General features: G+C 44.4%; 2 protein-coding genes across 2 annotated transcripts; one reads left to right on the forward strand and one right to left on the reverse strand.

Annotated features, from left to right (window-relative positions):
- The first annotated feature begins 8,900 nt into the window (after positions 1-8,900).
- Positions 8,901-50,562, forward strand: LOC116983806 (ADP-ribosylation factor-like protein 8B-A). Its single transcript, XM_033037639.1, has 7 exons — positions 8,901-9,305; positions 26,537-26,617; positions 39,753-39,826; positions 40,453-40,546; positions 42,125-42,192; positions 44,514-44,584; positions 50,223-50,562. The coding sequence occupies exons 1-7, from the start codon at positions 9,177-9,179 to the stop codon at positions 50,270-50,272; spliced, it is 567 nt and encodes a 188-aa protein (XP_032893530.1). The 5' UTR covers positions 8,901-9,176; the 3' UTR covers positions 50,273-50,562.
- An 11,736-nt stretch (positions 50,563-62,298) lies between these two features.
- tmem229a (transmembrane protein 229A) lies at positions 62,299-63,693 on the reverse strand. Its single transcript, XM_033037640.1, has one exon. The coding sequence runs from the start codon at positions 63,596-63,598 to the stop codon at positions 62,516-62,518; it is 1,083 nt and encodes a 360-aa protein (XP_032893531.1). The 5' UTR covers positions 63,599-63,693; the 3' UTR covers positions 62,299-62,515.
- Between the last annotated feature and the right edge of the window lie 8,396 nt (positions 63,694-72,089).

Genomic DNA, 72,089 nt, shown 5'->3' on the forward strand with positions numbered 1-72,089 from the left:
TTTATAATATTATTGTATCCACCTGTTACTTGTCAGACTTTGTCCTGCCCCCACCTCTCTTCCAGATGTCTTCCCCTTCTACTAAAATCAGTCTTAAGAAGGGTGCCGACCTGAAACGTCATCTATCCATGTTCTCCAGAGATGCTGCCTGACCCGCTGAGTTACTCCAGCACTTTGTCTTATTTTTCTCTTTTGTTTCCTTCCAGCTGGTCAAACTGTACAACTCCTCCCCCTTCTATCATGGGGTAAACTGAGACTGACTCCCCCCCCCCCCCCTCCAATAATCACCTTGCCTTTTGAAGCAATAGTTAATGGATTTTTATAACATGGACTTAGGTGTTGAGGATCAGCAAGTTTTCTGTTTGTGGGAACTTGTTGTACTGTGATGTTACAGTGTAAGAAGGGACTGCAGATGCTGGTTTACACCGAAGATAGACACAAAGTGCTGGAATAGTAACTCAGTGGGTCAGGCAGCATCTCTGGAGAGAAGGAATGGGTAGTTTTTCGTGTCGAGATCCTTCATTCAACTGAGAGTCAGGGGAGAGGGAGACGAGAGGAATGGATGGGTAGGGTGTGAAAATGACAGATCAAAGCAGGCGATCATCAAGGAAATGTGGAATGGGTCATTGTTGGCTGAGGGTGAAGTGACAACGAGGCATGCAATCAGTAAAATTAATCGGAAGGGCAGTGAAACTAGTCGGAGAACTAAGGTGGGGGATGGACGGAGAGACAGGGAACGCAAGGGTTACTTGAAGTAGTTGAACTGTGATATTACTGGTGTACAGAGGATTTCCTCCGTTTCAGCAGTTACTTCAGATGTTGTTTAACTTCCACGGTGGGCAAATTATTGGAATCAACTTCGAGGGAGATAATGACTGTTTACTTAGGAAGGCAGTAGAACAGTTGGCAAGGATTTGTTACTGGAGTTCCTGTCTTGCTAACTTGATTGCATTTTTGCGGAGGGTTGTTGAGGGAAGTGCATTCGTGGATTTCAACAGAGTGTTTACGGCAGCGTTGTCAAAAACGTGAAAGCCCGAATATCCAAAGCCAAATATTGATCCACAATTGACAAACGCAGCAGAGGGTCATGCTTGGTCAGTATGTTTACGGTTGGAAGGATGCTACCTGTGGGATTCTACAAGGCTCAGCACATCTTCTTTTTTTGTTTTTTTTTTTGTTTTGTTTTTTGTTTATTTTATTAGAAGTTAATACAATACAAAACAATACAGTGGCACCTAATTTTAGGTGCCAACTATGTCATACCGTAATCCATTCTATGTACAACCTCTAGTTTTATGTTATGAGTAGGCAAGACAAGAAAAAGAAAACAATAGAAAGGGGAAAGAGTGGAAAAATAGATGGTAGAGAGTAGAAAAATGTGAAGTGTGGATATAAAAAATAAAAATAAAAAAATAAAATAAAAAAGAAAAGGTGGAAAGTAGAAATAGAAGAAAAGGCACCTTAAAAGAGAATTTTTCAAATCTATATTCGGAGATGTAGATCTATCCACGTCATGAACTGAAATCAGCAATCCTTATGGTACCGCTGCATCACATGATTCCAAAAAGTCGATGAAAGGAGACCAACTCCTTAAGAATTGGTCATATTTATCTATTAGTCGGAGTCTCATTTCTTCAAGGCGTGCTATGTCCATCATATTCCTAATCCACTACAAGGCTCAGCACATCTTCTATCGCTTTTTCACAGGTTCGCACAAGTTTTAGGAGTAGAATTAGGCCATTCGGCCCATCGAGTCTACTCTTCCATCCAATCATGGCTGATGAATAGGTTTTATGCGTACATATTAATGATTGATATATTAATGAAGGAGACACGGTTAGGACTTTGCTGATAATATAAATACCTCTACTTCCTTAGTAGATGGGGAGATTCAGGACGTCACCAAATACTCTCCTGCGCTTCTGCAGGTCTACAGATGCATCATGGCCTGGCTCGGAGACTCGAACGACCAGGAACGGAGATGATTGCAAAATGTGGTGAACATTGTCCATTTGGTCATAAGGTCACAAGTGATAGGAGTGGAATTAGGCCATTCAGCCCATCTACTCCGCCATCCAATCATGGCTGATTTATTTCTCCTAACCTCATTCTCCTGCATTCTATCCATAACCTCTGATACCTGCACTAATCAATAATCTATCTATCTCTGCCTTAAAAATATCCAATAGCAGCCTCCACAGCCTTCTGTGGCAAAGAATTCCACAGATTCACCATCCTCTGACTAAATAAATTTATCCTCATCCCCTTCCTAAAAGAACACCCTTGTGGCTTAGCCCTTGTGGCTAAAGGGATCAGGGGGTATGGAGAGAAGGCAGGTACAGGATACTGAGTTGGATGATCAGCCATGATCATATTGAATGGCGGTGCAGGCTCGAAGGGCTGAATGGCCTACTCCTGCACCTATTTTCTATGTTTCTATGATTCTGAGGCTTTCATCTCTAGTCCTAGATTCTCCCACTAGTGGAAACATCCTCTCCACATGCACTCTATCCAAGCCTTTCACCATTCTGTAGAGGTCCCCCCTCATTCTTCTAAACTCCAGCGAGTACAGGCCCAGTGCCGACAAATGCTCATCATAGGTTAACATACTCATTCTTGGGATCATTCTTGTAAACCTTCTCTGGACCCTCTCCAGAGTTGACCTCCCCACCATCGCAGGGATCTACAAGAGTCGTTGCCTCAAAAAGGCAGCCAGCATCATCAGAGACCCATACCACCCTGGTCACGCACTCATTTCACTCCTGCTATCGGGAAGAAGGTATAGGAGCCTGAAAACTGCAATGTCCAGGTTCAGTAGCAGCTTCATCCCTCCCTACAACCATGAATGTATTAAACACGACAACATTACAGTTTCCAAATAAGTTCTGAATTACATAGACTTGTGGGCAATGTTTTTGGCTTGGCACTATTATTGTTTGTTTTTAGATATGAAAGCACTGAAATTTTTTGTTGTTTATTATGGTGTTTACATACCTATTGTGCCTCTGCAAGTAAGAATATCGTTGTTCCATTTTTGGACATGACGATAAAACACTCTTGACTACTGAATAATTCACCAAAGACTTTCAAGTCTTCAGGAGGATGTGGACAATTGGGTTATTGGGGCAGAAATACTGCAAATTATTCAGATCAGATTCAGATTCAGATTCAGATTCAATTTTAATAGTCATTGTCAGTGTACAATACAGAGACAACGAAATGCATTTAGCATCTCCCTGGAAGAGCGACATAGCAAATGATTTGAATAAATAATAATAAGAGTCCGGGGGGGGGGTGATTGGCAGTCACCCCCCCCCCCCCCCCCCCCCCCGGCATTTCAGTTCGAAGACATGTCAAGCACTGCATCTGGGGAAGTGCGAGAGCTTAATGCCCCTGTCCCACTTAGGAAACCTGAACCGAAACTTCTGGAGACTTTGCGCCCCAACCAAGGTTTCCGTGCGGTTCCCGGAGGTTCCCGGAGGTTTTTGTCAGTCTCCCTACCTGCTTCCACTACCTGCAACCTCCGGCAACCACCTGCAACCTCCGAGAACCGCACGGAAACCTTGGGTGGGGCGCAAAGTCTCCAGAGGTTTCCGTTCAGGTTTCCTAAGTGGGACAGGGGCGAAAGCGATTGTACAATAGATGGCAGCACATTGTGAAGTGTCCAGGAACAAAGAGATCTTGATGTACATATTCACATATTTATTAAGATCGCTCCACTGGAGAAGTGGGCTAATCATCTCTCTCACATTAAATCCTGAATGTTTAATTTAGTTTAGAGATACAGTGTGGAAACAGGGCCCTTAGGCCCACCGAGTCCGCACCTACCAGCGATCCCCGCACATTAACGCTATCCTACACACACTGGGGACAATTTACATTTTATACCAAGCCAATTAACCTACAACCCCGTACGTCTTTGGAGAGTGGGAGGAAACCGAAGATCTCGGACAAAACCTACGCAGCTCATGTGGAGAACGTACAAACTCTGTACAGACAAGCACCTATTGTCAGGATCGAACCCGGGTCTCTGGTGCTGTAAGGCGTTAGCTCTACCGCTGCGCCACCATGCCGCCGGCCCTTTATTAACTTCCTCATTTCAGATTAGCAAGCACAAGAGGCCCTGTTCTCTAGTTGGCTCCATCACATATTGCTCTAGGAAACCATCTCTAATGCACTCTACCATTTCCAACTTGATTAACAGAATCTGTGCAAAGATTAAAATTTCTCATAATCATTGCTCTGACCTTTTTACAAACATCCATTATTTGTTACCTTTCCTAAAGGTGTCTACTGTTTGGTCTAAACACACTTCTCAGTGTCTTCTTTCCCTTGATGTTCCTAACTCCACCCAAATTAACTCATCATCATCTGAGTCAAGATTGTCTCTCGCATCTTTACTTACTTCACCTCTTATTAATAGTGCTACCTCACCACCCATCCCTTCTAGCCCACTCTTCCTCAAAGGATGAATATCCATGAATATAAAGTTCCAGACTTCAATCCTCTTGCAACCATGTCTCTATTATAGCTTTCAGATCATGCTCATCCTGCTGTTCGTTATGTTAGTTCATCTACAATGTTACAAATGTTTTGCACTATCTATCTATCTATCTATCTATCTATCTATCTATCTATCTATCTATCTATCTATCTATCTATCTATCTATCTATCTATCTATCTATCTATCTATCTATCTATCTATCTATTAAAACTCTGTGTGTGTGTGGGTGAGTATGTGGGTGTATGTCATTATTTTTGCCTTTGATTTGTTACTCCGCCAAAACCAGACGCAAAAACGCCGAGATTTTTACCATTTCGCTAGCGATTTTACTTTTACATTCGCTGATCCACTCCTCATTAAATTTAGTCATTTTTCTGTACACATTTTTAATAAAATCCTTCCTCCCGCCCCCCCCCCCTCACTTATTTTGTCGCCTCCTGCTGGCCACCTTCTCATCGCGTCTCCCGCGCGGCCATAACAGCTGCTGCCGCACGGCTCTCCTCCACTTCCACACACCCCCCCCGGCCCGGATCTGTCACGCGGGCTGAAGCCAAAGATTGGCTGGTCCCCCGCTGCTTTTTGCCGTCCTCGCTGGCGGCCCGCAGGCTCACTCGGCATCACGCCCCCCCGCCCCTCCACCCTCCCCCCCGCCCCCTCCACCCTCCCCCCTCTGAAGTCTGAAGTTGGGTCTGAAGTGCCGATGATGCGAGGCCATGCAGCTGACGCTTACTCTGAGGCCGACGGCTGCTGGGTGGCCCTACCCCTCACCTCCCTCCCTTAATATAATAGCAATGGGGGTGGTTAGTGTGTGTGTGCGTGTGTGAGAGGTTGGTTAGTGTGTGTGTAACGCCTCAGGCCGCCCCCTCCCCTCGCAACCGCGCGTTGCGGGAACAGACCCAACGGGTCTGCACTTGGTCTAGTATATTACTAAAACTCTCATCTTGTTTGTTTGGATGTCTGTGAGTGTGTGAGTGAGTGAGTGAGTGAGTGAATGAGTGAGATCCTGAAATTAGGCAAATGGGTACACAATAGCACCATATTTTTTGCACCACTTTGCTCACAATTGTCCTGTGGTGTTTCAACAAGTTTTGTTCAGATTTATGTTATATTTTACAAGTTATTCACATTTTTAACTTTACAAAATCCAGTTTGAGAAAGAATGACTTGAACACTGCAATGGCAGTTGCAGTGGCAGTTACAGCTATGACATCACAATGGGATCTCATTTACATAAACTGCCCATGAACAGTGCCCCACCTCACAATGACGTCACCTCATTTACATAAACTGCCCATCAACAATGTTCCACCCAGTGCAATGAGAGATTTGTTACATAGTGGTAAGGCGAGGGAGGGAGTTGGGGAGGGGAGAATGAGAAATGTTATTTACACATTGTGTTTAGTGGGGGAGTGCAATAGGGGAGAGGTGAGGAGTGGCAGAGCAGGGAATGGGGAGAGGGGAGAGAGGAGTGAGAAGAGGGAGGGTGAAGAAGGAATGTTGGGGATTGAGTGGAAATGAACCACACCTGCGAAGCTGGGGGCTATGGGTAGTGGTAGAATATTGCATTGGGGGAACGGGTTGCATTGGGGGAACGAGCGAGTGGTGGAATATTGCGTTGGGGAAACGGTGCCCAACGGGTCCCACTTGGTCTCGTATATTACTAAAACTCTCATCCTGTTTGTTTGGATGTCTGCGTGTGAGTGAGTGAGACTTTTGCACAACCGTACTCACGATAGTCTTGTGATGTGTTTTCATCAAGTTTCCTCCGATTGATGTTTTATTTTACAAGTTATTCACATTTTTAACTTTACAAAATTCAGTTTGAGAAAGAATCTTGAACACTGCAGCGGCAGTTGCACTGACAGTTACAGCTATGACATCACAATGGGATCTCATTTGCAACAATGTGGCAATCACAGAAGACTGAGTCCTGGCAGAGGGAGACTGGACAGGAGGGGGAGGTTGTGCTGGGTATAAGTGAAATGAGCCGCCTCTGCACAGTTGAGGGCTATGGGTGAGTGGTGGAATATTATGTTGGGGGAACGGGTTGCATCGAGGGACCAGGCCTCCTGTGTGACAGGGACCCAACGGGTCCCACTTGGTTGAGTAATATATAAAGTTTTTATGCATGCTTTTTTTGGGTCAATTTTGATCATTTATTTAGCACACTGATGCTACTGCGACCCTATTTGACTCTTGTCCATAATTTCATATTATATTTTTGTTTTCTTTCTTTCATTTCTCTCCTTATTCGCTGGGCCTATACTCGCTGGAGTTTAGAAGAATGAGGGGGGACCTCATCGAAACGTTCAGAATAATGAAAGGCTTGTGGAGAGGATGTTTACACTAGTGGGAGAGTCTAGAACTGGAGGTCATAGCCTCTGAATTAAAGGATGTTCTTTTAGGAAGTAGATGAGGAAATTTCTCATTAGTCAGAGGGTGGTGAATCTGTGGAATTTGCCACCGAAGTCTTTGGAGGCAAAGTCAGTGGATATATGTCAGAGATAGATAGATTCTTGATTAGCACGGTTGTCAGATGTTATGGGGGGATGGCAGGAGAATGGGGTTAGGAGGGAGAGATGGATCAGCCATGATTGAATGGCGGAATAGACTTGATGGGCCGATGGCCTAATTCTACTTATTCTATGTTCTTATTTCTCCCTCTCTAGTCAGGCTGTTTGAGTTTCCATCTCTCTCTAATTCTCGTTTCAACCCTCCCCTACAGAGCTAGCAAACATGCCCGTGTGAAAATTGACTTGGCCTGCACAGCCATCTGTGGCAATAAATTCCACAGATTCACCACCTTGCTGTCATGTGTAGCCTTAATTTTAGTCTCTGCATCCATTCTATCTAGAGGTGAAAGTAGGTTGAAAGAGGCCAGTGTTGTCAGTCCTAATAGGTTAAATATGGGGATATGGGGCAAATGCAGACAGGTGGGACTTGCTTGGTCAGCATGGACGAATTGGGCCAAAGAGCTTGTATCTAATCAAGTGTGTTTTATTATCATATGTCATAGGAGGGGGCCGATTCTGTTGTCCAGGCCGCTGAGGACGTCCCCCAGCCCCGACGTCGGACTTACATCACCCCGGCGAGCGGGCCTGAACATCGGGCCGCCCGTAGCGGCGACTGCGGAGGGCTCAGGGAGGCCCCGACCACGGGTGAACATTGGGGAACATTAGAGGAAGAGAATGACTTTGGTGCCTTCCCTCACAGTGGGAAAATTTGATTCTGCTGTGTGGGGATGTTTTTATGTTGAATTCTAGCGTGTATTGTGTTCTTTATTTTTATTGTATGGCTGTATGGGAATCTCATTTCACTGTGCCATCTGGCACATGTGACAAATAAATGTATCTTGTATCTTGTCCCAGATAGAACAATGAAATTCTTTCGTGCAGCAGCACAACAGGACATGTAAACATAGTACACTGTAAGCAATATAATAAACAAGAAAAAAAAGTTCAGTGTGTGTGTATATACAGGAGTATATACAGTATATACAGGAGTGATACAGCTTGGAAACAGGCCTTTCGGCCCAACTTGCCCACACCAACCAACATGTCCCAGTTACGCTAGTCCTGCCTGCCTGTGTTTGCCGTATAACTCTCCAAATCTGTCCTATCCATGTACTTGTCTAACTGTTTCTTAAACGTTGGGATAGTCCCAGCCTCAACTACCTCATCTGGCAGCTTGTTCCATGCACCCACCACCTTTTGTGTGAAAAAGGTTACCCCTCAGATTCCTATTAAGTCTTTTCCCCTTCACATTAAACCCATACACACACACACACACACACATATATACACACACACCATACACATAAAAACAAACAACAATATTAGTGCAGAAAGACAAATCGAATGCCCCCAAGTCTACGTACTTCAGAACTATCTCTATCTGTGCTGTGTGACTATGACTGTGCATTCACCCTATCTAATTCCTGATGCTTTTGTACACCTCTATAAGATCTTCTTGCATCTGTGTTGTTGCCCTGTGAATGTCGAAGCAGCGTTAAATCATGCATGTATTAGTCATCGCCTTGCTTGACCAGCGCCGCTGACATTGGGGCAATTGCTCCCCCTCCCCGCCCGCCCGCCCCACCAGCTGATGTGACGCGGCGCCCTCGCTTCACTGTCATATGATCGCCGGCTGCGGAGCTGGAGGGGGAGAGGCAGAGAGAGAAGGAGGGAGAGAATAGGAGGGAGAGAGACAGAGAGAGAGAAGGTGACACAGAGAGAGGGAGAGAAGGTGACAGAGAGAGAGAAAGAGACAGACAGAGGGAGAGAGGAGAGAGACAGAGACAGAGAGATCGAAGGAGAGAGAGAAGCAGAGGGGGAGAGAGGGAGAGGTTGAAGGAGACAGAGGGAGAGGCAGAGGCAAAGATAGATAGAGAGGGAGGGGGAGGCAGAGAGAGACAGAGGGAGAGAGACAGAGGGAGATAGATAGAGAGATAGATAGAGAGATAGATAGATAGATAGATAGATAGAGAGATAGAGAGAGAGGTAGAGGGATAGAGGGGAGCAGCATTCAGAGCCGGAGCAGAGGCAGCGAGCGGATCAGAGGCATCGGGCGGGCCGGGTGTGAGCAGCAGGATCCCGGGGAGGATTGGGTCCGGGTCCGGGAGCGGGAGCCGCAGTGGAGAGGAGCGGGGCAGAGGCGCACAGCGACGGCAGGATGAGCATGCTGGTGCTGATCAATAAGCTGCTGGACTGGTTCAAGTCCTTGTTCTGGAAGGAGGAGATGGAGCTGACGCTGGTCGGCCTGCAGTACTCCGGCAAGACGACGTTTGTCAACGTGATAGCGGTACATGCACTCCCGCACCTCGCCTTCCATGACCAGCCCTCGCCCCACACACACACACACAGGCGGGGAGATCACCCCCTCTCCTCAATCCCTCCTTCCCCCTCCCTCCCTCTCCTTCCTTCTTCTCCCCCCTCATCCCTCATTCCCCCTCCCTCTCTCACCCCTTCCCCTCCCTTTCTCTCCCACCCCTCCCTCCCTTCTTCTTTCCCCCTCATCCCTCATTCCCCCTCCTACCCTCACCCATTCCTCCCTTCCCCTCCCTCCCACCCGTCCCACTATTCCCTCTCCCATCCCCCCCTTCCTTCTTCTCACCCTCATCCCTCCTCCCCTTCCCTTCCTCTCCCCTCCTCCTTCACCTCTTCCTCTCCCACCTTCCTCTCCCCTCTTGCTCTCCCCTCTTCCTCTCCCTCTTCCCCCTCTTCCCCTTCCTTCCTCTCCCCTCCTCCTTCACCTCTTCCTCTCCCACCTTCCTCTCCCCTCTTGCTCTCCCCTCTTCCCCTTCCTCCCTTCCCCTTCCTCCCTTCCTCTCCCTCTTCCCCTTCTCCCTCTTCCCCTTCTCCCTCTCCCCTCCCTTCCTCTCTCCCTTCCTCTCCCCTCTTGCTCTCCCCTCTTCCCCTTCCTCCCTTCCCCTTCCTCTCCCTCTTCCCCTTCTCCCTCTCCCCCTCCCTTCCTCTCTCCCTTCCTCTCCCCTCCTCCCTCTTCCCCCATCTCCCTTCCTCGCTCCTTCCCCCTCCCCCCCCCCCTCCTTTCTTCTTCCCACCCCTCCAGGGCAGAGCCACTATTCCAGGCGTCTCCAGTCCCTGCCATTGAGACCCCTGGCTGTGCGGCTGCCCCTCTATGAGTGTGGGAATCTGCCGGGACTGCCCCTGCAGGAGTTGGGTGAGCAGCTGGGGCTGTGGGGTGAGCAGGAGCTCAGAACGCCTGTGTCACGCCTTTGCCATGCAAGCCCCTCCTGCCCGTGCAAGGTTATCATCATTTCCTGTGCAATGTCTAGCTGTGTTTGGCCTTTAAATCCCTTTAAACCAAAACACAACTTAATCTTTGCATCTAATAATATATTTTAAAACAAGCTTTGTATCTTTTTTTAATCAAACTTCATCTGAGGGACAATTTATATGCTTGTATGTGTGAATTTTTTAAATATGTATACAGATAAACTACTGTCATGTGTGGTATGGCTGCACCTAGACTCCTTGTGTTACAAGAATTCTTCCCCGAGAAATTATAACCCTTGATTCAGTTGTGCCAGAAAAAAATCATTAGGAACGTCATTGAATTTGCTTACAAATTCTCCAGCTGAGGTGACGTATTAAAAATTAATATTTGTATCCATCCCTTTTTATTTAAACCTTTTAGGTGCTCTATATTAATTAATTGCGTTTCATTTTCATATCTTACAACGTTCCTTTAATTTCCTAAGGCCTTCAAATTTTCCAGTCAAACTAAAAATAATCTTGCTTTCGAATAATTAAGCTGGGCCCAAGAGTCAGAAATATATTTTTCTCTTTGAAATGACAGATTAAAAAAATTATTTTAAAGCAAAATTCCTTCTCCTGTGCTCTATGATAGCATCCGTCAACCAAGTAGGTTATTCTTTCTTTGTATTGCCCGTAGAGTCTTACAGTTAATACTTTCCCTTAAATGGGCGGCACAGTTGCTGTCTTACAGTGCCAGAGACCCGGATTCGATCCTGACTACGCGTGCTGTCTGTACGTAGTTTGCACGTTCTCCCTGTGGCACTGTGGGTTTTCTCCAGGGGTTTAAAGCTGGAAAGGGTGTAGAGAAGATTTACGAGGACGTTGCCAGGACTTGAGGGCCTGCCTACGCAATAGGGAGAGGTTGAGCAGGCTAGGACTTTATTCCTTGGAGCGCAGGAGGATGAGGGGAGATCTTATAGAGGTCTACAAGATCATGAGAGGAATAGATCGGGTGGATGCATTTTGAAAAAATAGTATTTTATCCAAGCGGTACAGTGCTGCATCAGTACAGTTGCTGCCTTACAGCGCCAAAGATCCGGGTTCGATCCTGAGTAAGGGTGCTGTCTCTACCGTGTTTGCACGTTATCCCTGTGACCGTGTGGGATTTTCCCAGGTGCTCCGGTTTCCTCCCACACTCCAGAGAAGTACAGGTTTGTACATTAATTGGCTTCTGTAAATTGTAAATTATCCCCAGTGTGTAGGATCGTGCTAGTCTATGGGGTGATTGCTGGTCGGCGCGGACTTGGTGGGCCGAAGGGCCTGTTTCCACGCTTTAGACTTCAGAGATACAGCATGGAGACAGGCCCTTCGACCCACCAAGTCTGTTGCAACCATGTTGCCCCATCTGCACTAGTTCCACCTGCTTACGTTTGGCCCATATCCTTCTAAACCTTTCCTGTCCATGTACCTGTCTAAGTGTTTCTTAAATGTTGCGAACGCCCCTGCCTCAACTACCTCCTCCGCGCAGCTCGTTTCACTCATCCACCCACCAACCTTGTGTAAAAAAGGTTACCCCTCTGGTTCCTATTAAATCTTTCCCCCCTCACCTTAAACCTATGCCCTCTGGTTCTCGATTACCCAACTCTGGGTAAGACGAATATATTAAATCTCAATACAGAGAGTTTTGAAAATGTGCAACATTTTTATGTTTTGAAATTATTTTTTGTGATGTTGGGATTATTGACCAAACCCCTAATTATTTCTGGTCCCTCGTTGTTCTTCAATTGATGTTGGGATTCATCTCGGATGTTCTCCCCTCACGGTAGTCACGGTGGCGCAGCGGTAGAGTTGCTGTCTTACAGCGAATGCAGCGCCGGAGACCCGGGTTCGATCCTAGACTATGCTGTCTATACGGAGTTTGTACGTTCTCCTCGTGACCTGCGTGGGATTTCTCTGAGATCTTTGGTTTCCTCCCACACTCCAAAGACGTACAGCTTTGTAGGTTAATTGGCTTGGTAAATGTAAAACTTGTCCCCAGTGGGTGTAGGATGGTGTTATGTGCGGGGATCGATGGTCGGCACGGACCCGGGTGGGCCGAAGGGCCTGTTTCCGCTCTGTATCTCTAACCACTGTGGCCTGCAGGTCTGGCCACGTGCTAAGGCTTTGAGCGGTGGTGGTTACTGTTGGTGATGGCGTTCCCACATTGCTGCCATGCCCGGAGTTCCAGGCCGAGGACTTGGGCTCATTGAGGAAGCGGCAATGTCCTCCCAAAAATACGGAAGTGTGATTTGGTGGGGAACCTGCAGATGGTGGTGTTTGCATGCACCTGCTGCCCCTGAACCTTTTTGTGGTGGAGGTTTGGGATATACTTTAGACGTTACAAAATAAGGAGCCGGTCATTTAAAACAGGGCAGCATAGAAATTTTATCTCTCGCAGGGTAGTTATAGAATTATACAGCGTGGAAGCAAGCCCTTCGGCCCAACTTGCCCACATGGTCCACCGATCCGTGAATCTCTGGCAGATAAAATCTTTGCCCCTGAGGGTGATGGAGGCCAGAGTTTTAGATATATTTAACGTAGATCTAGATAAATATTAGAAAGATTGAGGGGAACTATCACAGAAGAGGAGCTGAGGTCAACATGGATCAGACATGATTGTATTGAATGGTGAGGCAGCATCGAGTGTTCGAGTAGCTAAACTCCTGCTCCCATTTTAATGAGTTCATGCGCTTTTACGTTTATGGTTGTTATCTCTCTAAAGCAGATTAAGTTGGAGGGTTACATTTGCCTATATCTGCTCTTGTGTCTCAATCTTTAGACTTTAGCACTTTAGAGATACGACGTGGAAACAGGCCCTTCGGCCCACCAAGTCTGTGCCGACCAGTGATCCCCGAGCTTTCACACTATCCTACGCACACTAGGGGACAATTTACAGTTGTACTAAGCCAATTAACCTACAAACCTGTATATATTTGGAGTGTGGGAGGAAACCGGAGCACGCAGAGAAAACCCACGCAGGTCACAGGGAGGACGTACAAACTCCATACAAACTGCACGTGTAGTCAGGATCAAACCCAGGTCTCTGTAGCTGTGAGGCAGCGATTCTACAGCTGCACCACTGTGCCGCACTAATCTGTTGCCATATTCTGGATGGGGCAATCGTAATTAATTTTGTTAGATGGTGCCACTATATGGAGGGAACTATCATTTAGGATAGTGGATACCAATCTGGTGGGCGGGTTTTCTTCTGGATTGTGTTAGGTTCCTTGAGTGTTACTAGAACTGAACTCATCCAGATATGTGAAGTATATTGCATCACACACCTTAACCTGCAGTGTACGGAGAGAATGTTACGAGGATGTTGCCAAGACCTAAGGGTCTGAGCTATAGGGAGAGGTTGGGCAGGCTAGGACTTTATTCCTTGGAGCACAGGAGGATGAGGGGTGATCTTATGGGGGTGTGTATAATCGTGGGGGGAATAGATGGGGTAGATACACAGAGTCTTTTACCCAGCATATGGGGAATCAAGAACCAAAGGACATTTTTTAGGTGACGGGAATTATTTAATGGGAACCTGTGTGGCAATGTTTTTATACAAAGGGTGGTGGTTTATGGAACAAGCTGCCAGAAAAGGAGGTAGTTGAGGCAGATAGTACAGCTGCATTCAAAAGCCATTTGGACAGGTAGTTGGATAGGAAAGGCTTAGAAGGATATGGGCCTAAACGCAGGGAGGTGGGTCTAGTGTCGATGGGGCATCTTGGTGGGCCTGGGCAGGTTGGGCTGAAGGGCCTGTTTCTGTGCTGCATGGTTCGATGGCCTCATTGATGATGGGAAGACTTTGGGGTTGTGGAGATGAATCACTGGCTTCAGTGAGCTGCCCTTGCATGTCATGGTATTTATGCTGCAGTTCTGATTGAGTTTGCGGTTGGTGGTGAACCCCAGGAGTTTGATGAATTCTAGAGGCAAGACAAGGGTGACTGTCCTTGACAATATGGCCAGGGTGATGGTAACGGCAGCGACTATCAAAGACATGTGGTTAGACAGCCCTTTGTTGCTGGTGAGGATCATCGCCTGCCATTTAGAGCGCAAGAAAAAAGATTGACACAAAAAGCTGGAGTAACTCGGTGGGTCACACAGCATCTCTGGAGAAAAGGAATAGGTAACGTTTCAGGTGCAGACCCTGCTACACATTTATAGTACAAATGCTTGTTGATAGTCCCATGCCAATATTGGAGCAGCTCAGCTGGAGATGAAGCATGTGCTTGTATATCAGTCTGGGGTGCAAGAGCTCGGATGCTATCTAGTCCCATTGCCTTTGCTGATGCAACCTTAATCATTTAGAATAGGCAATAGACAATAGGTGCAGGAGTAGGCCATTCGGCCCTTCGAGCCAGCACCGCCATTCAATGTGATCATGGCTAATCATCCCCAATCAGTACCCCGTTCCTGCCTTCTCCCCATATCCCCTGACTCCGCTATTTTTAAGAGCCCTATCTAGCTCTCTCTGGAAAGCATCCAGAGAACCTGCCTCGTCCGCCCTCTGAGGCAGAGAATTCCACACACTCACCGCTCTTTGTGAGAATATATTTTAGATTGTATTTCTGAATTGGAGCTTTATTTTATAAGATCTAAATTACATTTTAAACTATTATTGTTCCGTAGAAAGGAGGTATACATTTCAATTATCACAAACAATAATAAGATCTATAATCTGTCCTTGGATAGCATATGACCTTTCCAATGTTCTTTTTTTAGTGACAATAATTATGATTCTGCATTAATCCTGCAGTGCTCTCTTTTTTGACTCATGCTGGAAATTGTGCAAGATGCAAGTAAGGTGGAGGTAAATAAGGAAGATGGCTGTCTGGATATTCTCATTCCTAACTGACTGTCGTGAACAATAAGCTTTTATTGTCCTTGACTTGACTGCAAGCTTTGACCACATTCTTCTCCTCCTGTACCGTACTGTCAGTTCTGTCATCCAGCCGGCCAGGACTAACCTCGTCTACTTTGTCTACTTGTGGCTGGAGAATGAAACCAAGATCTTGTTATGGCGGCACGGTGGCGCAGCGGTGGAGTTGCTGCCTTAGAGCGCCAGAGACCCGGGTTCGATCCTGACTACGGCTGCTGTGTGTACAGAGTTTGTATTGTGACCACGTGGGTTTTCTCCTGGTGCTCCGGTTTCCTCCCACACTCCAAAGACGTACAGATTTGTAGGTGAATTGGCTTGGTATAAATGTAAATTGTCCCTAGTGTGTGTGTGATAGTGTTAATGTGCGGGAATCGCTAGTTGGTGAGGTCTCGGTGGACTGAAGGGCCTGTTCGGGGCTAATTGGCATGGTAAAATTGTAAATTGCCCCTAGTGTGTAGGATAGTGTTGGAAGGAACTGCAGATGCTGGTTTAAACCAAAGATAGAAACAAAATTCTGGAGTAACTCAGCGGGACAGGCAGCATCTCTGGAGAGAAGGAATGGCGACGTTTCGGATCGAGACATTCAGTATGAAGAAGGGTCTCCACCCGAAACATCACCAATTCCTTCTCTCCAGCGATGCTGCCTGTCCTACTGAGTTACTCCAGCGTTTTGTGTCTATTGTAGGATAGTGCTAGTGTACGGGGTGATTGCTGGTTGACGCAGACTCGGTGGGCTGAAGGGCCTGTTTCCGGGCTGTTTCTCTAAACTAAATTAAACTAAACATGGTATTTAGTTCTACTGCACCCTATGTTGTGCGTTTTGCGCTGTGGTGACTGAAGAAGTTGAGAAGAGTCCTTCTGATACTTAACTGATCGGCAGGTTTTGGGAGAACGAGCCAATACTGTTTTGTCCAACTTCAATACACAGATGTGGTCATTCTATTGTTGAGGTGGTATGAGGATGTTGCTCTTGGATAGCTTTCCTGCTAGTTACCCTGTTGTGAAAATGAACACAATCCATTAGAAGATAGACGCAGGAATCGCTGGTCGGTGAGGTCTCGGTGGGCTGAAGGGCCTGTTTGTGGCTAATTGGCATGGTAAAATTGTAAATTGCCACTAGTGTGTCGGATAGTGTTGGAAGGAACTGTAGATGCTGGTTTAAACCAAAGATGGACACAAAATGCCAGAGTAAATCAGTGGGCCAGGCAACATCTCTGGAGAGAAGGAATGGATGACGTTTCGGGTCGAGACCTTCAGATTCTCGCCGAGACTTCTCGACCCGAAACGTCGCCCATTCCTTCTCTCCAGAGATGCTGCCTGGCCCGCTGAGTTTTCTCCAGCATTTTGCGTTTATCTTGGGTGTAAACCAGCATGAGGTTCCTTCCGACACAACTCGTACGAAGCACGGCGAAGGAAGTAAATAAAAGTGGGAGTGTTTGCACAGTTGATGGGAAAATGCTCTTGGCTGACAATTGTGGTAAATGTTGTACTCCAACCATGGTTCTTTGTTGAACTAGCACAATCGTTCTTTGATAGATCAGTTTTATATCGCTCGTCTGCTCACATGTAAATGGCAGGCATGCAAAACAGCTGACTATTGTGCTGGTCACTTTTACCTTTCATTTCCTTGCTTTAATTTGAGATGGTTTAGTGGAATAAATTGAACCCTCTTTGCATGAGAGGGAGATTATTTTACAGAACATGCCTCTGAATTGTGAGCCCCCTTTGCATTGTTTGAGTTGAGTTTAGTTTATTGTCACGCATGCGCGTGAAAAGCTTCTCTTGGTGCTAACCGGTCAGCGGAAAGGCAATACATAATTACAATCGAGCCATCCACAGTGTTCAGATGGGTTTAGTTTAGAAATACAGTGCAAACAGGCCCTTCGGCCCACCGAGTCTGCGCACATTAACGCTATCCTATACACACACGAGGGACAAGTTACAATTATACCAAGCCAATTAACCAACAAACCGGTACTTCTTTGGACTGTGGGAGGAAACCGGAGATCTCGAAGAAAACCCACGCAGGTCATAGGAAAAACGTACAAACTCCGTACAGACAAGCACCCGTAGTCAGGATCGAACCCGGGTCTCTGGCGCTGCAAGGCAGCGACTGCACATTTGCACCACTGTGCATCTTGTATGTTAATAAGAGCTCCAGTCATTATTTTTTTTTAATCTATGCTTTTCCTTTCATGCTCTTTCAAGTGTTGTGATCAACTTTGAATTCCTGAATGCCACCCTTGAAATCATAATTTGATTTGTCACATATTTTGACAGGCCTATTTAATTTCTTTATATTATCAAAGCCTAACCTTGAGAAGCATTAATGTGAATCCTTCAACATTCTCTCACATGTCAAACCAGATTTACCTCATTTTTGTAGTAAAAAAAAAAAGTTTGTTTAAGTCTTCATAACCACTTGATATTGATAACAGGATAAGGTGTTTTTTTTAAATATCTAAAATTGGTTTTATATATGTGAAAGCAGAACTAAATGCAATTGTTCACAAATTCCAATTGACACCTACTTTGTTGATTTTGTTAAGGAATCCCATTGAACTGTTATAATAATATTAAATGCAAACTGCTGTAAATGATTTCCAGAATAGAAAGGGGATTATTTGAGAAATTAATTTCTGGTGAGATTTGTATTAATTCTTTGTTTAGCACTGTGTATGTGCACGTAATGTTCAACACATTACCCAGTGTATGTGGAGATGCTGGGAAGATAGTGTTTAAAAAAAAATTTAATTGTATAAATTGATTACAATTTGATCTTTGGGATGGCTGTTTATCAAGGATTTGGAGTGTAGGCTTTACCTGAAATGGCAGGTTTGTGTTTTTTAGTTTATTAAGTTGGTGCCATGTATATGCTACAGTTTGCTCTACCATTCTGATTAATATTGACTACATGCAACATATAAATGAGGAGGAACCTAATGCCCCTGTCCCACTTAGGAAACCTGAACGGAAACCTCTGGAGACTTTGCGCCCCACCCAAGGTTTCCGTGCGGTCCCTGGAGGTTGCAGGTGGTTGCCAGAGGTTTCAGGTAGTGGAAGCAGGTAGGGAGACTGACAAAAACCTCCGGGAACCGCACAGAAACCTTGGGTGGGGCGCAAAGTCTCCAGAGGTTTCCGTTCAGGTTTCCTAAGTGGGACAGGGGCATTGGGACAGGGTCAAGACTGTTTTATTACTATATGTCTCGAAACGGAACATTGAAGGGTCCCGACACAAAAACATCACCCACCCCTTTTCTCCAGAGAAAATGGAGGCGCTTCAGGCGTTGTCCCTTGAACCCCCACCGGAGCCCTGCCCCTGGACCCCACCGGAGGCCTAGCCAGCCTCCTGGACCCCGGCCAATACTTCCTACTTTTTTTCTGGAGGTGAATATCATGCTCAGTCCACATTGCTTAAAATTTTTGAGTCTACTGTATGAGAAGGGGTTAAAAAAAAATAATATAGTGTAATTCAATACAAAATAATAGTTAAAATCAAAATTAAAAGATTTTTAAAGTATCATGTAGGCTCGCTGTAAACAAAAAATTTTCAAATTAAGGATTTCATTCTAAATATATTTAATATAAAATAATTATAAATAATTTAAACCACTGTTAACATTTATGACAGAAATTAAAATTTGTGGTGATCGGTCGCGGAACAACCCCATTGAAGATAACAATGGTTACCCAGACCTCATTGCTGGTTGTGAAGGGGCCCCCATAATAGTTCAAGCTTCATGGCCCCAAAAATGTAGGTGCGCCACTGTGTATGACTCTGTGACTGCCAGAACAAGAATAGAATGGTGTAAGAAGGGACTGCAGAAGCTGGTTGACACCGAAGAAAGACGCAACATGTCGGAGTAACTCATCGGGTCAGGTGGATAGTTTGAATAGGTGACATTTTGGGTTGAGACCCTTCGTCCAATGAAGGGTTTGGACCCGAAATGTCACCCATTTCTGCCTGACTCGCTACTCCAGCATTTTGTGTCTGTCTTAAGAATTGAATGGTTCCACAGAAGGCGGCTTGTACCTTACAGTCTGTCAGACAGAGCTGCAGTGACTCCAGGAAGCAGATAACATTGAGCTGGGAGAGATTTTCGATTGGGCTGCTCTGATTTTACCTGCAGTGAGGACAGGTGGCAACATTAAGATCTGTGGGATACGATAACAAGAAACAAAAATAGACAGATGCCCTTTGGTCTGATTTGTTTGCTCAGTTACACGGAAGACATAGAAACATAGAAACATAGAAATTAGGTGCAGGAGTAGGCCATTCGGCCCTTCGAGCCTGCACCGCCATTCAATATGATCATGGCTGATCATCCAACTCAGTATCCCGTACCTGCCTTCTCTCCATACCCTCTGATTCCCTTAGCCACAAGGGCCACATATAACTCCCTCTTAAATATAGCCAATGAACTGGCCTCGACTACCCTCTGTGGCAGAGAGTTCCAGAGATTCACCACTCTCTGTGTGAAAAAAGTTCTTCTCATCTCGGTTTTAAAGGATTTCCCCCTTATCCTTAAGCTGTGACCCCTTGTCCTGGACTTCCCCAACATCGGGAGCAATCTTCCTGCATCTAGCCTGTCCAACCCCTTAAGAATTTTGTAAGTTTCTATAAGATCCCCTCTCAATCTCCTAAATTCTAGAGAGTATAAACCAAGTCTATCCAGTCTTTCTTCATAAGACAGTCCTGACATCCCAGGAATCAGTCTGGTGAACCTTCTCTGCACTCCCTCTATGGCAATAATGTCCTTCCTCAGATTTGGAGACCAAAACTGTACGCAAAACTGTACACAAGTTACTTATCAGCATCTTATTGGACAAAGGTCCAAAGGAGTTTAGTTTAGAGATACAGTGCGGCAACAGGCCCTTCGACCCACCGAGCCCGCGCCGACCAGCGATCGCCCTGCACACTAGCACTATCCTACACACACTGGGGACAATTTACAATTCTTACCAAAGCCAATTAACCTACAAACCTGTACGTTTTTGGAGTGTGGGAGTAGGCCGGAGCTCCCAGAGACAACCCACGCGGTCACGGAGAGAACCTGCAAACTCCATACAGACAGCACCTGTAGTCAGGAACGAACTGATCAATTCTCTGGCACGGAAAGGCAGCAACGGTACCGCTGCGCCACTGTGCCGCCCCTTGGTGATAAGTACTTAGCTTGCACTCTTCCAAAACGTCAGGAGCCTATTTGTGATAGGGTTGGTTCTGAGCTTTATCCACGAGATGTGAACAGACTACCAGACATCACAATAGACAATAGACAAATAGACAATAGGTGCAGGAGTAGGCCATTCAGCCCTTTGAGCCAGCACTGCCATTCAATGTGATCGTGGCTGATCATCCACAATCACCACCCCGTTCCTGCCTTCTCCCCGTATCCCTTGGCACCGCTATCTTTAAGAACTCTATCCAACTTTCTCTTGAGAGCATCCAGAGATCCGGCCTCCACCGCCCTCTAAGGCAGAGAATTCCACAGACTCACCACTCTCTGTGTGAAAAAGTATTTCCTCATCTCTGTTCTAAATGGCTTGCCCCTTATTCTTAAACTGTGGCCCCTGGTTCTGGACTGCCCCAACATCGGGAACATGTTTCCTGCCTCTAGCGTGTCCAAACCCTTAATAATCTTATATGTTTCAATAAGATACCCTCTCATCCTTCTAAATTCCAGAGTATACAAGCCCAGCCGCTCCATTCTATCAACGTATGACAGTCCCGCTATCCTTGGAATTAACCTTGTAAACCTACGCTGCACTCCCTCAATTGCAAGAATGACCTTTCTCAAATTTGGAGACCAAAACTGCACACAATTCTCCAGGTGTGGTCTCACTAGGGGCATGTACAACTGCAGAAAGGCCTCTTTGCTCCTATATTCAACTCCTCTTGTTATGAAGGCCAACATGCCATTTGCTTTCTTCACTGCCTGCTGTATCTGCATGTTTACTTTCAGTGACTGATGAACAAGGACCCTCAGATCCAGTTGTACTTCCCCTTTTCCCAACTTGACACCATTTAGATAATAATCTACCTTCCTGTTTTTGCCACCTAAGTGGATAACCTCACATTTATCCACATTAGATTGCATCTGCCATGCATCTGCCCACTCCCCCAACCTGACCAAGCCACCCTGCATCCTCATAGCATCCTCCTCACAGTTCACACTGCCACCCAGCTTTGTGTCATCTGCAAATTTGCTAATGTTACTTTTAATCCCTTCATCTAAATCATTAATATATATTGTAAATAGCTGTGGTCCCAGCACCGAGTCTTGCTGTTCCGCACTAGTCACTGCCTGCCATTCTGAAAGGGACCCATTAATCCCTACTCTTTTTTTCCTGTCTGCCAACCAATTTTCTATCCATGTCAGCACCCTACCCACAATACCATGTGCTCTAATTTTGCCCACTAATCTTCTGTGGGACCTTATCAAATGCTTTCTGAAAGTCCAGGTACACTACATCCACTGGCTCTCCCTATCCAGGGAGTTACTCCAACATTCCACCTTGATGAAACGTTGGTGTCTGGAAAGACCAAACAGGAACACAAGAAGAATCAGGAGGGTGTACGTTGATTATAAGAAACAGGAGTATGTTGAGGAAAGACCAAGTACATCTTCACTACTTCACATGCAGTCTTCCCTGCTATAAGATAGATGCTCAAATACTTAATCAACTGAGGAGCAGATTAGAAACATCTGTGTCTGCCAATTGTTGTCAAAAGCTAAGTACTTTTTAATACAAGCACAATTTTGATAGCCTTACTACAACACTTGTGGCAATGTAAGGTTTTAGTCAGTAAACATTTTGAATTTTATCTGCAAAGTAAATCTGCTGAGGTTGCATGCCTTGTTTATCAATGAGCACTTGGAGTTGTTCCTGGAATTTTTCTGACTTGCCAACTTGTTTGTGACTAACATCTCCACCTGAATGCAGTTCTCATGGGTGCTAGTTCATGCTTTACACTGAGTCTTAGAGACAAAGTGTTAATGATTTTCTGAAGATGGGTTCCAACCCGAAATGTCACCTATCCATATTCTCCAGAGCTACTGCTTGACCTGCTGAGTTACTCCAACACTCTGCTTTTTACTCTAAACAAGCATTTGCAGTTCTTTGTTTCTACTAATGTATTCCTCTATTCTCATTAAAAAATGCTTTGGTCAGTTTAACACAAATAAGTCAGATGCTGGTACACCTTCCACTTCCTGGGTGAAAGGACTATTCCAGTATTGCTTTCTCTAAATCCTCATAAGTTGCTACATTTAGTCTTTTTATTCAACACACAGCTTGAAGAAGAGTAAATCGAGTAAGAAATCGGACTGTTCCTTTTTTTAAATTCTGACCTATCTCTTCGCCGATTCCATATTCCACTGTGTTGCTTACAGTAATGCCATTTCTAGATTCTCAAGTCTTCCGAGTTTTTTTTTGAGTGGTGGAAAACCACACAATTCTGCATAAAAACGTCATCATAGAGCGTGGAAACAAGCCCCTCGACCCAATGCCCACGACGACCAACATGCCCATCTACACTTATCCCACCTGCCTGCGTTTGTTCCATATCCTTAGAAACCATTCTTATTCATCTACCTATCTAAATACCCAGATCTGTCCTGCTCATTTACTGTAAAGGATGACTCTGTAGTGTACAGCACAACTTGACTGCAGTATTGTGTAAATGCTATGGACTTTAAACATTGAATTATTACTGTACTTGTATGTATTACTGTACGCCAGGTGTACTTACTTTAAACATAATCTTCTCTTTCTTTATTCCCCGTCAGTTGAATTTAAAATCTCGACGTGCAGATTTTTTACCAGGACAATGTAGATTCTTTCAGTTTCAAAACATAACTTTTCCAACACTTATTGAGGAAGAGTGCACAGGGTTGGGATTGATTTATTAATTGGGTTCGATCGCGACCACGGGTGTTGTCTGCACGGAGTTTGTACATTCTCCTCGTGACCGTGTGGGTTTTCTCTGGGTGCTCTGTTCTCCAGAGATGCTGCCTGACCAGCTGAGTTACTCCGGCACTTTGTGACCTTTTGTACATTAACCAGCGTCTGCAGTTCTTTGATCTACTCAGTAGTTAATGTTTATCGCTTACTTCAATGCTTCAGTGATACTTTCATCTGAGTCAGTTTCTGCTCCCCGAGGATAGTTGGAGCCATTTTGATCTCTGTAAGGCTGGGTGTGGGGAAGCATTTGTTTGCTGTGCTGGTGTGAACAGTTTGATTTTGTTTTGCTTTGTGGTATCATGTCTCGTTCCATTTCTGGAACCTCCTCTCTGCTGTCACCCCCCCGGAAAAAATAGTACTGTCTCCTTGCCACAACCGGTTTGGCTTCGGAAGGGTCATCCATTTAAATTCCAAGATAGGGGTCCCGTATTTGATTTTTGTACAGTATTTAGCGTTTTGGTATTTAGGAGAAGGTGGAGATTAGATTAATGGCCGTAGTACAACAGTTGTTAATGGGTGTAACTGCTCCAGGTAGATCATGTGGAGAGGATGTTTCCACTTGTGGGAGAGTCTAGGAACAGAGGCCGTAGCCTCAGAATAAAAGGACGAACCTTTAGAAAGGAAACGAGGAGGAATTTCTTTAGTCAGAAGATGGTGAAGCTGTGGAATGTATTGCTGCAGGGGGCTGTGGAGGCCAAGTCAATGGATCATTTTAAGGTAGAGATTGTTAGATTCTTGAATAGTATGGGTGTCAGGGGTTATGGGGAGAACTGGGTTTGAGAAGGAAAGATCGATCAGCCATGATTGAATGGCAGAGTAGACTTGCTGGGCCGAATGTCCTAATTCAGCTCCTAGAACATATGAACCGATGAACTTATTGCAGGATACAATGACCTACTCTCATATGCAATGATATGCAGCAAGAAACGCTGCTTCAATAGCATAGCTGACTGTGCTTCAGTGAGTTTGTACACTGATCATGTTTCCCTGGGCATGCATTTTAACGGGCTTGGGTTGGAATCCCTGTTTTTGCACGCAGACATTGGCTGTGACAGGATATCGTTCATCGACACATTCATGGCTTAAATATGCTGCAACACCAAACTTTTGCATGATTTCATTTTGAGATATCAGTTTCCCCATTTTGCAAAAGCATCGAAGATTGCTGACTGCAATTGGAAGGTGAATTTGGTAGAAACAAGAACCTGCAGATGCTGGTTTACAAAACGAAAAGACACACTGTGCTGGAGCAGCTCAGCGATTCAGGCAGCAACCCTGGAGACCATGGATAGGAAAGGTTTTGGTTCGGGGCCTTCCTATAACCTGGAGCCTTTTTCTCTGGACTGCTTCCAGCAAAGGTCGCAGCAAAGGTTGGTTAGTTAGTTTAGTTTATTGTCACGTGTACCGAGGTACAGTGAAAAGCTTTTGTTGCTTTTGTGGAAAGACTGTACATGGTTACAATCGAGCCATCCACAGTGTACAGATGCATGATAAAGGGAATAACGTTTAATATGAGGTAAAGTCTGATCAAATATAGTCCGAGGGTCTATTCACCCTTTTCCCTGTGTTTGAGAATCAGTCCTGGGATCCTACATACTCATTGTGCAAAATTACTACCCACCCTTCTACCTACTATAGGCACCTCAGAACACTGTAGAATTATGATCCATTGATGAGATAAGTGGCATCAGCGTATTGTCCCAAGCTGACATTGTCAAAACCAAGAAAGGGTATAAGTGGATGAAGTAACTCAGCAGGTCTGACAGCATCTCTGGAGAACATGGATAGATGATGTTATGGCGTGACCTAAAACATCTCCTTTCCATGTTCTCCATTGATGCTGCCTGTCCTGCTGACTTACTCCAGCACTTTGTGGCCTTTTGTGTGTTAACCAGCATCTGCAGTTCCTTCTACATTCTCACTGCTCCACTGAGAAATCTCCTCAAGGCATGCCTATTTTGAAGATGTTCTCCCCTGTCTCAATGGGTGACTTGACGGTAGAGTTGCTGCCTTATACTCCCAGAGTCCCGGGTTCGATCCTGAGTACGGGTGCAGTCTGTATGGAGTTTGCACGTTCTCCCTGTGACTGCATAGGATTTCTCCGGGTGCTCCAGTTTCCTCCCACACTCCAAAAACGTACAGGTTTAATTTTAATTGGCTTGGCATTAATTGTAAATTGTCCACAGAGTGCGATAGTGTGCGGGGATTGCTGGTCGGCGCGGACTTGGTAGGCCGAAGGGCCTGTTTCCATGCTCTTTCTAAAAGCGAAACGAAAATGAAAAATCTCCTTTAAAATTTGCTCCTCTCAACCAAATCTATGATCTCAGATCTTTAACATTTTTATCTGGGACAAAAGGGACTACTTTTCCTGCCCTCTCCTCTTATTTCTCTTCCCACTCTCCTGATTTCCCACTATCCATATTTTTCTCTTCCCGCTATCCTGATTTCTTCTTGGATTCAATATCAGCTGAGTTACCTTCTGTCTTTTAATGATCCCTTTTGTGACAGAAATGCTGTAGACTTTTGCATTGTTCTGACTTTAATGTGCGTGCCTACATCTGTTTCACTTTGTGCCTGTCAACGAGTAGTTTTGTTTACAGATCAATGAGGTAACCTTTCACGCTTGCCTATGCTCAGCTGATGTGGTTGTAATTGATGCTGGCAGTGGACGCCTGAAATGTGAGAGCTTTTATTTTCAACACTGAGATAAGAGAGTAAGAATACAAGAAATAGGAACCAGATTAGAAATAAGGCCCAACAGCCTGTGAAGCCATTCAGCAAGGTCACGGCTAATTTGATCTTTGGCTTCAGCTCAGCTTTCCTGCCTGTTTCTGTCCGATAACCGTGATTTGGTTTAGTTTTGAGATACAGCGCGGAAACAGGCCCCTCGGCCCACCGAGCCCACACTGACCAGCGATCCCTGCACATTAACACTATCCTGCACATACTAAGGATAATTTTACATTTACACCAAGCCAGTTAACCTACAAAAAATGGTACGTCTTTGGAGTGTGGGAGGAAACCGAAGATCTCAGATAAAACCCACGCAGCTCATGGGGAGAAGGTACAAACTCCGTACAGACAGCGCCCGTAGTCAGATTTGAACCCGGTTCTCTGGCGCTGTAAGGCAACAACTCTACCGCAGCACCACTGTGCCGCCCACCGTCAACTTTCTTTGCAGTTCAAGAATACCATGAATAATCTTCACAACTCAGCATCCACTACCTCCAGGGGTAGATAGTTCCACAGATCAATATGCCTCAAGTATGAAAGATATTGATAAGCTGAAAAAAGCATGTTTTTTTTTAAAGAAAATTAAATTCAGCATTGTAGAGTTTTTTTTTTTAACAGGTCAACACTTTGTAAACTAAAAATAGTTTGAACGTTATCAATATTTTTCCTTTATTCAACTCTGCTCCTTTTCTTTCCCTCAACAGTCTGGCCAGTTCACAGAAGATATGATCCCAACAGTGGGTTTCAACATGAGAAAGTTAACTAAAGGAAACGTCACCATAAAGGTAGGTTGACGGCCACATTTCTGAATCCCCAGTTTGCTCTGCAGTACAACAAAACCTTTAGGAACTTTTCTTTCGTTTAATTTAGCGATCATTGCAGAAACAGGTCATTTGGCCCATCGAGTGCGCTTCGACCAGTGATCCCGTTCACTAACTCCATCTTACGCATTAGGGAAAATTTTCAATTTTTTTTTTACAGAAGCCAATTAACCGACAAACCTGTATAATTTGTAGTGTGGGAGGAAAGCAGCACATCAGGGGAAAACCCATGTGGTCACGGGGAGAACCTTAAGTCTAACTAAATGCCCCTTAAATCCCACTATTGGATCTACCTCCAGCACCAACCCTGGCAACACATACTAGGCACCCAACACACTTGGTGTAAAGAGAAACTTTCCCCGCACATCTCCTTTAAACTTTACCCCTCTCAACTTAAAGCTATGGCCCCTGGTCTTTGATATTTCTCTCTGGGGAACTGGCTCTGGCTCTCTGGCCTTTCCATGCCTCTCATATTTTTATATACTTCTATCAATTCCAGAGAAAATATCAAAGTTTGTCCAAACTCTCCATATAGCTTAAGGTGAAAGGAGCAAAGTTTAAAGGTGTACGGGGCAAGTTTTTTTTACATGGGGTAATGGGTGCCTGGAACGTGTTGTGGCCAGGGGTGGTGGTGGAGGCAGATATGACTGTGGCATTTAACAGGCTTGTAGTTTGGCACATGGATATGGATATGGAGTGATAAGGATCACGTGTAAGCAGATCAGGTTAGTTTATGCTGGCATCAGGTTCGGCACAGACATTGTGGGCCAAAGGGCCAGTTCCTGTGCTGTATTTATTCTATGTTCTAATCCAGGCAGCTTTCTCGTAAACCACTTCACTTAGATTACCATATTCTGCTTCATGCCCTCAGAAGAGTCATAGTAATAGAGTGATACAGTGTGGAAACAGGCCCATCGGCCCAACTTGCCCACACCGGCCAACATGTCCCAGCTACACTAGTCTCACCTGCCTGCGTTTGGTCCATATCCCTCCAATCCTGTCCTCTCTATGTACCTGTCTAACTGTTTCTTAAATATTGGGATAGTTCTTGCCTCAACTACCTCCTCTGGCAGCTTGTTCCACACACCCACCACCCTTTGTGTGGTAAAGGTTACCCCTCAGATTCCTATTAAATCTTTCCCCCCTTCACCTTTATGAGTATGATTTCTTGCTGAGAATCCCACCCTATTGCTTCTTGAGAGGCCAGTATATCAGGGGTCTTCATATATGGAAACAGGTACCTGATACCTATACACCAATTCCTTCTATTCCCATCAAAGAACAATCTCACAGCTTTGAACCTGATCTATTCCTCTCATGATTTTATACACAATCATGCCGTTTTTCTTTCAATTCACAATGACAGGCTTTCTCCCCTTTGTCAGAGGTCACGGGGAGAAGGCAGCAGAATGGGGTTAGGAGGGAGCGATGGATCAGCCATGATTGAATGGCGGAGTAGACTTGATGGGCAGAATGGCCTAATTCTGCTCCTATCACTTATGATCTTACGGATCTTGTGAAACACATTGCAGAATTGTGGATGCCCCCAACTCCTCCCCACCCTTCTTGGCCTCAGTGCTCTGCTGCACAATAGTCCACAACCCCTCATGAAAATTTCTTGGGCATTATTTGCGATGGGCTTATAAATGTCATACAATTTTCCCTTTGTCTCCAAACAGTAGAGTCCTCATGGTAACATTGGCCCAGTTAATTGGAGAGGAATTCCAATTTATAGAATTTTAATAAAACACCTTAAGTGATGCATAGATTGGCTACCTTCTTTGTGTTATTACGAGGAGTTTAAATTAATAGTGATTAATGTGGAAAAGCCAATTAGCAATATCTGTAAAAGGACATTTAAAGTTAATAGCAAATCAATAGGTTAATAGAAAGTCAACTGAAGAATTAAGAAACCAATCTACCCACAACTAGAGAGCAGTTCTGAGCTACTATCTACCTCATTGGAGACACTCGGACTATCTTTGATCGGACTTTGCTGGATTTTACTCCGCACTAAACGTTATTCACGCTATTCCCTTCATCGTGTGTTTGTACACTGTGGACGGCTGGAGTGTAATCATGTATTGTCTTTCTGCTGACTGGTTAGCATGCAGCTAATGCATTTCACTGTACGTCTGTACATGTGATATTAAATTAAATTAGAAAGTATAACCTGTTTAATTTGGAATATCAGATTTTTTTAATGGATGGGCAGTGTGGGAATATTTGGGGGGATCTTGGAGATATGGAGGTTAATGTGTTAAGTCAATGTGAGATGTGAATTATTCACAACTAATGGAGGGAGATTTCAGTGTTCAGTCAGGAAAATGAATTTTGCATATGAAATTTTTAAAAAAAATTCTACTTTAGAGTGAAGTCATTTGTTCGATTGTACTTTAGTTGGTTGCTATTGAGGGATTGCAACGTAGGTTCACCAGGTTAATTCCCGGGATGGCGTGACTGACATATGATGAAAGAATGGATCGACTGGGCTTATATTCACTGGAATTTAGAAGGATGAGAGGGTATCTTATTGAAACATAACATTCTTAAGGGATTGGACAGGCTAGATGCAGAAATTGTTTTCCCAATGTTGGGGGAGTCCAGAACCAGGTGTCACCGTGTAAGAATAAGGGGAAGGCCATTTAGGACTGAGATGAGGAAAAATCTTTTCCCCCATAGATTTGTGAATCTGTGGAAGGCAGTGGAGGCCAATTCACTGGATGGATTCAAGAGAGAATTAGATTTAGCCTTTAGGGCTCACGGAATCAAATGATATGGGGAGAAAGCAGGAATGGGGTACTGATTTTGGATGATCAGCCATGAATGGCGGTGCTGGCTGGAAGTGGCGAATGGCCTACTCCTGCACCTATTTTCTATGTTTCAATGCTTGAAAGTACAGCCATTCTTGGTCTCATAACGTTTGCTTTTCATTCACCACCCTGAAGTTCCTCAAGTACTTGCTCTACTGTCTACAAAAGGGCATTAAAGAGGTGCAACAGTAGAGTTGCTGCCTTACAGTGCCAGAGACCCAGGTTCGATCCTGACTATAGGTGCTGTCTGTATGGTGTTTGTACACTCTCCCTGTGAATGTGTGGGTTTTCTCCGGTTTCCTCCCAAAGAGGTGCAGATTTGTAGGTTAATTGTCTTCTGTAAATTACCCCTTGTGCATAGGATAGAACGTGTGAACAAGTGATCATTGGTCAGCATGGACTCAGTGGGCCGAAGGGCCTGTTTCCAAGCTAAATCTCTAAGCTAAACTAAAAAGCACTCACTTCTGACATAATAGAAATGTATCCTCTTCAAATACCTCCACAACCTTCTGGGGTAGAAAATCTAAGTGTTCCCCATCCCCAGCAAGAAGAAATGAGTTTAAAATGTAAATATTAAAATCAGTTTTAAATGTTTTGATTAGTAAGAGTATCAGGGGTTATGGGGAGAAGATAGGAGAATGAGATTAGGAGGGAGGGATAGATCAGCCATGATTGAATGGCGGAGTAGACTGGACGGGCCGAATGGCCTATTTCTGCTGATATCACCTTATGACCTTATGAAGTGGTTGAGCCCCTTTCACTGACCATGTCTTCTTGTTCAAGACCCTCTGACCAGTGGAAACATCTACCATGTCAAGCCCCTTTAAGAATCACATGTTGAAATGAGAACGCCCCCGGTTCTTCTAAACTCCACTGAATACAGAAGGATATAGGTTAGAAAGATTAGTGCAGGATGAATTGGGATGGGGTAAGAGGCAGTACACTATGAATTGTGAACAAAGGAAGGGGAATGGTGCAAGAAGTGTATGGAGAGTGATAGTTTGAAGTGAAAAGGGAGAGCATAAGAGCAGCATAATATTTGAGGCGGAGAGAAGGGGATTAAGGTATCACTAAAAAAAGAAATGAGCAGCAAAAGGCTTAATTCAATGACGGTTGGACTGTGTTTGCTTTTTCTTTGAAGCTATCATTCAGCAGCAATGTTTTGATTAGGCAAGAGTTTCTAATTGGTAATATACAACCCTGAAATTGGAAACAGAATATCTTAACATTGGTAAGAAGCAAAAGCTCATCATAATTCCAATATGTAGCTGGCATCCTGCAAGGTTGTATCTGATTTTTCTTTTGAACTGTAAATTAAGTTTAAAAAAAAAAAGAATTAAAGAAGGCCATCTAGCTCAAGCCTATTTACTTCAGTTTATTATTGTCACGTGTGCTGAGGTGCAATGGAAGGCTATTTTGTTGCATGTTATCCAGTCAGTGAAAAGACTATATATGATCCCCCGACCATGGGTGAACATCTGGGAAGAACGGCGGGGAGGCTGGCTGGACTATGGTACCTTCCTCAACTTTGGTGCCACTGTGTTGTGTAGTGGACTTCTGTGTTTGTGCTTTTAAAATTTTTTAATATGTTTTATTTATTTATTATTTATTTTTATGATACTTGACTGTAAGGAAAATTCATTTTGTTGTCTCTAATATGAGATAATGACAATAAATTGAATGCAACAATACAATACAATGATTAAAATTAAGCCGCCAACAGTATACAGACACAGGATAAAGGATATCACGTTGAGTGCAAGATAAAGTCCAATTGAAGATATATATAAGAAGGAACTGCAGACGCTAGTTTACATCGAAGATAGACACAAAATGCTGGAGTAACTCAGAGGGTCAGGCAGCATCACTGGAGAAAAGGAATAGATGATGTTTCAGGTCGAGACCCTTCATCAGACTGAGTCAAGGAACCAATTAACAATTGTTCAAAGGTCTCCAATGAGGTAGATGGGAGGTCCTCTCTAGCTGATGAGAGGACAGTTCAGTCACTGAACAGCGATTACCCCATACACTGCCACTATTCTACACACTAGAGACAATTTACAAATTGCAGAAGCCCATTAATGTACAAACCTGTACATCTGTGTAGTGTGGGAGGAAACCTGAGCACCCGGAGAAAACCCACGCGGTCACAGGGAGAACGTACATACTCCGCACAGACAGCATCTTTAGTCAGGATTGAACCTGGGTCTCTGGCAACTCTACCGCTGCACCACTGTGTTGCCCTGGGCGCATCTACCCTATCTGTTCCCCTCGTGATCTATAAGATCACCCCTCATCCTCCCGTGCTCCAAAGAATAAATTCCAAGCCAGCTCAACCGCTCACAATATCTCAGGCCCTCGAGTCCTGGCAGCATCCTCGTAACTCTTCCAGCTTAAAACATGAGTAAAGGGTGAGTGATGAGAATGCTTGACGGTTGCCTTGAGTTGAATAGATCCACCTGCATAAACTCATGCGCTGAGCTTAAAAGATTAAAACCTGTACGTAGATTTAAGAGGACTAAATTCTGATCAGCTGAACTGGGAGCTCTTACATAAAATGAGAGATGGAAATTTGTAAGCTTGTGACTGTGAAATTTAATTGAAGAGCATTAAAAAAAACCAAGAGGTTATTCATAAAGAAACAAGCGCTGTACTATTTTTACAAAATCTTATCAGTGTTAATCTAAAAAAGCATGTTAGCCGTGAGCACAAAGGTTGAAAATTTAGGGTTTTTTTAATAAATGTCCTGGAACTCAATGAAAGTACAACTGAACTACAAGATAATGTTATTAGAAGATTCATTCTGAATTCCAAACATTGTTAGCTCTGAAAGAACATTAAGGCATGTCAAATGCACCACGTGATTTAATTGGTTTAAAAATTAAGTTTGGCAACAACAAAAAAATTAGTTATAAATTGATAAGGATCTGGGAGAGGTATGGCAGGGAAATGAATGGTCTTTCTTTGTCAAACTCTCTGTGCATTAACAGTACACACAAAGCAAGGAGGTGCAAGTGTTTATGAGGAAAGGCAGATGAAGTTCACGTTCTAGGACCAAATTAGGCCATTTGAAGAAAGACTGGATAGACTCGGCTTGTACTCGCTAGAATTTAGAAGATTTAGGGGGGATCTTATAGAAACTTACAAAATTCTTAAGGGGTTGGACAGGCTAGATGCAGGAAGATTATTCCCAATGTTGGGGAAGTCCAGAACTAGGGGTCACAGTTTAAGGATAAGGGGGAAATCTTTTAGGACCGAGATGAGAAAATCATTTTTTACACAGAGAGTGGTGAATCTGTGGAATTCTCTGCCACAGAAGGTAGTTGAGGCCAGTTCATTGGCTATATTTAAGAGGGAGTTAGATGTGGCCCTTGTGGCTAAAGGGATCAGGGGGTATGGAGAGAAGGCAGGTACAGGATACTGAGTTGGATGATCAGCCATGATCATATTGAATGGCGATGCAGGCTCGAAGGGCCAAATGTCCTACTCCTGCACCTATTTTCTATGTTTCTATTTGGCCCATCAAGTCTACTCTGCCATTCAATCATGGCTGACCTATCTTTCCCTCTCAACCCCATTCTCCTGCCTGTGTAGGAAGGAATTGCAGATGCTGGTTCATACCAAAGATAGAGACAAAATACTTAGCGGGTCAGGCAGCATCTCTGGAGAAAAGTAATAGGTCACGTTTTGGTTTGAGACCCTTCTTCAGACTGAGTCGGGGTAGAGGGAATAGACAACAGACAATAGACAATAGAAACTAGAAATATGGAAACATTTAGCACAAAACAGCCAAAATCGATGACCAAGAAAAGGTGGAGCCCACAGAGATCCATTGTTGGCTGTGGACAAGGTGATAATGAAGGGATATGAAAACAAACAATGAACCATTGTGGGCTCTACCTTTCCTGAGTCAATAGTGCCGGCTCTGCTTTGTTCTCAACCTTTTCATACCTCTAGTTTCCCCTGTATCCCGACCCTCATTCCGAAGCAGGGTCACCTATTTCCTTTCCTCCAGAGATGCTGCCTGACCCGCTGACTATCTCCAATTCTCCTGCCTTCTCCCCATAACCCCTGACATCCATACTAATCAAGAATCTGTCAGTCTGGCTTAAAAATATCCATTGACTATGCCTCCACAGCCTTCTGTGTCAATGACTTCCTCAGATTCACTACCCTCTGACTAAAGAAATTCCTCCTCATCTCCTTTCTTAAAGGTCCGCCCTTTTACTCTGAGGCGGTGGCCTCTGGTCCTAGACTCTCCCACTAGTGGAAACATCCTCTCTGCATCCACTCTATCCGGGCCTTACACTGAATAAAATAGTGGCGGTGTATATTATGAAACGTGAAAATAAAGCTGAGGAGAAATATAATTGGTGCATGATCTTGGAAAGTGCGAGGTGAAATGGTAAACGCAGAGTGAGATTAAATTAGCAAATCTTTACAAATGGGAAGATGCCGACATTTTTCTATGAAAATAATCGTCAGGATGCTCGAGTTTTACAAATGAGGAGTCGATACAAAAGGAGTGAAGCTAATCACTGGCTAGGTAACGCTGGGGATAGATGATAATAATTTATGATTCTACATTCTATCTCTCTTTCAAATACAGCAGTGTTGTTAAAGTACTGAGAAAAATAATTACCATTTTATTAGGCATTTCACGCCTGCAGAAGCACTTGGTATGTACTGTATTTGAAATGTATTATTTATATCTGATAATCAGGATACTAAACTATCTTCTGCTTCTGAGCACAATATTCAGATTGATGAAACATCCCCTGATCTTGTGCAATATGAATGGAATAAATTATTTAATGGTTCAATAGTACTTTAATGTCGCATTAGCGAGGTACAGTGAGTGCAATTCTCTTCGTTAACTTGTATTATTCTTGCTCCTTTTGATTACAATATTTGCTCCCACCTCATAGGTTCATAAGTGATAGGAGCAGAATTAGGCCATTCGGCCCATCAAGTCTACTCCGCCATTCAATCATGGCTGATCTATCTCTCTCTCTCAACCCCATTCTGCCTTCTCCCCATAACCCTTGACACCCGTTCTTTTTGGGATATTGGTTCTCCTATTCAAATGCAACCCATCCCTCGTGTGTCACCTGTCACAGGAGGTGGGTCATTTACTGGTGCCCTCCCCTAATTTCCCACATTTGTCCATTTACCAGTGCCCTCCTCTAATTCCCCATTTAATGGTGCCCTCCCCTAATTGTCCATTTACCAGTGCCCTCCCCTAATTCCCCATTTAATGATGCCCTCCCCTAATTATCCATTTACCAGTGCCCTCCCCTAATTCCCCATTTAGTGGTGCCCTCCCCTAATTGTCCAAACAGGAAGTGGTCAAGATGAGTTTTAATTATATAGATATTGCATTTTAAGATTAATAACTTCGATTTAGCAATGTATAAAAGTTAACTTCATCAACCTATAAAAACAATTTGAGCCACCAAAATTAGCAAAGTTCAACATCAATCTAGTTAACCCTTTCCTTCCTTTAGAATCTGGTCCTATTTTGAGCACCCTCAAGGAAGACTGTGAAATTAATGGGAGGGTTCAAAGGATTAGAACATAGAACACAGAACAGTACAGCACAGGAAAGAATGGACCCTTCAGCGGCACAGTAGAGCTGCTGTCTTGCAACGCCAGAGACCTGGGTTCGATCCCGGCTATGGGTGCTGTCTGCATGGAGTTTGTACGTTCTCTCTGTGACCTGCGTGGGTTTTCTCCAAGTGCTCCGGGTTCCTCCCATACTCCAAAGATGTTCAGGTTTGTAGGTTAATTGGCTTCAGTGAAATTGTAAATGGCCCCTAGTGTGTAGGACTGCGCTAGTGTATGGGATGATCGCTGGCTGGTGCTGACTCGGTGGGCCAGAAGCCTGTTTCCGCGTTGCACCTCTGTAAACCCCACGTTGTTCGTGCCGAACATGATGCCTAGTTAAACTGATCTCATCTGACTGTATGTGATCCATATCCCACTACCCTTTGTGTAAAAAAAGTTAACCCTCAGGCTCCTATTGACGTTTTCCCCCTCACCTTAAACCTATGTCCTCTGGTTCTTGATTTCCCTACTCTGGACAAAAGATGTGTGCATTTACCCGATCTACTCCTCTGATCAGGGGCAGAAAGCCCGGGGGGGCCAGAGGGGACACGTCCCCCCCCATGTTTTGAGAGGTGGGCGACATCCCTGCCAGGTTAACCTGCCTGGGCTTGCGGGAAATATGGCCAGCGCGGAGAAGCAGCGCTGGTATCCCGTCAGTCCAGACAGGGCTGTTAGTTAACCCGGTGAGACAGGCAGTTGAGCTGTATTTAGCGCTGGATAGAACCTCCGAAGCCTCGCGCGCGTGTGTGAGTGTGTGCATGCGTGCGCGGCCGCCAAAAAATTGTGTCCCCCGTCCCCTCCATGTTTTGATAGTGAGTTCCGTTCTTGCCTCTGATGATCTTACACCTCTATAAGACAACCCCTCACCCTCCTGTGTTCCCAGCCTTTCCAGCCTCTCCCTATAGCTCAGGCCCTCGAGTACTGGAACCATCCTCGTACATCTTCTCTGCACCCTTTCCAGCTTGACAACAGAACTATGAGAATGTGTTGGAGTATAATGTGAAATCAAAGCATCTACACAGTGAACGCATACATTTATTTTTTATTTTTAGTTTTTTTTTTAGTTTTAGAGATGCAGAAGAAACAGGCCTTTGGCCCTCCGAGTTTGACCAGTGATCCCCACACATTTACACTAGATACAATTTTACAATGATACCAATTGACCTCCAAACCAGTATGTCTTTGGAGTGTGGGACGAAACCGAATAACTTGTCGAAAACCCACGCAGGTCACGGGGAGAATGTACAAACTTCGTACAGACAAGCACCCGTAGTCAGGATCGAACCTGGGATTTTGGCCCTGGAAGGCTATTGCTATGCCACTGTACTGTAACAGCTATTGGAACTGTTGGAATATGTATTAGAGAACAACTAGAAATTAGAGCATGCATACTTCTGGTATAGAATGTGCCAGGCGACATAAGGGCAACGGAGTTAACCTAAAATTCACAGAGCAGGCAGATTGTGTTCTCATTTAGTCCTGCCTGTCCTGCTAGTTTGAAGCTGCAAGCTGCATGTAACATTACACACTGATTGTGTTTCAGCAGCAGTTGTTGCTCTTCCACCATTGTTCCTTCTTTCCGTCTGTGTGGAGGTTACACATTCTCCCTGTGATCACGTGGGCTTCCTCTGGGTGCCCTGGTTTCCTCCTACATCCCACAGGTTTGTAGGTTTGTAGGTTCATAAGATCAAAATATTATATGACATATTATAAGACATAGGAACAGAAGTAGGACATTCGGCCCATCATGTCTGCTCTGTCAGTTGATTATGGCTGATCTATTTCTCCCTCTCAACCCCATTCTCCTGTCTTCTCCCCATAACCTTTGACACCCTTACTACTCACGAACCTATCAATCTCCGCCTTAAAAATATCCAATTACGTGGCCTCCACTGCCATCTGTGGCGATGAATTCCACAGATTCACCACCCTCTGGCCAAATAAATTCCCCCACATCTTAAGGTACATCCGGTTAATCCACCTCTGTAAATTGCCCGTATTGTGTAGGGAGTGGATGTGTCAATGGGAAAACAAAGAACTAGTATGAAAAGGTGATTGTGGGTCGGCACAGACTCTATGGGCTGAAGGGCCTGTTTTCATGCTGTATCGTTCAATCAATTCATCAAATTTGCAGATGACACAAAGCTGGGTGGCAGTGTGAACTGTGAGGAGGATGCTATGAGAATGCAGGGTGACTTGGACAGGTTGGGTGAGTGAGCAGATGCATGGCAGATGCCGTTTAATGTGGATAAATGTGAGGTTATCCACTTTGGTAGCAAAAACAGGAAGGCAGATTATACGAGACCCTTCTTCAGACTGATGTTTTGGGTCAAGACCCTTCTTCTGACTGAAGAAGGGTCTCGACCAGAATCGTCACCCATTCCTTCTCTCCAGAGATGCTGCCTGTCCCACTGAGTTACTCCAGCTTTTTGTGTCTATCTAAAATCTCATCTCAATTATGGTTCCAGACTCCAGGCTTGCCCGTCACAAACCATTATATAATCAACCTTTCAGATTCAGATTCAGATTCAGAAAACTTTATTGTCTGTCGTAACAGAAAATCTTCTTTGACGTGGCTCAACATACAACCAGGACAATGTACTGATAAGCAGTCATACAACACAGATTTCTGCGAGCACACACAGTGTGTATAGATCTTAAAAGCAAGTATAAAGATTAAAAACTGTAAATATAGACAGATAAAAGTTGTGGATACGTGTAAAGTGACAGTGCGTCAGGGTTAATTTGTCCCTTGTTCATTTTTTATTTAAACTGTTTATGGCAATGGGTATGATGAGTTTTTGTGGATGTTTTTCTTGGATAGGGGGACTTTATCAATGTTTTTATGTAGAATGCAAAAATGAAACCTAACAAAGTCTACGCTCTGAACCAACTATGTAAATTGCATTACGTTGTATCGCGTGCAATCTTAATCTTGATGTCATTTCCTAATAAAAAATCCTCTTTAGTGAAGTGTTTGTTTTAAGGTGGAGTTCGTGGGAAACGTAGCAGACGGTTTATACACATAAAATGTTCACAAGCAGCAACGCTATCTTCAGTGTGTCCGGAACAAATATCGGCAGGACTCTTTGTAATACTGCAGTGGGATTTCCATAATCCATCAGTGTACACGAGAGAGATACGGGAATTGGTTGCGCAGTTACCCAACAACAACTTCGTTCAATGTCAACAAAACCAGCAAACTAATCATTGACTTCAAAAAGGGGAAGATAGGAGACCTCAGAGATAGACACAAAATGCTGGAGTAACCCAGGCAGCATCTCTGGAGGACATTGATAGGTGACGTTTCGGGTCAAGACCCTTCTTCAGACTGAGTCTGGGGAGAGGGAAACTAGAGGTATAAATATGTACGGAACAAATCAGAGCCGGCACCAAAAGCCAAGAAAAGGTGGAGCCCACAATGGTCCATTGTTGGCTGTGGAAGAGATGAGAACGAAGTGATACGAACAGTGAAACTAGCAGGGCGACTAGGGTGGGGGAGGGACGGAGAGAGAGAGAGGGAATGCAAGGGTTACTTGAAATTAGGGAAATCAACATCATACCCCTGGGTTGAAAGCTCCCCAAGCGAAATATGAGGTGATTTTTCAGTTTCCATTGGTGGGTCGACGATGGAAAGAGTTGGCAGGTTCCAATTCCTGAATGTTAAAGTCTCAGATGACCTGGTCCTGGGCCCAGCACATAAGATGAGTGTGGGAAGCCATCTTGGTTGGTATGGATGGAATGGGCTGCAGGGCTGGTTTGCCTGCTTCATGACTATGTGAGTGTGACTGCATTTCTGTCAGACGCCAGAGAGAGAATTCGATAACACGGGTAATGCCAGCTACAAACTGAAGCTTACTAACCAATGGTTTATTATCACATTTACTGAGGTACAGTGACATATTTTTTTTAACGCAGTTCAAGAAAGTGTTACTATACCTTTTAATTTTGAAATACATCTTTGGAGTGTGGGGGGGAAACCGGAGCACCCGGAGAAAACCCACGCAGGTCACGGGGAAAACTCTGCACAGACAGCACCTGTAGTCAGGATTGAACCTGGATCTCTGGCGCGGTGAGGCAGCAAGATTACTGCTGTGCCCCTATACCTATAAGCACAATCCATGATTAAGTACAAAGTGTATAGAAATAGTCCACTGACACACTGCACAAGAGTTGCCAGGTGTTTGGCGCCATTTTCAAAGTCCAGTTCTGTCCGCGGGCTCGGTCATCTGGAGCGGGGCCCCATCCAGGCGAGCCCCAGGCTGCTGCAGGGCCTACATCCGTGAATCATCGTCCCTGTCCTCGCCCGGCCACCTTCAGCCTTTGTGCCCTGGGGGCGCCTCTCATGGCTGAACTTTCTCCCAGAGCCTTACTGTATCCCAGATAATATGCTTTGCCTGCAGGATATTTGATGAGATTCAAGAGAGTTTATTTTCATGTGTCCCTGATAGGACAATGAAATTCTTGCTTTGCTTCAGCACAACAGGACATAGTAGGCATTGACTACAAAGCAGATCAGTGTGTCCATATACCATTATTGTCCTATCAGGGACACATGACAATAAACTCTCTTGAATCTTGAATTGCTTTGTGCCTTATTTTCCAGTTGGAAGCCGTGTTCATATTTGACCTTTTGATAGGGCTACGATAAATGTATGTGCGTGCTCATTTCCCCACAGATTTGGGACATTGGTGGTCAACCAAGATTCCGGAGTATGTGGGAACGTTACTGCAGAGGGGTCAACGCGATTGTGTGAGTTTATAAACTGAGATCTTTATAGTTTCAACACATAGACCCCCCCTTCCCCACCTTCTCCCTCCGTCTCTCCTCTTCCTCTCTCCTCTCCCCTTCCACCCCTCCTCCTCCTCCCTCTACCCCTATCCCTCTCCCTACCTCCTATACCTCTCCCTACTTCCTATGTAGGAAGGAACTGCAGATGCTCGTTTAAATCGAAAGTAGACACAAAAAGCTGGAGTAACTCAGCGGGTCAGGCAGCATCTCTGGAGAAAAGGAATAGATGACGTTTCGGATCGAGACCCTTCTTCAGACCGATAATCAGTCTGAAGAAGGGTCTCGACCCGAAACGTCACATATTCCTTTTCTCCACAGGTGCTGCCTGTCCCACTAAGTTACTCCAGCTTTTTTGTGTTTATCTCCCTACTTCCTGTCTTTCATCTCCTCCCCTCCACCCTTCCCCTCCTATCTTCACTCTCCCTCTCCTCTTTTCCATCTTTTCCCCCTCCCACCTTCTCTCCCTCCCTCTGGCCCCACTCTTCCCACATTCTTCCCCCATCTTTTCCTCCTGTTATCCTTTCACCACTTTTTAAGAGTTCCCACTGATGTTCACCACTGCCCCTGATGCGTCCCTCTTGTTTTAGCTACATGGTGGATGCTGCAGACTTCGAAAAGATTGAAGCTTCAAAGAACGAACTGCACAACTTATTAGATAAGCCACAGCTACAAGGAATTCCTGTAAGTCAACTTTATTTTAAACTCTCTGTTTAATTTACTTTACATGTCACTTTAAAAATAACAGAGGAGAAACTGGTTGCAAGGGTTCCCAAACCATGCTGGTGTTTATGGATTGAACATACATTGGTATAGTTTTAATTTTAATTCACATTGTTTTAAGGCTTAATTTTGCAAACTAGTGTTTCTTGCATGAATGCAACATCTTGGGCTTTGTGTGTGTGTGTGTGGGCGTGAGGGTGGGTGTGGGTGTGTGAGTGTGTGTGATTGTGTGTGAGGGTGTGTGTATGGGGGTGGTGTATCTGTGTGTGTGTGTGTGTGATGTACAAATCTGTGGAAATAGAAAGAGGAAATAAAAGATTGGATATTTATGAAGCGGGGATTATCACTGTCAAAATTAGTTTATTGCCCTTTTGTATGAATCTGACTGGATATCTGAATGACAGCTCTACTTCTGATAGTAGCACAGTTTAGACAGGGGACAAGATACCATTCACATCATGGAACGAACAGCAGTGTTTTATAATACCAATGGGCAATCTTACATGAGAAATGCAAGTTTATAGACGTAAATATCTATGATCTACCATATCTCTAAAAATATACTAAACACGGAATGCTTCTCCCTGGTACATCGAGACAGCAAGGACACCTACGTTAGACTCCTATTTATTGACAAAAGCTTTACCTTTAACACATTAATTCCAACCCAACTCATCCCCAAACTGAAGTGGTGGGCCCGGTGTCGAAGATCAGGAAGTAATGAATGGAGAATAGGCATCGCAGCATGGTTTGGGAACAATCCCATCCAAGACCGCAGGGAATTGCAGGGAATTGTGGACGTAGCCCAGCACATCACACAAACCAACCTCCCTTCCATTGACTCCATCTACACTTCACGCTGCCTCGGCAAGGCCACCAGCATTATCAAGGACGAGTCGCACCCCGGACACTCCCTCTACTCGCCCGGCGAGAGAGGGTATAGGAGGAAGAGCTTAAATAGCGTGGTGTCAAAATAAGAACCTCTTCAATGTCAACAGAATGAAGGAGCTGGCCATTGACCTCTGGAAGTGGGGTGAAGTACACACTGCAGTCTGCATCAATGGTGGAAATGGTCAAGAGCTTTAAGTTCCTAGGTGTACACATCACTAAAAATCTGACCTGCTCCAACCCCATCGACGATTTGGTCTAAAATACATACTGGCATACTCTAATTCCTCAGAAGACGAAGGAAAATCAACAGGTCCCCAGCGACTTGCCAATTTCTGCAGATGCATCATAGAAAGCTTCTCTTCAGGATACATACAAACGTACTATCACAATGTTTAAGAAACATTTAGACAGGTACATGGATAGGACAGGTGTAAAGAGATATGGGCCAAACACGTGCAGGTGGGACGATGGCTATTCCAGCTGCGCCACGGGTTCATGTGCTAGAATTACATATTAATTCATCCATGAAGGAAGGACTGGATATTAAACACAGTGCGGCCAATTTGGAAAAACAGAACCAGTTCGATCTTGAAAACTGTACAGGATGTTCTTCATTCAAACAATCAGTTTGCATTTTTATTTTTGTAGGTATTAGTATTGGGAAACAAGAGAGACCTCACCAATGCCTTGGATGAGAAACAACTGATTGAGAAAATGTAAGTCATGGTGTTTCCTGCATGTATTGACGTGTGGAGTGGATACAATGATGTGAAAGTAAGTGAGTCCATTCCAGTATTAACTTAATCTCCTCCTTACACACAAGGCTAGGATTTTATATGTTTTGTTCAGTTTAGTTTAGAGATACATCGAGGAAACGGGCCCTCCAGCCCACCGAGTCTGCACCGACCAGCGATCCCTGCACATTAACACTGTCCTACACACACTAGGTTCAATTTACATTTATACCAAGCCAATTAGCCTACAAACCTGTACGTCTTTGGAATGTGGGGGGAAACCCACGCAGTCACGTGGAGAACGTACAAACTCCGTACGGACAGCACCCGTGGTCAGGATCGAACCTGGGTCCCTGGTTGTTGCAGGGCAGCAACTCTACCGCTACGCCACTGTTCCGCTCTATTACCAGAATAGCAGAAAGAGGAGTTCCAGCCCAGATTCCTCCCAATATTTTGTCGGAGCCATGTTACTTCATAATGCGGGCAACCATCTTGACTTTGTTTGGGGCAAAATGTCTGTTGACAGGGGCGACACAGGGATGTAGCGGTAGAGTTGCTGTCAGACGGCACCAGAGACCCGGTTTGATTCCGACTACGGGTGCTGTCTGTACGGAGTTTGTGCGATCCCCCCGTGACCGTGTGGGTTTTCCCCGGGTGCTCCGGTTTCCTCCATTCCAAAGACGTGCAGGTTCGTAAGTTAATTGGCTTTGGTAAAGATTGTAAATTGCCCCTAGTGTGTAGGATAGTGCTAGTGTACGGGGATCGCTGGTCGGCGTGGACTCGGTGGGCCGCTGTTTCCGTGCTAAACTACACGAAACAAGACACCACTGTGTCAGCCAAAGAGCTGTAGGAACATTGGGGCACATGGTGGCATTCACCAGAGTCTGTTTTGCAGCTGACACCGCTGAATTATACAGCAAATGAAATCTGTTTAAATTGCCCTGTAGTAAGTAATCTACAAGGAGAGTGGTTGTCTCAATGAACCACAGAAACAAAACCAGTGACCAGAACAAGAAGATATATCCAGCAGAAAGTAATACATGGAGAATAGATGCATCACAACATGGTTTGGGAACAACTCCATGCAAGACCACAAAAAATGGCAGAGAATTATGGACGTAGCCCAGACCATCACACAAACCAACCTCCCATCCATTGACTCCATCTACACCTTGGCAAGGCCAGCAGCATAATCAAGGACAAGTCTCACCCCAGATACTCGCTATACTCCCCTCTCCCATCAGGCACGAGGTACAGAAGTTTGAAAACGCACACCTCCAGATTCAGGGATAGTTTCTTCCCAATTGTTATCAGGCAATTATACATCCTACCACCAACTAGAGAGTGGTCCTGGCCTACTATCTATCTCATTGGAGACCCTCGGACTATCTTTAATTGGAATTTACCGGACTTAATCTTACACTAAATGTTATTCTCTTTATCCTATATCAGCTCACTGTGCACAGCTTGATTGTAATCTTGTTTAATTTTTTTTCGCTGACTGGATAGCACCCAACAAAAAAATATTTTCGCTGTACCTCGTTACACGTGACAATAAACTAACCCTTGTGTGTAAAATCAATCCCTTTGACCTCTGCAGAAAATCCCCCAATTTTCCCCATTCTGGCCACAGAATGATATTTCCCTAGTTGTGTAACAGAACAGGAAGGAGACATGCACTGGTTTTTGGAAACTTTATTGGTCATCAGCCACAGCTCAGATCGACCAGTGGCTTCCAGGGCTGGACTAGAATATACCCAGAAATAAATAATTAATAGTCATTCCATGTGCACTCATTCAAGTTTAATGACTGTCAGGAATGTTTTCCCAAGAGGGAAAAATCTGATCCCTAGATAGAGTGGATGTGGAGAGGATGTTTCCAGTGGTGGGAGAGTCTAGAAACTGAGGGCACAGCCTCAGAATAAAAGGACGTACTTTCAGAATGGAGATATGGAGGAATTTCTTTGGAGAGGGTGGTGAATCAGTGGAATTCATTGTCACAAATGGCTGTGGAGGCCATCATTGGGTACTTTTAAAGCGGAGATTGAGTGATTATAAGAGCATCAAAGGTTATGGGGAGAAGGCAGGAGAATGGGTTGAGAGGGAAAAATCAGCCATGATCAAATGGCGGAGCAGATTCAATGGGCCGAATGGCCTAATTCCGCACCTACATTGCATGGCCAAAGATGTGCGAGGCAAGTTCGTTTTTTACGCAGAGGGTGGTGAGTGCCTGAAACATGCTGCCAGGGTTGGTGGGGGTGATGGTCTTACAGTATTGTGATCTGTACTTATTTCTTCTGTAGGAACCTATCTGCCATCCAGGATCGTGAAATCTGTTGCTATTCAGTGTCCTGCAAAGAGAAGGATAACATAGGTGAGACAACATGCAATTCCACATCTATAAAAGCAAAATAATGCAGATGTTGAAACTCTGAGACGCAATCCAAAATTTCTAGACGTAGTCAGCAGTCCAGACAGAAGAGAGAAAATGAGTTAGTGTTTCAGGTCAATGCCAGTTCTTCAGAATTCAATTCTGCATTTATATTTAAAGTCTATATTTAATTTTTGGCATAGAATAGTATTTTCAGTACCACAGGCAGTTCTGTGTAGTATAATGCTCTTTAATGTTAGTATCAATGAGACAAAGAGGTTCCAGGGGATTTTGGGCCATACTGCTCTGCCAAAGTGTTTGTCATTGTTGGACCATTCTGAAGAGTAAACTTAACATCCACCTTACTTTCTCCATCAGTCTTGAACACTTGGTCCGTCCTTTTTCCTCACCAGGAAGTGAGCGGGCAAGATCATCTCTGACCCCTCTCACCCTGGCCATAAACTCTTTGAATCACTTCCCTCTGGAAGGCGACTCCGGATTGTCAAAGCTGCCACAGCCAGACATAAAAACAGATTTTATCCACGAGTAGTTGCTCTACTCAACAGCCAAAAATCTGTAGCCTCCCTTTGATCTGGTATTTTGTTGGTTTACATAGAAACATAGAAACATAGAAATTAGGTGCAGGAGTAGGCCATTCGGCCCTTCGAGCCTGCACCGCCATTCAATATGATCATGGCTGATACATGCTTGATCAATGGTGTTTTATCATTCATGTTTTATTATTATTAATGTTTAGTGCTTTCTAAGTCATTCGTAACTGTCACTGTATGTCATGTTGTTACTTGTGGGCGGAGCACCAAGGCAAATTCATTGTATGTGAATACTTGGCCAATAAACTTACTTACTTACTTACTTATCAGAAGGCTTCTTTAGATACTCTTAAAGATAGCAGAGTCAGAGGATATGGGGGGAAGGCAGGAACAGGGTACTGATTGTAGATGATCAGCCATGATCACTGAGTGGTGGTGGTGGCTCGAAGGGTCGAATGGCCCACTCCTGTACCTATTGCCTGTTGTTTATTAACCAGAACTATGAGGATATAGAAACATAGAAACATAGAAAATAGGTGCAGGAGTAGGCCATTCGGCCCTTCGAGCCTGCACCGCTATTCAATATGATCATGGCTGATCATCCAACTCAGTATCCTGTACCTGCTTTCTCTCCATACCCCCTGATCCCTTTAGCCACAAGGGCCACATCTAACTCCCTCTTAAATATAACCAATGAACTGGCCTCAACTACCTTCTGTGGCAGAGAGTTCCAGAGACTCACCACTCTCTGTGTGAAGTCTGGTGGGAGGAAGTCCGGTTTCCTCCCACACTCCAAAGTCGGGTGGCGCAGTGGTAAAGGTAGCAACTCTACCGCTGCCCCACCGTGATGTTTAAAAAAAATGTTCACCATTGCTCTGCTGACAGAAAAAACAAAAATGTAATTGCAAAGCATCTTACTTTTTTAAAGTTGCGTTATAATGGCACAGCCAGAAAAGACACAAAGTACTGGAGTAACTCAGCGGGTCAGGCAGCATCCCTGGGGAAAAGGAATAGGTGCCGTTTCAAGTCGAGATAGTTCTTCAGGCCTGAAAGACAATCCCATGCTCCCCAGAGATGCTGCCTGACCGGTTGTGTTATTCCAGCACTTTCTCCCTTTTTTGGTAAACTGGCATCTGCAGATCCTTGCTTCCACACAATGGCTGTATGACTCTTTGACTCCAGATTGTCCTTGTTATTGTTAGGTTTACTTAAGTCCTAAGATGGACAAAAAGTGCTGGTGTAACTCAGCGGGTTAGGCACCATCTCAGGAGAAAATGGATGAGTGATGTTTCTTGCCAAACAGCTTCCCACTGTGTCAAAATAAGTATGCCTAAGTCATAGCATCATACAGCAAGGAAATAGGCCCCTAGGCCGAACTTGCCAATGCCGACCAAAATGCCCCATCTACACTAGTCTCACCTGCCCATGTTTGGCCTATATCCCTTTAAACATTTCCTCTCCATGTACCAGTCCAAATATCTTTTAAATGTTGTTATAGCACCTGCCTCAACCACTTCCTCTGGCAGCGTGTTCCATATACCCACCACATATTCCATATGTGTGAAAACGTTCCAGTTAAATCTTTCCCCTCTCATCTTAAGCCTATGCCCTCTGGTCCATGATTCTCCTACTCTGCACATCTACACTTACTGTTTCCCCTCATGATCTGCTACATCTCTATAAGATCACCCCTCATCTTCCCACTCTCTGAGGAATAAAGTCCTAGACTGGAACAAAATTATTCAGAATCTTCAGCATTTTTCTATTAGCTGGTTTTAATTTCCATTCCCATCCCGTAGGGGACTAACATTTACATTAGCTGACTCTTCCTTTCTATATTTGGGCGGCACGGTGGCGCAGCGGTAGAGTTGCTGCCTAACAGGGCCAGAGACCCAGGTTCGATCCTGGCTACGGGTGCTTATCTGTATGGAGTTTGTACGTTCACCCTGTAACCCCGTGGGTTTTCTCCGGGTGCACCGGTTTCCTCCCACACTCCAAAGACGTGCAGGTTTGTAGGTTAATTAGCTTTGATAAAGATTGTAAATTGTCCCTGGTGTGTAGGATAGTGCTAGTGTACGGGGATTGCTGGTCGGCATGGCCTCGGTGGGCCGAAGGGCCTGTTTCTGCCCAAAATCTCTAAACTAAACTAAATCTACCTTGGGAGCTCATATTATCCAATGATATTATTTGGATGTTCATTACCTTCTCCATGTTCATAATTTTATTGGTCATATTTTACTGGTTTCTGAAAAATTGCAAACTCTGACGTAACTCTGTTTTTCTCTCCCCTCTTGTCATTATAATTGCCTGTATTGAAATTTAAGTCTCTAATTTCAGATCCAAATCCAACATCCAAGCTAATGTCTCTCCTTATAATCTCCTCTTTAACCAGCAATGCCACCCCACCTCCTCTTCCTTTCTGTCTATCCTTCTGAATATTGAATACCTCTGCATGTTTAGCTCCCAGCCTTGGTCACCCTGGAGCCATGTCTCCATAATTCCAACTATACTATCTCCCTTAACTACTAACTGCGCATTCAATTAATCCACCTTATTACAAATGCTCCTCGCATAAAGGCACAAAGCTTTCAGGTTTGTTTTTCTTATCTCCCTTTTACCGTCTGTCCTCCTTTTATGGCCCTCTATCTCCTTGCATTCGTTCCCATCCCCCTGCCCTGTTAGTTTAAACATGACCTTTCATACACTCTCTTTGTACACATATGCTTCCACGTTGTTGACTCCAACCCCCCACTATTTTGTTTAAACCTACCTGTGTAGCACTAGCAAATGTAGGTGGAGTGGGTGGGGAGAAATAGCTGCGAGTCTAGATGAGGCACAGGGAGAAGGAGAAGAAAGGGACATATGGGGGAGTAAGAGGAGGGAGGGGGGAGAAGGGGGGGAAGGTCATAAGAGGTTACAGAGAATTTGAGATTTCAGCATTCATACCTTTGTGTTGGAAGCCACCCAAGCGGATCATGAGTTACTAATTTAAGGCAGTTTGCAACTATTCTCTACTATTGGAGTTGTGTGTTGTTTTGCTTCTGAAGCTAAACAATGAATTGTTTTATTATCTGCAAAAACTAGAAAATATGTGTTCAGTTCAGTTTAGTAGATTGTCACACGTACCGAGGTGCAGTGAAAAGCTTTTGTTGCGTGCTATCCAGTCAGCGGAAAGACAATACATGATTACAATCGAGCCGTTTGTATAACGTACATTATATTGTCCATGATAAGGGAATAACGTTAAGTGCAAGGCAAAGCCAGTATAGTCCGATCAAGGACAGTCCGAGGGTCACCAAAGAGGTAGATAGTAGTTCAGCACTGCTCTTTGATTCAGCTGCGTTTATAATCTTCAAATGATTCAGTTTTGTTTATAATTTATACCATAATTCCACTGGATTGCTGGTTAAAAATAGAATTTGAAATAAGTGTTTACACTGATACATGGATTGCACCTTTGTTTTGGGATGAAGTTCCATGGTATTGTTTGTGCCAAACTATTATTTAAGAATAAACTCCGGGGAGGTCAATGTGCAACCATTACTACTTTTTACCACTTTTGAATTTTAAATGGGATCATAATATTTTAGAAAAAGGCGTCAATTTATATTTTATAGATTTTTTGAAAAATGAATGTGTAGAGGAAATTTTTTTTAAAATTCTGATTTGTTAGAGAAGATAAAATATCAATAAATCTGAGGTGTAATATAGAAACAGTTGCAGTCAGTGTTCAGAATAAGCATTTACTTTTTGTTTTGAAGGTTTGTAGCTAATTTGTAGACTCAAGCAGAAAGCTGAGGTCTATGTCACTTTATAAGGTGCAGCTAGAATGTATTTAACTTATTTTATGCTTACTTCAAATTAACATTAAAAGGTGTATTGATGGCTGGAAATATGATGCACAAAACCACTCACTTTTCCAGTTGTACACACTGGCGTTTGCTATGATTGCTTGTTTACACACTGTGGAGAAGGTGGAACAGTTTTTCCATGTTTAGTTTAGAGGTAACAGGCCCTTCGGCCCAACGGGTCCGCACCAGCCAGCGATCCCCGCATATTAACACTATCCTACACCTCCCTAGGACAATTTTTACACTTACCAAGCCAAATAACCTACAAACCGGTACGTCTTTGGAGTACAGCAGCTAAGTTAATGCTCTTTTTGGCTCAATGTGAATATATTTTACAAAATTGCATACCTAAGTTATTTGCTGATATCTACTGTAGTAAACGCTACCCATTTTTTTGTTTAGATGTTAAAATAGTTTTCATGATTTAGTTTAGTTTAAAGATACAGCGCGGAAACAGGCCATTCGACCCACCGAGTCCGTGCTGACCTATGATCTCCGCACATTAACTATTCTACACACACTAGGAACAATTTACAAGCCAATTAACCTACAAACCTGTACGTCTTTGGATTTTTAAAAGGAAATAGATTACTGCAAAGAAGAAAGCCTGCAATTTACTAAATATTTTTATTATTTTGGGAGGCAGTGTTTAATTTGATCTGTGCAAAATCTTCTATATACTTCATAAGTTCATAAGTCATTGGAGCAGAATTAGGCCATTCGGCCCATCTAGTCTATTCCACCATTCAATCATGGCTGATCAATCTTTCACTCTCAATCCCATTCTCCTGCATTCTCCCCGTAACCTTTGACACCCTTATCCATATCAGGGAGTTTCGAGGTCAAAGCTCTTTCATATGTATTAATGTACCTTTTGTACATGTAATGGGCAGCACAGTGGTGCAGCGGTAGAGTTGCTGCCTTACACTGCCAGAGGCCCGGGTTCGATCCTGATTATTGGTGCTGTCTGTATGGAGTTTGCACATTCTCCCTGTGACCACGTGGGTTTTCTCCCGCTGTTCCGGCTTCCTCCCACGCTCCGAAGACGTACAGGTTCGAAGGTTTATTGGCTCCGCGAATTGAAAATCGTCCCTTGTGTATATAGGATGGTGTTATTGTTCGGGGATCGCATACTCGGTGGGCCGAAGGGCCCGTTTCTGTGCAGTATCTCTAAAGTCTAAAGTAAATGTGAATAGTGACAAGATGCTGTAATCGCTGTCTTAAACTGTGTCCTTACAGACATCACACTACAGTGGCTTATCCAGCACTCCAAATCGAGGCGTTGCTGAGATTGCACATGCTGAGCAGAAGATGATAAGCGGTCTCTCCGTCCTATACACCTTGGAAGAAAGTGTGGAAGAGCAAAACCCTAACTCAGCTGGGACTGAGTGTTTCAACCCCCAGTTCCCGTCAACATGGACCTCTGAGATTTCTTCTTGGTGTTCCTCTGACTTCAAGCCATTTTCTACATTCAAAAGGAAAATTGATTTGTGCCATTCAACAGTATTGCAGAGTAATGACAGACCACATAACTAAGGCCCAGACATGTGGCTTCAATATTTGAATGATGTCTCTGTTTAAAAAAAAATGCAAACTGCCTATATCCTATTTAACAGGGTGCTTATTCTGGTTGTGTATTTTTCATTTTGCATGTGACTTATCCATACAGTGCATTATTTCTGCGAAGGGTTACTGATTATTTAATCATAATATTATTACAATATGGTAATGCTGCAGATATACGAAAAGTAATCGTATTGAAACAGAGGGTGGATTTGGGAGCAAGCTAGCAGGTTTTTGTTGAGTGGGATGAATGCCTTCACTTTCCCCTTTTGACTGCATTACATTCTAACACAGACATTGGAGACAGCTCTTAAATGCTTTTATTCTTCCCATGTAGTGTTTATATTCATAGGTTCATAAGTTACAGGAGCAGAATTAGGTTGTTTGGCCCATCGTCTACTAAGTCATTCAATCGTGGCTGATCTATCTCTCCCTCCTAACCCCATTCTCCTGCCTTCCCCCCATAACCCCTGACACCCGTACTGATCAAGAATCTGTCAATCTCCACCTAAAAAAATATTTACTGACTTGGCCTCCACAGATTCACCACCCTCTGACTAAAGAAATTCCTCCTCATCTCCTTTATAAAGGCACGACATTTTATTCTGCGTTATATACTCTAGGTCTAGACTCTCCCACTAGTGGAAACATCCTCTCCACATCCACTCTATCCAGGCCTTTCAATATTTGGTGAGTTTCAATTAGGTCTCCCCTCATCCTTCCAAGCGGCAGCAAATACAGGCCCAGTGTCGTTCACAGCTCAGCACGAAATGCTGAGTGTTTCTTCATATTTAAACTTCTTGATACTTATACACCATTTGCTTTCTTAAAGATGTAAAGGGAATGAGTTGATGTTTAATTGAAGATCGATTTTAATGCATGCCATGAAATGAGTTGATATTCCCTGTATCATCTCACAGTCCACTGACGTCATTCTTGGTGCAGTTAGTGATGGGCTTACTATTAATGTTTGAATAGATACAGGATACTTCTTGATTAAAGGTAGGATGGGTCACCTGAGTTGTTTCAGAAGAAAGGAAAATTTGAGCAGAATCAGATGGTGGTTTGTGTTCCTCAGTCATAAGTCAACATGTTCCAAATTGGTAGAATTGTGAGCATTTCAGATCAGTCTGGTCTTCAGATGAGAAAACACTGCATCATTCAAGCAAGATTGACCCGTGATAGACGCAAAGCCTAGAGAAACTCAGTAGATCGGGCAGCATCTCCGGAGAAAAAGGACGGTGACATTTCGGGTTGGGGCCTGAAACTTCACCCACCCTTTATCTCCAGAGATGCTGCCGGACTAGCTTAGTTACTCCAGCACTTTTATTGTGTCTATCTTTGGTCTAGCAAAGATAGACACAAAATGCTAGAGTAAGTCAGCAGAGCTACTCTGACCCACTGAGTTACTCCAACATTTTGTGTCTATCTTCAGTGTAAACCAGCATTTGCAGTTCCTTCCTACACATATCTTTGGTATAAACTAACATCTTTGTTTCTACAACATTGCCCCATTTTTGACATATATTACAGTAATAAACACATTGTTTTCCTCGTCCCATTTCTGTCCCTTTTCCTTTAGGCCCCAGTAAATTTTGAAAGCACATCTAATTAATGGTACCTTTATCTAGTACACATGAGTTGCCTGGCACTTGAACTTGGTACCTGTCAAATTGTTCTTTCTTCAGCTCCTGCCTACAGATGCTGATGACCAAACGTAAGAAGCAAACAGTGTAGGAATGAACAGCTGGTTTAAACCGAAGATAGACCCAAAAAGCTGGCGGAACTCAGCAGGACAGGCAGCATCTCTGGAGAGAAGGAATGGGTCACGTTTTGGGTCAAGACCCTTCTTCAGACTAGAAGGTAGACAGAAATGCTGGAAAAACTCAGCGGGTGAGGCAGCATCTATGGAGTGAAGGAAATAGGCAACGTTTCGACCCGAAACGTTGCCTATTTCCTTCGCTCCAGAGATGCTGCCTCACCCGCTGAGTTTCTCCAGCATTTTCGTCTACCTTCGATTTTCCAGCATCTGCAGTTCCTTCTTAAACCTTCTTCAGACTAGTTAGGGATTAGGGAAATGAGGGATATGGACGATGATGTGGAGAGATAAATAACAATGAATATAAAATATGCAAAAAAGTAACGATGATAAAGGAAACAGGCCATTGGTAGCTGTTTGTTGTGTGAAAATGAGAAGCTAGTGCGACTTTGGTGGGGGAGGGATAGAGAGAGAGAGAGGGAATGCCAAATGTTCCTCCAATTTGCGTTTAGCCTCACCCTGACGATGGAAGAGACAATAGGACAGGAAGGTCTGTATGGAAAATGGAAAGGAGAATTAAAGTGCTTAGCAACCGGGAGATCTAATAATAATAATAATGCATTTTATTTGCTGGCGCCTTTCTGGACACCCAAGGACACCTTACAGGATATAAAATTACAATACATTTATCAATATTAAAATCAAGTTGATTAAAAAAAAAAATACACAAAACATTTTAAGTCATTAAAATCAGGGTGAACATGGTGGAAGTTATGTCGGGTATGCTAATCTAAACAGGTGTGTTTTGAGTTGTGATTTGAATTGATCGATAGTGTCCAGGTGACGGATGGGAGGTGGGAGAGTGTTCCAGAGACGTGGGGCAGAGCAGCTGAAGGCTCCGGCACCCATGGTGCTGAGTCTAAATGTGGGGACAGTTAAAATTGCAGCTGAGGAGGAACGAAGTGAAGGAGTGTATGGTAGCAGCAGGTCAGAGAGGTATTGGGGAGCAAGGTAGTGTAGTGCTTTGAAGGTCAGCAGTAAAATCTTGTAGTTAATCCTGTGGTGCAAAGGGAGCCAGTGGAGCTGAGTGAGGATGGGTGTGATGTGGTCCGATGATCTGGTGATCTGAGATCTGAGCAAACTGCTGGAGGAACTCAGCGGGTCAAGTGGAGGGAGAGAAATGGTCGACATTTCAGGTCGAGACCTCACATCAGGATACTGCTGTACCTGCCAAATTCCTCCAGCAACTTGCTTTACGTTACAGATTTCAGCATCTGCAGTTCTTATCTCACCAAAATATAAGAATCCCATTGTCAGTGTAAACACTGATTATTGTGCTGTATGTACGACAAGCAGCTGATGATCAAAATTGAAAAATACGTGAATTCAATACCTTTTAAAGTCTTTAATTGTTTCTTCTTACTGATGCCTTTGAACAAAGACCTCTGATTAGTTTAGAGATAGAGCGTGGAACAGGCCCTTTAGACCACCGAGTCTGCGCCAAGCAGTGACCACCGCACACTAACACTATCCTACACACTAGGGGCAATTTACAGAAGCCAATTAACCTATCAAACCTGCAGAATGTGGGAGGAAACCGGAGCACCCGAGGAAGCTCATGCAGTCACAGGGAGAATGTACAAACTCCGTACAGGCAGCACCCATCAGTCAGGATTGAACCCGGGTCTCTGGTGGAGTGAGGCAGCAACTCTACCGCTGCGACTCTGTGCTGCCCCTGGCTTTTGTAGTAATAGTTGAAGGAAATGATTGGCCTGCAGTCCTGGGGAAGTCCCTTATTCATTAAACGGCTGAGCTAAGAGTGCCTTGGGATTTCACATCCAAAAAAACGCGACCTTTGCCAATGCACCACTTTCTTCGCATTACACTACGATATCATTGTGTTTGGTTAGAGTGGCCTGTACATTTTCAGCATACAAGCTGATGTTTGATGATCCACTCAATGCAGGAGCTCAATTAAATGAAACAACGTTTTAAAAAGAAAGGAGGGAAAGATTGACTGAAAATAGAAAATATACTAGTGCCAGGATTTCCATTTTGTGAGGGCTGATTATAAAATGACTTGCTGTTCAATAAACAGAATTTTATCATTCTGGTCCAATAGTAATGTATAATTGCCTACATTAAAACATTTTTTAAAATAATTTGATTTGATTTTGGGGCCATTTTAAAACAAGGCTGTTTCATATTTTATAGATTATTAAAAAAAATATTTTCAAATTCTGATAAGTTAAAATGTCAATAAATTTGAGGTGTAATATAGAAACAATTGCAGTCAGAATAAGCATTTACTTTTTGTTTTGAGGGTTTGAAGCTAATTTGTAGACCCAAGTCGAAAGCTGCGGTTTCTGTCACTTTATAAGATGCAGCTAGAATGTATTTAACTTATTTTATAAAAGAGGTCAACCACCTTTTACACTTTAGCGATTAAATCATTTCGATGACTTAATTGCAGCATTGCAGAATCTCCATGAAGCTTGAAACATCCTCTGACTCTTCAGTGTAAATTACCTGTTGTTATTGAAATGTAACTTTAATATTACTAGGTGCTGTAGCATGTAAGGTTTAAACTGAATAGACCTGTGAAATGCTGGGTTTATTACACATGTTGTTCTTTCATATCTGCATGTAGCTTCTGCATTAGGACCACATATTCAATATATTCTCATTACATCTATATGAGCATATTTTAGGTCATCCTACTCAAGAGACAATAATTGTATTCAGGCTCTAACTTCGTGTTCAGTATGTATTAAAAAAAAAATTATTAGTAAATTTATATTGCAACTATTGTGTTAATATGGCTATACTCAATTTAAAATCGTGGACGTCAATGTTTTTTGTTATCAATAGAATCACAAGCGTTCAATCCATCCCAGTATATTGGTGTAACAGTATCAGTCCAATGCATTGAGGATAGACGAAAAAAGGCTGGAGTAGCTCAGCGGGGCAGGCAGCATCTCTGGAGAAACATAGAAACAGAAAGTAGGTGCAGGAGTAGGCCATTCGGCCCTTCGAGCCTGCACCGCCATTCAATATGATAATGGCTGATCATCCAACTCAGTATCCTGTACCTGCCTTCTCTCCATACCCCCTGATCCCTTTAGCCACAAGGGCCAAATCTAACTCCCTCTTAAATATAGCCAATGAACTGGCCTCAACTACCTTCTGTGGCAGAGAATTCCACAGATTCACCACTCTCTGTGTGAAAAATGTTTTTCTCATCTCGGTCCTAAAAGATTTCCCCCTTATCCTTAAACTGTCACCCCTTGTTCTAGACTTGCCCAACATCGGGAGCAATCTTCTTGCATCTAGCCTGTCCAACCCCTTAAGAATTTTGTAAGTTTCTATAAGATCCCCCCTCAATCTTCTAAATTCTAGTGAGTACAAGCCGAGTCTATCCAGTCTTTCTTCATATGAAAGTCCTGCCATCCCAAGAATCAATCTGGTGAACCTTCTCTGTACTCCCTCCATGGCAGGAATGTCTTTCCTCAGATTAGGAGACCAAAACTGACCTTTCGGGTCGAGACCCTTCTTCGTTCCGTTCCTTCTCTCCAGAGATGCTGCCTATCCCGCTGAGTTACTCCAGCATTTTATATCTATCTTCAGCGTAAACAAGAACCTGCATTTCCTTCCTACACACTCACTCCAATGCATTGTCCAGTTATTTTGAAATATACTTTGCAAATTTCCTTTTTTTTTCAACGCATTTTTTTCTGCTGTATGTACGATAATCTCACCCACTCTTGCCGCATTATGTGCTATGTAACCTTCTGAGAACTGAGATATCAAACTATTTCCAAACAAAGACAGCATTTGGTGAGAGAAAAAAATTGAGGGCTTATACAAGGAGGCTTAGGGGACGTAGGGCTAGAGGTGGCTCTTGAGGAGCATATGTTCCAGCAGGGACTAGATGGGCCAAATAGACTCTTTGTTCTAAATTCTCCATTGTTTGTCCAGCACTGGGGACTTGGACCATTTGGTAGCTCTTTCGAAAGTCCACACAATCAGAAACAACTACACTTAATTTCACGATGTATGTTTCTAACCGAGAATCTATTCGTAGTGAAAACCCGGTAGGTCCCTATTCTTGATCAGCTTTTATATTGAAAGGATAAAACTTGTGATGCTCAATATTCCATTTAATGTCTACGTGTATATGCAACTGGAATATGTCTGGGTACTTACACACTGTTGCCGACTGGAACAAAGTATCCAGTGATTTTTATTTCCTTGGTAGTCGTGGTAGAAAAAGTTTGTGTATATTTGCAAACTAAACTTTAAAAATTCTCTGATATCATAACGAAATGTAATGCCATTAAAATGTGAGATGAATCTGAAATACTGTTTTGTCGCAAGTGGAGACGGGATTCTTGTAGCTAAACGCTTCGGCTCTAAAGCTCTGTGTATTTTTTATGGGATTAGTCCAATGCAGATGGCAAATCTTTAGTCAGCATTTTGAATACGATGGCGAACGTAATGAAATATGGATTATGCGGGAATTTATTTTTAGGACCTGTTCGTGTGACATTGAACGAACTTGATCTATCACTTGTTTAATTTTATACAAGTGTGCGATTTTTGTTAGAGCAAAAAAAACCCACAAAGTGTTGGAGGAATTCAGCAGGTCAGGCAGCATCTCTGGAGGATGCAGAGCATATTAGCTGTTCATTTACAGTGTGGTAATACTGTCTTATTGTTCAGATGCCAAATCACTCACCTACTTCTGCCATCTGAACGCTTGGTGAAGTTGATGGAGTGCTAATAATCATGAAAGTGTGTCAGCGATAGTCAATAAATCCACATTTCAGATTGGCGTATGAATATATATTTGGGCACGAGACCAAATCTCTATTCTGCCCCTTCATAAAGCAAAATTATTCATATGGGGCATCATATTTCAACCAAATAACGTGCATATTGGAATGTTTACATTACGAGTCTTAGAAGCTACCCAGATATTTCAAAATTAGACAAAATGCTGGTAACTCAGAGGGTCAGGAAGCATCCCTGGGGAAATGGATTGGTGACGTTTCAGGTCAGGACCCTTCTTCAGACTGAATCCTCCCCCCTACAATCAGACTGAATTGTTTTGCTGGTCGTGATCAACGACAAATAAAATAGTCAGGCAAAATAGAGGATTAAAGATAGAAACAAAATGCTGGAGTAACTCAATGGGTCACACAGCATCTCCAGAGAAATGGGATAGGTGACGTTTTGGGTCAAGACCTTTCTTCAGATCCGAAACGCCACCTATCCATTTAATCCAGAGATGCTGCCTGACCTACTAGGATGTTGCCAGGACCAGAGGGTCTGAGCTTTAGGGAGAGGATGAGCAGGCTGGGACTCTATTCCTTGCAATGCAGGAACATGAGGGGAGATATTATAGAGGTGTATAAAATCATGAGAGGAATAGATCAGGACAGAGTCTCTTGCCAATAGTAGGTGATTCGAGGACCAGAGAACATAGGTTTAAGGTGAAGGGGAAAGGATTTAATAGGAATCTGTGGGGTAAGTTTTTCACACATGGGATGGTGGGTGTATGGAACAAGCTGCCAGAGGAGGTAGTTGAGGCAGGGCCTATCCCGACATTTCAGAAACAGTTTGACAAGTACATGGATGGGACAGGTTTGGAGGGATATGGACCAAACGCAGGCCGGTGGGACTAGTGTAGCTAGGACATGTTGCGTGGGGCAAGTTGGGCCGAAGGGCCTGTTTCCAAACTGTATCACTATGACCCACAGAGATACTCCAGCATTTTGTGTCTATCTTTGGTATAAACCAGCGTCAGCAGTTCATCTTTACAACAGATATTTCAGAAGACTGATGAACACAAGAAATAGGAGTGGGAGAAGGTGATATGTCGCTCTGAGACTGCTCCACCATTTAATAAATCATGACAGGTTTGATCTTAGCCTCAGCTGACCCTCCCTCCTGTTCTCTTTAATCCTTGCTTCCCCATGAGACCAGAAATCTATCTTGCCCTTGCAGATTGAATGACTCAGGCTTTACTGAGGTAGAGAATTCAAAATATCAACCCTTTGATAAAATAAATCCCTCCAGCCCCTTGTTCTAAAGTTATGTCCCATGGTTTTAAATTTCCCATGAATGGGAATTATCTAAGCATCTGCTCTGCCGCATCAGAATCTTATATTATCTCCATTTCTTTAAGGCCTTTGATAACCTGTTTAAGCATCCCATGAAATTAATTAGTTTAGAGATACAGCGTGGAAACAGGCCCTATGGGCCCCCCCCCCCCAAGTCCATACCGACCAGCGATCCACACACATTATCGCTATCCTACACAAACTAGGGACAATTTACACTTATGCCAAGCCAATCAACCTACAAACCCGGATGTCTTTGGAGTGTGGGAGGAAACCGAAGATCTTGAAAACCCACGTGGTCACAGGGAGAACGGACAAACTCCATACAGACAGCACCCATAGTCAGGATCAAACCCGGGACTCCGGTGCTGTAAGGCAGCAACTCTACCGCTGCGCCACCATGCCACTCCACTCTAAAAAATGATCTGAGAGAACATCTGAGCAGCCTCCAAAACATGCATATCCCTTCAATAATGAGACTAGGGAACACAGGGCTACAAGTATGATACAGAGCTATAAGGATCTCAAGCACACACTACATTTATATTGATACATGTATAACCTACCCCCCTTATAATAAAGGTCAACATTTTATTTGCCTTCACAACTTGTACCTGTGTGGTTACATTTTGATCAATGAATGAGGATATATAGCTCTCAGAAGAAGGGTCTTGACCCAAAACATCACCCATTCCTTCTGTCCAGAGATGCTGCCTTTCCCGCTGAGTTGCTCCAGCAGTTTCTTCACACCAAGGTCTTGCTCTGTGGCAAATAACCCCAAGGTGGTTGTTCCAACCTTGTTCTATGGACAGACTCGTGATGTGCATTGTAAGCACAAATGCATGTACTCTGGCCAGTCTGAGTAGTTGGGATCCCACCACTGATCCTTGTAGCACCTCACTAGTTCATATTTACCAACCCGAAAATGACAAGCCAATACCCTATCCATGCTAAGGTCTTACCAGGGTCCACTACCACCCAGCCCTATCCCCATCACACACTATGCATTTATAGTCATACAGCATGGAAACAGGCCCTTCGGCCCAACTTAGTTCTTACCTTGTCTGGTGGCTGTTATGTGGCACCTAATTAAATGCGAAGATAGACACAATATGCTGAGCAGTTAGCGGGTCAGGCAGCATCTCTGGAGAAAAAGAATTGGTGACGATTCGGGTCAGAACCCATCTTCCGACCCGAAACCCAGAATGTCACCTATTCCTTTTCTCCAGATATGTTGCCTGACATGCTGAGTTACTCCAACATTTTGTGTCTACATCTACGGCCCCTTCCTACACATCTAATGCCTGGAAGACCAAAATACACTAAGATTAGACACAAAAAGCTGGATTAACTCCCCGGGTCAGGGGAGTTACTCCGCATCCTAGGAGAAAAGGAATAGGTGATGCTTCGGGTCGAGACCTTCTTCACACCAAAATACACCACATCTACTAGTTCCCCTTTTATCACCCCTACTTATTATACTCCCAATGATTCTGTCCCGCTGAGTTACTCCAGCCTTTTGTGTCTCTCTTGACTTAAAACTGCTGAAGAATTGTAGCTTTTTTTTTTACCTTGTGTACTTCAATGTCGAAATCTCTGGATATAGTCAGTGGATGAAGAGAGGCATTGAAATGTTAGAAGACACTATGAAACCATGTTGTCATATGTAATGCATAAATCTCTATTTAATACACTCAATTTCCCAAATTGGCAGAATATTGAAGTCCTGAATTTTCTGCAATGTAAAGTATGTCAGCACCAGTACAATACAATCTTCACACTATTCCAATTATGAATAATAATGCTTTAATCAAAAATAAATAAATGAATCAGTTTCTGCTTATGCTGCCTGACACAAACAAAAATGTACAGATTTAAACTGTGGCCTTAGCTTTGCATGTTTACAGTCTCCAATGCGAGTACTTGTTTTACTCTCTCTATGACACCAAAATTATAAGGTCATAAGTGGCAGGAGCAGAATTAGGCCATTCGGCCCATCAAGTCTACTCCCCCATTCAGTCATGGCTGATCTATCTTTCCTAACCCCATTCTCCTGCCTCCTCCCCATAACCCCCGACACCCGTACTAAATCAAGAATCTTTCTATCTCTGCCTTAAACATATCCATTGATGGCCTCCACAGCCTTCTGTGGCAAAGAATTCCACACATTCACCACCCTCTCACTAAAGAAATTCCTCCTCGTCTCCTTCCTAAAATAACGTCCTTTAATTCTGAGGCGATGACCTCTAGTCCTAGGCTCTCCCACTAGTGGAAACATCCTCCCCACGTCCACTCTATCCAAGTCATTCACTATTCGGTACATTTCAATAAGTTCCCCCCTCATTTTTCTAAACTGCAGCGCGCAGAGGCCCAGTGCCATCATTCGCTCATCATATGTTAACCCACTCACCCCTGGGATCATTCTTGTAAACCTCCTCTGGACCCTCTCCAGGGCCAGCACATCCTTCCTCAGATATGGTGCCCAAAATTGCTCACAATACTCCCCTGACCAGCGCCTTATAGAGCCTCAGCATTACATCCCTGTTTTTACATTCCAGCTCCCTTGAATTGTAGAGATTTTTAACTAACTATTGTCACAACCCAAATAACCCAGTGACACACAGCGGTTATCAAACAATATTGTGATTTAAAAAAAAAGATATATAGACTGCAAATAAATCCACAACAGTACAGTATTAAAGTTGAACTTGTATGGTTAACCTCTGTTTGGGGAAACAATGCTTATTATTTTAGACCAATGCAAAACATTTCAAATCTATACATTTCAGGAAGTCAGCAGCTGAACAGCTAATCTTGCAATCCACACCCAATTCATGTTGAATAATATTAGTCTAATAACAATCAAACATTTCAAAATTAATATACATACAATTCTTCTGTGGCCTTCAACATACTAAAGTAAAATTGAGGCCTTCAAATTGATTAGGTTTTCATTGGTGTAAACAAAAAATTAAATTCTGTTCTCCACTAAATGTGGGTGATTACAAATACTGTAAAGTATATAAAAACCATGTCATGGTTCAACAGTAGGAAACAGTGCTTTCATTGTTCACTTTTAGAAAGTGAATTCGCCTGTAATGCACACAAAATGCTGGAGTAACTCAGCGGGACCCCACTTATTCCTTCTCTCCAGAAATGCTGAGAAATGTTACTCCAGCATTTTCGTGTCTATCTTGTGTTTCAACGCCTGCCGACGGCCGGGTTTTGGCAAGCCTGCCCGACCTGCTGAGTTGTTACTCCAGCATTGTGCGGTGTCCGGCTTCGGTGTAAAACAGCATCTGCAGTTCCTTCCGACACAAATTCGCCGATATGTGCTTAAAGTTCGTCTTAATTCACACCGGCCATTGGGATCCAATTGAGTTACATCTTGGTGTTAAAAATTTCGCACGTAGCACCGATATGATTGACTAAATATTCGTGGGATTTTCTGTTTTTAAGCGTTGGAAATTTTTGTTTTAGAAATTATTTGTGCTGTTAATCGACGTGGCAGGGACTAAGTAAATTGTGTTTCAGTCTGAAGAAGGGTCTCGACCCGAAACGTCACCTATTTCCTTCTTTCCAGCGATGCTGCCCGACCCGCTGAGTTACTCCAGCGTTTTTGTGTCCACCTTGTGTTTCAACGCTGGTCGGGAGGGGGGGGCGGGTTAGAAATAATCTTCCTGCAGTGGCTATTTTTGTTGTTGTTGTAAAGAAGTAGTGCCCACTCGTCGGCGCTGTAAGCAGCGTTCAACCCAACCAATGATCATTTGATAATTTCACCGCAAGTGGCAGGTTCGAGAATTACAGCCACAACGATCTTTAACCGTGTGGTTCAAGCAGAGTTGGATAAACAGCGGGCAATTACAACCAGTACGGTCGTCGGTCCCAAAAGAAAAGACGGGAGCATGCAGGCCATTGGAAACCGGTCTTGCTGGTCGTTAATTGTTAAATCTACCTAATCCAGAGCTAAAATATCTGACTGCGACCCTTCCGTCGTTTATTAAAATATATCCCATCGTTATCAAAATTCCAATTAGTTTCAGATGTAGTCTTTAAAAAAAAAATGAAGAGGGCTGTTGCTTGAGTCAAGATGATGATGATGCTTTGCTTTTACCGTTACTGTCGGCAGTCTTAGACCCTCTGCCTGCGGCACACTGCACACGATGTAAGACGTTGGACAACACGTCTTGGTAGTAGCTGAGAGCGACCCAACCGGGCAGATACATCAAGGTGATGAGACCCATGAAGTTGAGCGGGTAGTGGGAGTAGTCCCAGGAACAGGCGTTGAATCGGCGGAGTCCCAGTCCCCAGGTGAGTTCCCAGGTGTATATGAAGAGGACGTAGACCGGTAACCTCTGCCAGGTGCCCCAGCCCAGACGGTGGTAGAGGTGGAAGTAGAGCTTTTCCACCACGAAGCTGCAGCTGCCGTACATGAGGAAGGACCAGGGCGACGTGTGGCCCAGCAGCGTGCGGTCGGATCGCTCCACCAGGTTGAACACGGAAGTGAAGAAGATCTCGTCCAGGAGCCCGTGCATCCCGTAGAAGACGAAGCGGAGGGAGCCGGGCAGACCCCGGGGCGAGGGCAGGCGCTCGGGGAACCTCGCCCGGCAGCAGCATTGCAGGCGGAGGAAGCCTTTGAGGAAGAGCTGGGATTCGTAGAGTGAGAGGAGGTAGTAGAAGAGGACGGTGGTGAGCGAGGAGGGCGACCCTTCCACCAGCGAGGTCAACAGGCTCTTCAAGACCACGTACACCGAAGGGTAGACCACCAGGTGGAATACGGCGGGGCAGCCTTGGAAGTTCTTCTCCTGCAGGTAGACCTTCTCCAGGGCCAGGTAGGAGAGCGAGTGGAGCAGCCCGAGGTAAGGCGAGGAGTAGCCCAGCAACTTGGGGTCGCCGGTCTCCACGAAGCGCCGGGCCGACGACAGCAGGACGTCCAGGGTTATGCCGTGCATCCCGTAGAAATACATCCGCATCCAAGTGGGCAGCGGGGGTTTGGCACGGCCGCTGCTTTCAGCACCGGACAGGTCCTTGAGCCGAGGGGCGGCTGCGGTGGTGGAGGCGGCGGTGGAGGCGGCGGTGGAGGCGGGCGCCCGGGGCCGCTTGATGCCCTGTCCCGGCCGCTCCGCCGACAGCTGCCGCTGAGCCTCACGCCGTTTGCTGCTCATCATCTTCCAGCTTCGCAAACCGGCTTTCAGCTCCCTACTTCCTCTCCTCACCTCCCTTCTCTCCTCCCCTTTCCTCACCTCTCCTCCCCCCTCTTCTCCCTTCCTCTCTCCTCCTCTCCTCTTCTCCCTTCTCTCCTCCCCTATTCTCCTCTCCTCTCCTCTCCTCTCCTCACCTCTCCTCCCCTTTCCCTACCTCCCCTCCCCTATTCTCCTCTCCCTTCCTCTCTCCTCTCCACTCCCCGCTTCTCTTCTCCCCTCTCCCGCCTCTCCTCTCCTCTGCTCTCCTCTGCTCTCCTCTCCCCACAACGGAAGTCTGCCTTGCACTTTAAAAGGCAAAAAATTAATAAATAAACGGCCCGCAGAAGCAACCGCGGAAGGTTAAAGTGCGGCTCATCCCCTTCTTTGTCCTTGCGGGCAAGGAACTGGCAGCTTTGACTGTGAATCCAATCCCGGTTAGTAGCCAGCAAGCCGTAGCGAGCTCGGCCGACGCAACACCATCGGCAAACACAGACGTGCAACGTCTCCACACAGCGACCAAATATTTCCCCAGCCTGGACGCAGCCATGGTTAAAGCCGCATGCATGAATGCAAACAGCCCGCAATCACCCGAATGTCCATCTTCCCAATAAGACCGACCCCCCCTTCTTATGCAAAATCGCTCCTGCCGTCAGCTCTCGTTTTAACATTAATGCAATATTGCGACCATCCTCTATCCCCTCCCACTTCAAACGTGTATTAAAAACGCCTCTCTTCCTTCTCAAAAACGTCATCCCACCCGCTGCCTGCAAAAGCAGAGGCAAATTTCATAATCTTCTTGATTAGTACGGGTGTCAGGGGTTATGGGGAGAAGGCAGGAGTATGTGGTTGAGAGTGAGAGATAGATCAGCTATGATTGAACGGCGGATTAGACTAGATGGGCCGAATGGCCTCGTTCTGCACCTAGAATTTATGAACATGAATTTATAATGATATGGTGCTAATCTGACCGAAGCAAACCATCAGAGTCGTGGAAAATATCACCTACACTCTCCTTCCTCCGAAAACACACAATTCTCCCCAAATATCTTTCCATTTAATTTCACCTTTTCAGCTGTCACAGGTTTACAATTTATGATTCTCTAGCAAGGAGCCTGCTATAAACACAAACAATGCATTCGTTCATGTTCATGCATAGTTGCAGAATTAGGCCATTCGGCCCATTAAGTCTACTCCGACTTTCAATCATGGCTGATCCATCTTTCCCTCCTAGCCCCATTCTCCTGCCTTCTCCCCATAACCCGTGAGACCCGTACTAAATCAAGAATCTATCTATCTCTGCCTTGAAAATATCCGTTGTCTTGGCCTCCACAGCCTTCTGTGGCAATGAATCCCACAGATTCACCCATTCAAATGGGTGTTTCATTACATAAAGATTGAAATATGCAAGGTAGTGATTAGCGTTTTAGCTGATACACGCTGACTCTACATCTGTTAATTGACCTCTGCTGTTCATTGTTCCCAAACCCTTGTTAAAATCACCCAACGTGTTATAAAACCAGTTTATGAATTAGTGCGTGAGAAACATAGAAAATAGGTGTAGGAGAAGGTCATTCTGCCCTTCGAGCCAGCATCGCCATTCAATATGATCATGGCTGATCATCCAAAATCAATACCCCATTCCTGCTTTTTCCCCATATCCCTTGATTCCGTAAGCTCAAAGAGCTAAATCTAACTCCCTCTTGAAAACATCCAGTGAATGTGACCGCAGGCGGACACCGTACACGATGTGCTATGTCGACATCAAAACAAGTACCCGGATGCGGCTATGGTGGTGGCTGGAGATTTTAATAAATCAAATCTCAAGAAGGTCATGCCGAACTTCTACCAACACATCACGTGTGCCACCAGGGGGGAGAGAACTTTGGACCACTGCTACACACCATTCAGGAAAGGCTACAAGGCTGTTTCATTCCCTCCCCAAGGAAAATCTGACCACGCTGCCATTTTCCTGTTGCCGGAGTATAAACAGAGGATAGTTCGGGAAGCGGTAGAGACGAGGGACGTAAAGCGGTGGTCCGACCAGTCAGAGGCCATGCTGCAAGATGCACTGAGTGATGTCGACTGGAATATGTTCGAAGCAAGTTCCAGTGAGTTCGCGGAAGCAGTCACGGACTTCATCGCAACAGTAACCGACAACATCGTCCCCACGGTAAGGGTAAGCACCTTTCCGAACCAAAAACCCTGGGTAGACAGGTCTGTTCGTGTGGCCCTGAATGCTCGCACCACTGCCTACAACTCGGGCCTGGCATCAGGAAACATGGACGTCTACAAGGCAGAGTCCTACCGACTGCGAAGGGCGGTGAAGGACGAAAAGAGGAGGTACAGAGACAAGATGGAGTTACAGATGGAGCAGCAGGACACCAGAAGCCTGTGGCAGGGGCTACGGATTGTAACCAACTACCGGAGCACCCCTCCCTCATCCGCAAGTGCCGGCACCTCCCTAGCTGATGACCTGAACTCCTTTTACGCTAGTTTCGAGAGGGGCAACACCACCCCAGGTCTGCCGACTATCGACAATACCGCCAGCGGGCTGGCTACCGAAGCTGAAGGGAGGAATGTGCACACATTCTCGCTGTCCGAGCACGACGTGAGGAGGGCTCTGACACGGGTGAACACGAGAAAAGCTGCAGGCCCCGATGGCATCTCGGGGCGAGTACTCAAGTCCTGTGCTACGCAGCTAGCTCCAGTGCTCACTACATTATTCAACCTCTCCCTGGAAAAGTCCGTGGTCCCTGCCTGCTTCAAAAAATCTATCATTGTACCGGTACCTAAAAATGCCTCCCCACCCTGTCTGAATGACTACCGTCCGGTGGCCCTTACTCGGTAGTCATGAAATGCTTTGAGAGGCTGGTGAAGAAACACATCTGCCCCTTCCTCCCTCGGAACATGGACCCGTTGCAGTTCGCATACCGTCCGAACAGATCCACGGACGATGCGGTCTCCCAGGTCTTGCCAGAAGGGGGGCTACGTGAGGATGCTGTTCATAGACTACAGTTCAGCCTTCAACACGATAGTCCCCACCAGACTGGCCGGGAAGCTAATGGAATTGGGGCTCAACACCTCCCTGTGTGCCTGGGTCCTGGACTTTCTCACCGCCAGGCCCCAGGTAGTCAAGATGGGAGGGAATACATCGAAGTCCCTCACGCTGAGCACAGGATCGCCCCAGGGTTGCGTCCTCAGCCCCCTATTGTACTCCCTGTACACACATGACTGTGTGGCTAGGTTCAGCTCCAACTCAATAATTAAGTTTGCTGATGACACTGTGGTGGTGGGCCTGATCTCAGACAATGATGAGAAGGCCTACCGGGAGGAGGTGGCTGATCTAGCACTCTGGTGCCAGGATAACAGTCTCCTCTTGAACATCAAAAAAACGAAGGAGCTGATCATGGACTTTAGGAGGGCACATCATCCGAGGACGTACACTCCATTGAGGATAAATGGGGATCCTGTGGATAGGGTGAACTGTTTTAAATATCTGGGAGTCCACATCTCTGAGGATATGACATGGGCATCACACGCCTCAGCACTCGTGAGTAAGGCAAGGCAGCGCCTTTACCACCTCAGGCAATTGAGGAAATTCAGAGTGTCTCCGAGGATCCTCCAGTGCTTCTACGCAGCGGCGGTGGAAAGCATCTTGTCCGGGAACATTACCATCTGGTTTGGGAATTGCTCTGCCAAGGACAAGAAGGCTCTGCAGAGAGTAGTGCGTTCGGCCGAACGCACTATGGGAACTTCACTTGCCCCCCTGCAGGAACTATACATCAGGAGGTGCAACTCCAGAGCCAACAATATCATGAGAGACCCCTTCCACCCCTGCAACGGACTGTTCCAGCTGCTACGGTCAGGCAAACGCCTCCGTTGCCATGCGGTGAGAACAGAGAGGTTGAGAAGGAGTTTCTTCCCAGAGGCCATTCGGACTGTAAATGCCTATCTCACCAGGGACTAACTCTACTGAACGTTTTTCCTTTCATTATTTATTATGTAAAGGTATATGTGTGTTATGATTGTGTTTATAGTTTGTTTGGTTGTTTGTCTTTTTGCACAAAAGTCCGCGAGCATTGCCACTTTCATTTCACTGCACATCTCGTATGTGTATGTGACAAATAAACTTGACTTGACTTGAATTGGCCTCCACTGCCTTCTGTGGCAGAGAATTCCACATTCACAACTGAGTGAAAACGTTTTTCCTCACCTCAGTCCTAAATGGCCTACCCTTTATTCATAGATATTCTAGATTCCAGCTTTTTTTTCTTCATACAATTTAAAGAATTGAACACACAAAAGTCCTTTTTAAGTCAGATTGGCAACTGTGCCAAGTGCTTTTGGAAAACGATTCTGACTGTGAGTCACATAACTTGGTACAACAGTAAAACCGTTTTGTAAGATCATTTTTTACGATTTTCTGAAGCTGCAGATTTTATCTTGTGTTGCCTGTTCCTAAAATGTGAATTTGCACTGAAAAGTCATTTATAAAAGTGAAATCATTGTTGTTTCGTCTTTTTGGCTCTTTTCACAAGTTCATAAGTCATCGGAGCAGAATTAGGCCATCCGACCCATCAACTCTACTCTGCCATTCAATCATGGCTGATCTATATCTATATATGATCAGCCATGATCATATTGAATCGAGGTGCAGGCTCAAAAGGCCGAATGGCCTACTCCTGCACCTATTTTCTATGTTTCTATGTTTCTATCTTTCTCTTTCAACCCCATTCTCCTGTCTTCTTCCCATAACTTTTGACACCCATAATAATTAATAATCTGTGTTTTAAGCATATCCATTGACTTGGATAGAGTGCCTTCTTCCTGTAACCTTTAACACTCATACTGATCATGAACCTGCCAAATTCCGCCTTAAAAATATCCATTGACTTGGCCTCCATAGCCTTTGTGGCAATGAATTCCACAGATTCACCACCCTCTGACTAAAGAAATTCCTCTTCATCTTCTTTCTAAAGTTACGACCTTTTATTCTGAGACTATGGCCTCCGGTTCTAGACTCTCCCACAAATGGAAACATCCTCTCCACATCCACTCTATCCAGGCATTTCACTATTCAGTAAGTTCCAATGAGGTTCCTTCTCATCCTTCTGAATGCCAGCGAGTACAGGCCCAGAGATGTCAAACACTCATCATACGAGTTGATTCCTTAACAAGGAGCTTTTATTGCATAATCTCGGTTACAAACAACGGTACAGATCAAAACTACCCTACAGTTTGCAAACATCAATCAACACATTACAACATTCTCATCCATATCCACCATGCACTGGAGAACCCATGGTGACCATAGGCTTCCAAAGTCCCTGTGGACACTCTGTGCTCCCTCTCCAAGGACACGTGGGCACGGACATAGGCTCGGAAGAGGGGTAGACAGTAGACTCGGGCAGAACCCTCGACTGCCCGCTGCCTGGACTCTTGAATGGCCATCTTGGCCAGGTCTTTTTGGCTCTTGTGTGCTATTGTGATTTCCAGGTGAAGTGCTCCATGGTTGAACTGCCCGCTGCGACCTGTGGTCCACATTCACTTTTGACAGGGTCGTTACAGATCCCATCGTTGTGCCTGTGGGGCACAATATCCCACAGGTTTGCCCCAATCCATCCTTTGAACAATGGCCATTCTCATTGTCAGGCTGGGGTCAGGAGTCCAGGGCCAGAGTCCAATAGTCCATGTTAGGCTCAGTCTGACCTTTTGGGCCCATGTTCCAGATCTATATCCAACTCCAGATACAATGTCCAATTTATTTTCTTACTTACTTTAGATTGTAGCTACGTGTACTGAGGTGCAGTGAAAACCTTTTGCTGTAAGCTAACCAGTCAGTGGAAAGACAATACATAATAATAATAATAATAATAACTTTATTTATAAAGCACTTTAAACAACTGCAGTTGCCACAAAGTGCTGTACATGAGAACTCATGGACAAAAAGCTATTACAAACAATTAAAAACCATTAAAAACCGTAAAACGAAGGACTATAAAAAACACACTAAAAATTAAAAGACATTAAAAGCACTAAGAACAGGAGCAATGCCTCAGCCAGTGTCGAAAGCCAAAGAATAATCGAGCCATCCACAGTGTACAGCTACTTAGTTTGTTTAGTTCATATATTGTCACGTGTACCGAGGTATAGTGAAAAGCTTTTGCTGCATGCTAACCACTCAGCTGATGGTTACATTCGAGCCCATCACAGCGTACAGACACATGATCAAAGGGAACAACGTGAATAATGTTTTGTGCAAGATAAAGCCAGTAAAGTCTGATCAAAGACAGTCCGAGGGTCTCCAATGTGGTAGATAGTAATTCAGGACTGCTCTCTAGTTGTGGTTGGATGGTTCAGATGCCTGATAACAGCCAGGAAGAAACTGTCCGTCAATCTGGAGGTAGGCGTACATTAGTGCAAGATACTGTGAAACTGTACAGCATTGGTGGGAACGGGCTTGGCACCATATAACACTGAGGTAGAGTACTGGTGAACATAGGTCTGTCACTGTATAATACTGGGCTACAATGATGACTGGACAAGCTTATTAATATATAGCGTTGGGTTACTGCAATGGTAGGCTCAAGTCTGTCACTGTATAACGGTGTGTTGCAATGCTGGTGAGCACATATCATTACACTTGGAAACAATACGTGCAGGCATAGGTCTGTCATTGTAAAGAGCTGGGATGCAGTATTGATTGAGTAGAGGGATGTTGCCATGTAACTCTAGACTACAGCACCACACTGGTTCAGGTCTATCTCTATATCATACTGTGGCACAGTACTTTTAGACATGGGCCTAAATGAGTGTCACACTTGGGTGTATTTACTATGAGCACAGGTCTGTCATGGAATAACACTGGGGTACAGCGCTGACAGACACAAGTTTGTCACTGTATAACACAGAGGTGTTATGGTGGGCATGGACACATGGGAGATCGCGGGTCAACGCAGACTCGGTGGGCCGAAGGGCTTGTTTCCACACTGTATCGCTAAAAATATCTTTAAAAAATCATTTATTTGGTGTAGGTTTAGCTTTATTATTGTCACATGCTCCTCAGGAATATGGTGAGATTGTGAAAGACACTATGAATTATTCAAGCCATCAATAAATGCTGTAAGTTGATAGCAGAAGCAGATAGCAGATAGCAGAAGTGGTCTAGCTGCTACAGCTGCTGCCTCACAGCGCCAGAGACCCTGACCTCAGGTTTTGGCTGTGTGCAACTACACGTTCTCCCTGTGACCGCATGGGTTTTATCAGGTGCTCCGGTTTCCTCCCACATCCCAAAGACGTGCGGGTTTGTAGGTTAATTGGCCCCTTGTAAATTGCCCCTGGTGTATAGATGCTGGCTGAGAAAGTGGCATAACATCGAACTAGCGCAAGTGGGTGATCGATGGTCAGCGTGGACTCAGTGGGCCAAAGGGTCTGTTTCCATCCTGTGTCTCAAAACTAAACTAAACTAAACTATGAACAGAACATATCACTTCATAAGCATACGTCCAGTCTCACTTGGAGAACTAAGTTCAAGAGGCAAGAGTATTTTTTATTGTCATATGTCCCAGATAGAACAATGAAATTCTTACCAGCAGCAGCACAACAGAATTTGTAAACATAGTACTCTGTAAACAATATAATAAATAAGAAAAGTTCAGTGTATGTGTATTTTACACACACACACACACACACACACACACACACACACACACACACACACACACACACACACACACACACACACACACACACACACACACGCATATATATATATACACACACATACACGCACATGTATATACGGTGTGTGTGCGTACGTGTGTAAATATATATATATATATATATATATATATGTGTATATACACTTACACACACGCATACGCACACATAAATAAACAAACAATAATAGTGCACTGATGATGCTGGCTGCCTTTTTGAGGCCTCAGCTTTTTGAAGTTGTCATTCACGTCAGATGATATAAGGTTTGTTCACATTTCTCAGGCAGCAGACATGAGAGCAGGCAATTTAATCAAAAAAGGGCCTTTATAAGCTGGGAACATTTTTATGCCAAACTTGAGAACTGAGAAATGCACGGAACAAAAGCTGCTGCGTGAGTGTCAGCTTTGCACAGCCCATGCATTGGGGAATGGCCCATTCAAAGGCTAAAGCATGAAAAGCTTTTCCATTGGAATTCTTCCAGCTTCTTGAAGTAAATCCTCAGCAAGGCTTTCACTGTGGGAGCAGGTTGTGTTAGAGCTCTGCTTCCACTGACCAGAGATGTTGAGAGTCACGCAGAATTTAAAATGCAGTCGGCAGAAAACTTTGTTCAAAGAAGTTGGCGTATGGTAACATGGGCTCTGACGTTTAGTGTGTGTAGAGCGTAGAGATATATCTTAAACCTTTCATATGACACTCTAACGCTGCAGACAGTTTTTAACATTACAGTCCCCGTCTTTAAATCCCCCAAGAATTTTAT

This window comes from Amblyraja radiata, chromosome 19, assembly GCF_010909765.2.
Source record: "Amblyraja radiata isolate CabotCenter1 chromosome 19, sAmbRad1.1.pri, whole genome shotgun sequence".
NCBI classification, from domain to species: Eukaryota; Metazoa; Chordata; class Chondrichthyes; order Rajiformes; family Rajidae; genus Amblyraja; species Amblyraja radiata.

Coding starts and splice junctions, on each gene's coding strand:
- LOC116983806 (XM_033037639.1), top strand. CDS start 9,177: ATGAGCATGCTGGTGCTGATCAATAAGCTGCTGGACTGGTTCAAGTCC. Junction 9,306..26,536: donor CGTTTGTCAACGTGATAGCG/GTACATGCACTC, acceptor TTCCCTCAACAG/TCTGGCCAGTTCACAGAAGA. Junction 40,547..42,124: donor CACAGCTACAAGGAATTCCT/GTAAGTCAACTT, acceptor TTATTTTTGTAG/GTATTAGTATTGGGAAACAA.
- tmem229a (XM_033037640.1), bottom strand. CDS start 63,598: ATGATGAGCAGCAAACGGCGTGAGGCTCAGCGGCAGCTGTCGGCGGAG.